This window comes from Aegilops tauschii, chromosome 7 (genome assembly GCF_002575655.3).
Source record: "Aegilops tauschii subsp. strangulata cultivar AL8/78 chromosome 7, Aet v6.0, whole genome shotgun sequence".
Taxonomy (NCBI): Eukaryota; Viridiplantae; Streptophyta; class Magnoliopsida; order Poales; family Poaceae; genus Aegilops; species Aegilops tauschii.
Window position 1 is genome coordinate 559,521,408 of NC_053041.3, and position 72,089 is coordinate 559,593,496.

The 72,089-nt window shown below is 47.6% G+C and overlaps 3 protein-coding genes and 1 pseudogene across 3 annotated transcripts; 2 read left to right on the top strand and 2 right to left on the bottom strand.

The window, feature by feature from the left end:
• Positions 1-12,896: 12,896 nt before the first annotated feature.
• On the top strand, positions 12,897-16,698 carry LOC109773513 (uncharacterized; annotated as a pseudogene).
• A 5,766-nt stretch (positions 16,699-22,464) lies between these two features.
• LOC109773497 (uncharacterized) lies at positions 22,465-24,391 on the bottom strand. The gene is made up of 2 exons (XM_020332190.3): positions 24,260-24,391; positions 22,465-24,187 (listed from the first exon to the last, which is right to left on the bottom strand). Exon 2 carries the CDS (start codon positions 23,872-23,874, stop codon positions 22,681-22,683), a length of 1,194 nt encoding a protein of 397 aa, XP_020187779.3. The 5' UTR covers positions 23,875-24,187; positions 24,260-24,391; the 3' UTR covers positions 22,465-22,680.
• Positions 24,392-28,794: 4,403 nt separating this feature from the next.
• LOC109773498 (arginine-specific demethylase JMJ22) lies at positions 28,795-31,393 on the top strand. The gene is made up of 2 exons (XM_020332191.3): positions 28,795-30,177; positions 31,047-31,393. The coding sequence occupies exons 1-2, from the start codon at positions 28,886-28,888 to the stop codon at positions 31,288-31,290; spliced, it is 1,536 nt and encodes a 511-aa protein (XP_020187780.1). The 5' UTR covers positions 28,795-28,885; the 3' UTR covers positions 31,291-31,393.
• Positions 31,394-34,020: 2,627 nt separating this feature from the next.
• Positions 34,021-35,537, bottom strand: LOC109773499 (remorin 4.1). The gene is made up of 2 exons (XM_020332192.4): positions 34,556-35,537; positions 34,021-34,452 (listed from the first exon to the last, which is right to left on the bottom strand). Exons 1-2 carry the CDS (start codon positions 35,177-35,179, stop codon positions 34,243-34,245), a joined length of 834 nt encoding a protein of 277 aa, XP_020187781.1. The 5' UTR covers positions 35,180-35,537; the 3' UTR covers positions 34,021-34,242.
• Positions 35,538-72,089: the final 36,552 nt, after the last annotated feature.

Genomic DNA, 72,089 nt, shown 5'->3' on the forward strand with positions numbered 1-72,089 from the left:
GTCCGGCTGAACTAGTGCCGGTAAAGGCCTTCTTTGTCGTCTGCTTCATAGAAGCTGACAGCAACGGGTTGTGCCGTCCGCCGTTGGTGGCCAGCAGACGGCAAAGATCGTGGACGGCAGTGAGGTGGGGTGAGAGCCGTTAGGGGTTAACGGCGTGCTTTGCCGTCAGCCAGCGGACGACAAAGAGGCTAAGGTCTTTGCCGTCTGCTGGCAGACGGCAAAGTGCTCAAACATGCCAGTCCCAGGAATCACAGGTAGCTGCCATGTGGCATGTTTTCCGCCGGCTAGCTGACGGCAAAGAGCCTGTACAGCCCCGTTTTTAATATAGTTCATTCAATTTGACAGCAATTCACAGATATACACAGATAGACATATATACACAACAAGCATATCCAACACACAAGTTTCATCATATATACATACATAACCAACACATAGTTCCATCCTTACATATTACAAAAGTTTCACATTGTTCATCCAACACCGTTATCCATCCATCCATATAACAAGTTCCAACCATGCAAGTTCATTGATACAAAATAAAAGCACAAATGGAAAAGAAGCACTCCATCCATGCAAGCTTCCGTGAATTAAATCAAATCTGCAAAATGATAAACAAGATGTTACAAGAAGAAGAATCAAATGAAGACGAAGAAGACTATAAGAAGTAAGCATACTTAAGTAAAATGGAGCTAACCTAGAAGAAAATGAAGAAGACTAGAAGAATACTAGAAGAAGACTAGAAGAATAAGAAGAAGAAGAAGAAGAAGAAGAAGAAGAAGAAGAAGAAGAAGAAGAAGAAGAAGAAGAAGAAGAAGAAGAAGAAGAAGAAGAAGAAGACTATAAGCTTATTATGTAAACTTGCTCATTTTGTGCTAACATAAGTAATTTTGGAGTTAACCTATAGGAAACTAAGCATATTAGAGCTAACTAGAGCTAACTTATGTCATTTTGGACAAGAAGAGGAATAAGAAGAAGAAGAAGAAGAAGAAGAAGAAGAAGAAGAAGAAGACTATAAGCTTATTATGTAAACTTCGTCATTTTGTGCTAACATAAGTAATTTTGGAGCTAACCTATAGGAAACTAAGCATATTATAAATAACTTAGCATATTAGAGCCAACTTAGGTAAAATGGAGCCAACCTAGCTAATTATGCCATCTTTGAGTGAACTAAGCATATTAGAGCTAACTTATGTCATTTTGGAGAAGAAGAAGAAGAAGACTATAAGCTTATTATGTAAACTTGGTCATTTTGTGCTAACATAAGTAATTTTGGAGCTAACCTATAGGAAACTAAGCATAATAGAGATAACTTAGCATATTAGAGCTAACATAGGTAACTGAGCATATTAGAGCTAACTTAGAGCTAACTTATGTCATTTCGGAGGAAACAAAGCTAAGTATATATAGATCATTTTGGAGATCTGACATACCTGACATAGTTTAGTTCTCATTGTTCTTCTCCTTCTCCTTCCTCATCCTGATGCGCCAAGAGCGGCGAGGCGGTGGAGGCAGTGGGATGTAGTCTTCTACCACAATTGGCGTGGTCATGTCGCCCAGCTGTGGGATTGCCGGTGCCACCACCGGCGCGAGGTCATTGTCAGGCACCACCACCATCGCGAGGCCATCTTCAGGCAGGACCAGCACGACCATCGCTAGGTCATCCTCAGCAACCACCATCTCTTGCCCATGGTTAGCCACCACCATCTCTTGCCCTTGGTCAGCCACCACCATCGCTAGGTCATCCTCAGCCTGATGCCCACTCTGCTCCTCTTCTTCCCCACTCCAGTCTGGATCATCCTCCTTGTTGTCTTTGCTGTAGCCAGAATCGCTGCTACTTTTGCTACAGCCAGAATCGTTGTTGCTTTTGGTACAACCAGAATCGCTGCTGCTTTGGCTGTAGCCAGTGTCGCTGCTGCTGCTCCCATTGCTTGTCCAAATGCAACAATGACCGTTAACAATCGATGCGAGACAAAGCCAAATGTAGAGGAATAAGAAGAGGCGGAATGTACTGGCATCATCGTCGTCAGCGTAGCGCATGAGACACATAGTCGCGTTGAAAACCTTCACGATGAGCATGGTTGCGTCGTCGTCGTACCTGAAGAGAAGGAAGTACCCGTGCCGCAGGTCGTAGGCATGGTAGAACTTCTCCCAGCCACGACACAGGTACATGTGGCCCTCCTTGATCACCAACTCCACATCCCACAGCCTGCGAAACCCGCTGCCGGCCTGTCACAGCTTCGCATTATTTGGCGGATCTTCACCCAGCATGTTCATAAAAGTGTCAGGCAGCCTCTGCAGTTTGGGACAATGAGTGATGTAGCAAACAACAGAGTTATCATAATGAGATGGGTGAAGGGGAGATCTCTCCTTTAATATACCTGCCTCGTGGATGATACTGAAGTCCCAAGTATGATACTGAAGAACTCGAAAGCATCCAACTAGTACTTCGGTGTGGCAGAGCGGAGTCTGCGGTGGCGGCTTCCCCCCATCTCTGATAAGCAGCAGAAGAGACCAATTAGTACCCTTACAACATTATCATACAACATTATAACATAAGAAATTTTGAGCAGAAGATAATCAACTACACCAAGTTATCATTTCTCATTCAAAAAGCAATGCACTTGTGGACATATGATGGCTGTAGTTTAATTTATTAGTAGCACTAGTCGTCAAAAATGTTGGCTTTAGTTGAATTTCATATAATAACTATTTTAACTTCTTTCGGTCAGCAAACTAGGCAACTAACTAGCAGTATAAAAACATTCAACTAAAGAAAAGAAAGAAACTGCAAAACATGGCGGAACCCTAAATAAGAAAGTATAAAAATGTGTCTTTTCTTCTTCTTCCCCTCTTCTTCTTTTTTCCTCTTTTTCCTTTTCTTCTTCTTCCTCTTCTTCTTCTTCTTCTTCTTCTTCATCTCCTCCTCCTCGTCTCCTCTTTCTTCCTCTTCTTCTTCTTCTTCTTCTTCTTCTTCTTCTTCTTCTTCTTCTTTTTTCTTCTCCTCCTCCTCCTCCTCTTCTTCTTCTTCTTCTTCTTCTTCTTCTTCTTCTTCTTCCTTTACCTTTCCCTCTTCTTCTTCTCCCCCTCTCCTCTTTTCTTCTTCTTCTTCTTCTTCTTCTTCTTCTTCTTCTTTCTTCACCTCCTCCTCTTCTTCTTTTTCTTATTCTTGTTCTTATTTTTTCTTCTTTTCCTTTTTTCTTTTTCCTTTTTTCTTTTTCCTTTTTTTCCTTCTTCTTTTCTAATATGTAAACTATCTAAAACTATTTATTATCTAAAACTATATCTAATATCTAAAACAGAAAAGAAAACAAAGAAAAAAAGAAAAGGGGGGTGTGGAAGTGGAAGAGGGGGCTCACCGTGGGGAGGTGGAAGAGGTTGGCCGGTGACAGGGAGGGGCGGCGACGGGGCGGGAGGGCGGCGGCGACGGGCGGGAGGGGGCGGTGACGGGGCGGCAGGACAGCGGGAAGGGGCGGCGACGGGTGGGAGGGGGACGGCGGGGAGGGGCGGTGACGGGCGACGACGGGGCGGCAGGATGGCGGGAGGGGGCGGCGACGGGGCGGCAGGACGGCGGGGAGGGCGGCGACGGGTACAAGGGACGGGGCGACGGCGGCGGGCTGGTGGGTGAGAGAGAGAGAGCGCGCAGGCGTTCACGACGGGGGGAGGTTAGCGATTCAATGCCGTGCCCGGGTGGGCCCCCTACCCTCTTTGCCGTCAGCCTAGCGGACGGCAAAGAATTGTTTGCCGTCAGCAAGCGGACGGCAAAGAAATGGCAGATGACAAAGAGCTGACCTAGCCACAGCCTTGCGTCTGTGGGCCCACAAGGTTCTTTGCCATCGGCCAGCTGACGGCAAAGAACTCTTTGCCGTCTACGAGCTGACGGCAAAGTACTGGCTGATCGCAAAATAACATGTGCCATCAGCTATTTCTTTGTCGTCTACTTTGGAGAAACTGACGGCAAAGAAGCTCTTTGCCGTCAGCTAGCTGACGGCAAAGAAGTGGATTCCAGTAGTGTAGGTATGACACCTAGATCGGATATGAACTCCTTCATTTGCTGCTTCCGAAGCAGCTATGTACTCTGCTTCACACGTAGATCCCGCCACGACGCTCTGCTTGGAACTGCACCAACTGACAGCTCCACCATTCAATAAAAATACGTATCTGGTTTGTGACTTAGAGTCATCCGGATCAGTGTCAAAGCTTGCATCGACGTAACCATTTACGACGAGCTCTTTGTCACCTCCATAAACGAGAAACATATCCTTAGTCCTTTTCAGGTATTTCAGGATGTTCTTGACCGCTGTCCAGTGATCCACTCCTGGATTACTTTGGTACCTCCCTGCTAAACTAATAGCAAGGCACACATCACGTCTGGTACACAACATTGTATACATGATAGAACCTATGGCTGAAGCATAGGGAATGACCTTCATTTTCTCTCTATCTTCTGCAGTGGTCGAGCATTGAGTCTGACTCAACTTCACACCTTGTAACACAGGCAAGAACCCTTTCTTTGCTTGATCCATTTTGAACTTCTTCAAAACTTTATCAAGGTATGTGCTTTGTGAAAGTCTAATTAAGCGTCCTGATCTATCTCTATAGATCTTGATGCCTAATATATAAGCAGCTTCACCGAGGTCTTTCATTGAAAAATTCTTATTCAAGTATCCTGTTATGCTATTCAGAAATTCAGAATCATTTCCGATTAACAATATGTCATCCACATATAATATCAGAAATGCTACAGAGCTCCCACTCACTTTCTTGTAAATACAGGCTTCTCCAAAAGTCTGTATAAAACCATATGCTTTGATCACACTATCAAAGCGTATATTACAACTCCGAGATGCTTGCACCAGTCCATAAATGGATCGCTGGAGCTTACACACTTTGTTAGCACCTTTTGGATCGACAAAACCTTCTGGTTGCATCATATACAACTCTTCTTTAACATATCCATTAAGGAATGCAGTTTTGACATCCATTTGCCAAATTTCATAATCATAAAATGCGGCAATTGCTAACATGATTCGAACGGACTTAAGCATCGCTACGGGTGAGAAAGTCTCATCGTAGTCAACTCCTTGAACTTGTCAAAAACCTTTCACAACAAGTCGACCTTTGTAGATAGTAATATTACCGTCAGCGTCAGTCTTCTTCTTGAAGATCCATTTATTCTCTATGGCTTGCCGATCATCGGGCAAGTCAACCAAAGTCCACACTTTGTTCTCATACATGGATCCCATCTCAGATTTCATGGCCTCAAGCCATTTTGCGGAATCTGGGCTCATCGTCGCTTCCTCATAGTTCGTAGGTTCGTCATGGTCAAGTAACATGACCTCCAGAGAAGGATTACTGTACCACTCTGGTGCGGACCTTACTCTGGTTGACCTACGAGGTTTGGTAGTAACTTGATCAGAAGTTTCATGATCATCATCATTAGCTTTCTCACTTACTGGTGTAGGAATCACTGGAACTGATTTCTGTGATGAACTACTTTCCAATAAGGGAGTAGGTACAATTACCTCGTCAAGTTCTACTTTCCTCCCACTCACTTCTTCCGAGAGAAACTCTTTCTCTAGAAAGGATCCATTCTTAGCAACGAATATCTTGCCTTTGGATCTATGATAGAAGGTGTACCCAACAGTCTCCTTTGGGTATCCTATGAAGACACATTTCTCTGATTTGGGTTCGACAACTTGGGTTTCTTGCCAAACCACAGTTCATATGGTGTCGTCTCAACGGATTTAGATGGTGCCCTATTTAACGTGAATGCAGCCGTCTCTAAAGCATAACCCCAAAACGATAGCGGTAAATCAGTAAGAGACATCATAAATCGCACCATATCTAATAAAGTATGATTACGACGTTCGGACACACCATTACTCTATGGTGTTCCGGGTGGCGTGAGTTGCAAAACTATTCCGCGTTATTTCAAATGAAGACCAAACTCGTAACTCAAATATTCTCCTCCATGATCAGATCGTAGAAACTTTATTTTCTTGTTACGATGATTTTCCACTTCACTCTGAAATTCTTTGAACTTTTCAAATGTTTCAGACTTATGTTTCATCCAGTAGATATACCCATATCTGCTCAAATCATCTGTGAAGGTTATAAAATAACGATACCCACTCCGAGCATCAACACTCATCGGACCGCATACATCAGTATGTATTATTTCCAACAAGTCTGTTGCTCGCTCCATTGTTCCGGAGAATGGAGTCTTAGTCATCTTGCCCATGAGGCATGGTTCGCAAGCATCAAGTGATTCATAATCAAGTGATTCCAAAAGCCGATCAGCATGGAGTTTCTTCATGCGCTTTACACTAATATGACCTAAACGGAAGTGCCACAAATAAGTTGCACTATCATTATTAAACTTATATCTTTTGGCTTCAATACTATGACCATGTGTATTACTACTATCAAGATTTAGTAAAAATAGACCACTCATCAAGGGTGCATGACCATAAAAGATATTATTCATATAAATAGAAAAACCATTATTCTTTGATTTAAATGAATAACCGTCTCGCATCAAACAAGATCCAGATATGTTCATGCTTAACACTGGCACCAAATAATAATTATTCAGGTCTAAAACTAATCCCGAAGGTAGATGTAGAGGTAGCGTGCCGACGGCGATCACGTCGACTTTGGAACCATTTCCCACGCGCATCATCACCTCGTCCTTAGCCAATCTTCGCTTAATCCGTAGCCCCTGTTTCGAGTTGCAAATTAGCAACAGAACCAGTATCAAATACCCAGGCGCTACTGCGAGCATTAGTAAGGTACACATCAATAACTTGTATATCAAATATACCTTTCACTTTGCCATCCTTCTTCTCCGCCAAATACTTGGGGCAGTTCCGCTTCCAGTGACCAGTCCCTTTGCAGTCGAAGCACTCAGTCTCAGGCTTAGGTCCAGACTTGGGCTTCTTCACTTGAGCAGCAACTTGCTTGCCGTTCTTTTTGAAGTTCCCCTTCTTCCCTTTACCCTTTTTTTGGAACTGGTGGTCTTGTTTACCATCAACACTTGATGCTCCTTCTTGATTTCTACCTCCGTAGCCTTTACATTGCGAAGAGCTCGGGAATCGTCTTATCCATCCCTTGCATATTATAGTGCTACCTCTTGAGCATGTGTTGGTGTTCCCTTGAAGAGGAAAGGGTGATGCAACAAAGTAGTGTAAGTATTTCCCTCAGTTTTTGAGAACCAAGGTATCAATCCAGTATGAGGCTACACGCAAGTCGCCTAGTACTTGCACAAACAAATAAGAACCTTGCAACCAACGCGATAAACGGGTCGTCAATCCCTTCACGGCCACTTGCAAAAGTGAGATCTGATAAAGATAATAAGATAATATTTTTGGTATTTTTGTTGTATAGATTGGAAAGTAAAGATTGCAAAAATAAACGGCGACAGAAATAGCTAGTTGACGGGAGATTAATATGATGGAAGATAGACCGGGGGGCCATAGGTTTCACTAGTAGCTTCTCTCAAGATAGCAAATTCTACGGTGGGTGAAGAAATTACTCTCGAGCAATTGATAAAAAAGCGCATAGTTATGAGAATATCTAGGCATGATCATGTATATAGGCATCACGTCCGTGACAAGTAGACCAAAACGATTCTGTATCTACTACTATTACTCCACACATCAACCGCTATCCAGCATGCATCTAGAGTATTAAGTTCATAAGAATGGAGTAACGCATTAGGCAAGATGACATGATGTAGAGGGCAAGCACTATGATATAAACCCCATCTTTCTATCCTCGATGGCAACAATACAATACGTGCCTTGTTGGCCCTGCTGTCACTGGGAAAGGACACCACAAGATTGAACCCAAAGCTAAGCACTTCTCCCATTGCAATAAAGATCAATCTAGTAGGCCAAACTAAACCGATAATTCGAAGAGACTTGCAAAGATATCAAATCATGCATATAATAATTCAGAGAAGAATCAAATATTGTTCATAGATAATCTTGATCATAAACCCACAATTCATCAGATCTCGACAAACACACCGCAACAAGAATTACACCGAATAGATCTCCAAGAGAATCGAGGAGAACTTTGTATTGAGATCCAAAGAGAGAGAAGAAGCCATCTAGCTAATAACTATGGACCTGAGGGTCTGTGGTAAACTACACACACATCATCGGAGAGGCCATGGTGTTGATGTAGGGGCCCTCCGTGATCGATTCCCCCTCCGGCGGAGCGCCGGAAAAGGCCCCAAGATGGGATCTCACGGGTACAGAAGGTTGCGGCGGTGGAAAAATTGTTTCGTGGCTCCGCCCGATGTTTTAGGGTATAAGAGTATATATAGGCGAAAGAAGTAGGTCGGTGGAGCTACGAGGGGCCCACGAGGGTGGGGGGCACGCCTCCCTGCCTCGTGGCCGCCTCGTTGCTTCCTTGACGTCCACTCCAAGTCTCCTGGATTGCGTTTGTTCCGAAAACGATCCTCGCGAAGGTTTCATTCCGTTTGGATTCCGTTTGATATTCCTTTTCTGCGAAACACTGAAGTAGGCAAAAACACAGCAATTTGCACTGGGCCTTCGGTTAATAGGTTAGTCCCAAAAATAATATAAAAAGGTATATTAAAGCCCATTAAACATCCAAAACAGATAATATAATAGCATGGAACAATAAAAAATTATAGATACGTTGGAGACGTATCATATAGTTCATCACGAAGCTCTTGTAGCTTGGTGGCAGTGATTGAAGAACTCTGTCAATGACACTATCAACTGGAAGATTAACTCCTAGCTGAGTCAAGTGATTGTGGTACCCAGACATTCTGAGTATATGCTCACTGACAAAACTATTCTCCATTTTGCAGCTATAGAACTTATTGGAGACTTCATATACTCAATCCGGGCATTTGCTTGAAATATTAACTTCAACTCCTGGAACATCTCATATGCTCCATGACGTTCAGAATGTCGTTGAAGTCCCGGTTCTAAGCCATAAAGCATGGCACTCTGAACTATCGAGTAGTCATCAGCTTTGCTCTGCTAGGCGTTCATAACGTCTGGCGTTGCTCCTGCAGCGGGTCTTGCACCTAGCGGTGCTTCGAGGACGTAATTCTTCTGTGCAGCAACGAGGATAATCCTCAAGTTACGGACCCAGTCCGTGTAATTGCTACCATCATCTTTCAACTTAGCTTTCTCTAGGAACGCATTAAAATTCAATGGAACAACAGCACGGGCCATTTATCTCCAACAACATAGACTTGCAAAATACTATCAGGTACTAAGTTCATGATAAATTAAAGTTCAATTAATCATATTACTTAAGAACTCCCACTTAGACATCCCTCTAATCATCTAAGTGATCACGTGATCCATATCAACTAAACCATGTCCGATCATCACGTGGGATGGAGTAGTTTTCAATGGTGAACATCACTATGTTGATCATATCTACTATATGATTCACGCTTGACCTTTCGGTCTCAGTGTTCCGAGGCCATATCTACATATGCTAGGCTCGTCAAGTTTAACCCAAGTATTCTGTGTGTGCAAAACAGGCTTGCACCCGCTGTATGTGAACGTAGAGCTTATCACACCCGATCATCACGTGGTGTCTCGGCATGATGAACTGTAGCAACGGTGCATACTCAGGGAGAACACTTGTACCTTGAAATTTAGTGAGAGATCATCTTATAATGCTACCGCCGTACTAAGCAAAATAAGATGCATAAAGGATAAACATCACATGCAATCAATATAAGTGATATGATATGGCCATCATCATCTTGTGCCTTTGATCTCCATCTCCAAAGCACCGTCATGATCACCATCGTCACCGGCTTGACACCTTGATCTCCATCGAAGCATCGTTGTCGTCTCGCCAACTATTGCTTCTACGACTGTCACCACCGCTTAGTGATAAAGTAAAGCTATTACATGGCGATTGCATTTCATACAATAAAGCGACAACCATATGGCTCCTGCCAGTTGCCGATAACTGTGTTACAAAACATGATCATCTCATACAACAATTTATATAATCACGTCTTGACCATATCACATCACAACATGCCCTGCAAAAACAAGTTAGATGTCCTCTACTTTGTTGTTGCAAGTTTTACGTGGCTGCTATGGGCTTAGCAAGAATCGTTCTTACATACGCATCAAAACCACAACGATTTTTTTGTCAAGTTTGCTGGTTTAACCTTCAACAAGGACCGGGCGTAGTCACACTTGATTCAACTAAAGTTGGAGAAACAGATACCCACTAGCCACCTGTGTGCGAAGCACGTCGGTAGAACCAGTCTTGCGTAAGCGTACGCGTAATGTCGGTCTGAGCCGCTTCATCCAACAATACCGCCAAATCAAACTATGACATGCTGGTAAGCAGTATGACTATTATCGCCCACAACTCTTTGTGTTCTACTCATGCGTATAACATCTACGCATAGACCTGGCTCGGATGCCACTGTTGGGGAACGCAGTAATTTCAAAAATTTCCTACGATCACGCAAGATCTATCTAGGTGATGCATAACAACGAGAGGGGAGAGTGTTGTTCATGTACCCTCGTAGACCGAAAGCAGAAGCGTTTAGTAACGCGGTTGATGTAGTCGAACGTCTTCGCGATCCAACCGATCCAAGTACCGAACGCACGGCACCTCCGCAATCTGCACACGTTCTGCTCGGTGACGTCCCTCGAACTCTTGATCTAGTTGAGGCCGAGGGAGAGTTCCATCAGCACGACGGCGTGATGACGGTGATGATGAAGTTACCGTCGTAGGGCTTCGCCTAAGCACTACAACGGTATGACCGAGGTGGAAATCTGTGGAGGGGGGCACCACACACGGCTAAACAATCAACTTGTGTGTCTATGGGGTGCCCCCTCCCCCGTATATAAAGGAGTGGAGGAGGGGAGGGGCGCGCCCAAGGGGGGAGTCCTACTCCCAGTAGGAGTAGGTTTCCCCCTTCCCTAGTTGGAGTAGGAGAAGAAGGAAGAGGGAGAGGGAGAGAAGGAAAGGGGGGCCGGTCCCCCTCCCAATTCGCATTGGGCTTGGGGGCGTGCCCCCACCTTGGCCGCCTCCTCCTCTCTTACACCATGGCCCATTAAGGCCCATTAACTCCCTTGGGGGTTCCGGTAACCCCCCCCCCCCCCCCCCCCGATACTCCAGTAAATGCCCGAACTGATCCGGAACCCTTCCGATGTCCAAACATAGTCTTCCAATATATCGATCTTTATGTCTCGACCATTTCGAGACTCCTCGTCATGTCCGTGATCACATCCGGGACTCCGAACTACCTTCGGTACATCAAAACACATAAACACATAATATCGATCATCACCGAACGTTAAGCGTGCGGACCCTACGAGTTCGAGAACTATGTAGACATGACCGAGACTCACTTCCGGTCAATAACCAATAGCGGAACCTGGATGCTCATATTGGTTCCTATATATTCTACGAAGATATTTATCGGTCAAACCGCATAACAACATACGGTGTTCCCTTTGTCATCGGTATGTTACTTGCCCGAGATTCGATCGTCGGTATGTCAATACCTAGTTCAATATCGTTACCGGCAAGTCTCTTTACTCGTTCCGTAATGCATCATCCCGTGGCTAACTCATTAGTCACATTGCTTGCAAGGCTTATAGTGATGTGCATTACCGAGAGGGCCCAGAGATACCTCTCCGACAATCGAAGTGACAAATCCTAATCTCGATCTATGCCAACTCGACAAGCACCATCGGAGACACCTGTAGAGCATCTTTATAATCACCCAGTTACGTTGTGACGTTTGATAGCACACTAAGTGTTCCTCGGGTATTCGGGAGTTGCATAATCTCATAGTCATAGGAACATGTATAAGTTATGAAGAAAGCAATAGCAATAAACTAAACGATCATAGTGTTAAGCTAACGGATGGGTCAAGTCAATCACATCATTCTCTAATGATGTGATCCCGTTCATCAAATGACAACTCTTGTCCATGGCTAGGAAACTTAACCATCTTTTATTAATGAGCTAGTCAAGTAGAGGCATACTAGTGACACTCTGTTTTTCTATGTATTCACACATGTACTAAGTTTCCGGTTAATACAATTCTAGCATGAATAATAAACATTTATCACGATATAAGGAAATATAAATAACAACTTTATTATTGCCTCTAGGGCGTATTTCCTTCAGTTCATGACTTTATTACAAAAATCTGCAAGGGAAATGAGGAACATCCCTCCGCTCTCATAACCTTTTCCAACAAATAGTCCATGTTTAGTAACAACTAATTTATTAGACTCAAAGACCAACTTAAACCCTTCTCTACACAGAAGGGAACCACTAACGAGGTTCTTCTTGATGGCGGGGACATGCTGCACGTTTTTCAGCTGCACGATCCTTCTCGAAGTAAACTTCAGATCGCCCGTGCCAACACCATGAACAGAAACACTCGCGCCATTCCCCATCAATACGGACCCGTGGCCTATGACCTTGTAAGAAGAGAACAATGAAATGTCAGCACACACATGAACACCTGCACCTGTGTCCAACCACCAATCGGTGGGCTGAAACACTGAAAAGACAATAAATAAATTACCATACCCAGATGCACTATTCTCATTGTTGCCCACAATCATGTTGACGGACTTGGAGTCCTGTCCTGACTTCTTAAACTTGTTTGGGCACTTGTTGGCCCAATGTTCAACCGAACCACAAGTAAAGCAGCCCTCATCCTTCTTGTTCTTCTTGAAGGTCTTCTTACCTTTCTTCTTAAAGTCGGTATTGTGTTGGACACCGTTCTTTCCCTTGGGCTTGTGGGAGTTGAAGTTCCTCTGGTTCACCATGTTGGCGACAAAAGTCCCTTTGGCCCCTTTTCCATGCGAGTCCTTTGCCCTCGAATTCTGCTCAACACTCAGATGGCCAATGACATCCTCCAAGAATTCACGCCTCTGATGTTTCGGAGTGGTGGCAAAGTTGCTCCAGGAATTAGGGAGCTTAGCGATTATGCAGCCCGCGACAAACTTGCCTGGTAAATCGCACTTAAGAAGCTCAACCTCCTTAACGAGCATATTATCTCATGAGCCTGCTCCAATACAGGATGGTTCTCAACCATCTTGTAATCGTGGAACTGCTCTATAATATACATCTCGCTCTCGGCATCGGCGGCCCCGAACATAGATTCGAGTGCACCCCTTCTCCTGTTCAGGAGCAATCGTTCCCGTGGAGACACCGGCGACCCAGAACACGTTCATAGCCGTGATAATCGCATACTGATATTCAATCATGCAAGCACATGCTATGCTAATTGCAGACAAATCTACGTATAACACTAGCATGGCTAAGACAGAAAACAAAAGGAGCGGGATAAACGAGTTATACCCTCCAGTAGGCCAGGCAGAAGCCGCCGCGGCGGCAGCAGCTTCCTCAGCGGCCGGCGGGCGGCGGAGGAGGAGTGCGCGAGGGCCTCTTCTTTTCTCAAGCTCCAATAGCATGTAGAAGATAAACCCTTATAAAGAGGTCCAACTCCTTCTCCACTAGTGGTGTGGGACTAAACTGTAGGGGAACGCGACAGAAAACAAAAAAATTCCGACCTACGCACCAGCCCAGGACCACTATGGAGATTGCATACATGGTTTGATCTTTTTCGTTACCGACTCGTAGCGCAGCGGGAAGTAGAGTCGATGACGATCGGCGGTGCAGATCCCCGCAGCTAGGATTTACAACCTCCCAACCGCGAGGATGTATACCCTCTTCTGCTCCTTAGACAGCCCTCCGGGAGGCGGTCGAATAGCCCCCCCCCCCCCCGGATGGTGTCGCGGACAGCCCTTCGGGAGGACCTTCGAAACTCGAACGGTCACTCGGACAGCCCTTCGGGAGGACCTTCGAAACTCGGACGGTCACATGGACAGCCCTTCGGGAGGCACTCACGAACTAAGACCGAAACTACGATCTCTCTACAGAGTTGCACACATACGGTGTCATCTATCCGGTAGGGCTTCGCCGTCCAGAACTAGTTCCTGCCGGAACCTAGACAGCCTTACGGCTCTACGAAACTCTTTTCGTGGGAGGGAGAGAAGAAGCCAGATAATGCATGGCATGTGTATGAGAGCAAGGGATGAAGATATGGCAGCCCTCACCTCCTCTATTTATAGGAAAACCAAGGGGTAGTGTGCCTCCACAAATTACCAAAAAACCCCATGCATTAGGTCACACATGAGGGTGTTAAGGACAAAATGGGATGCCATGTGGAGCTCCAAGGAGCTCCACCACCCATGGCCGGCCACCCCTAGGGGGGCCCCCAAATGGGGTTCCTTCCCTTGTAAGCCACTTCCTTCTAGAACTTTGACCAAGTCCAAAAAGGTGGCTCTCCAAAAATATCCCAAAAAGCACTTTCACTATTCACGACGACATTTTTCAGCGTCCGTTCGAACTGAAAATATTTATGTGGTCTTAGAACATTTCCAGTACCCACTAAAATGATTTTCAACGCGTTCCGAAACAATTCCGGTTTTAGTGATTTTCATCTGCGAAACGCATCTGAAGTGGCTCCGGCAGCTCCGGAACATTTCCGGTTTTTATCTCAGAAAATTCCAAAAAGCTTCCAGAATGATTCTGGCATCCTCCAAGAATTATCAGGCATGTGCCGAAACCAATTTGACTTAATGGTGTATCCCGAAACAACTTTTCGGTATCATCGAAACTTATCAGATGACCTCTCTCTGCGGTACGATTCCGCTGTCCGAAACTTTTTGGTGTCCGAAACTTTTTCGGTGATTTTCTCTCAGACTCCCTGTCTAGTATTCAGCAGATAGATGACCCTTAAGCGTGTGACCCTATAGGTTCGGTGAAGTATAGACATGACTCGGAACCCCTTCCGATCAATGATCAACATCGGTGCCGTGGACACCCATATTGACCCCTATACCCACACGAATAAATATTCGAGTGAACCTCCAGTTGCCGTGTGCTATTCCTGTTGCTTCGCGATATGTTACAAATACCCGAGGTGAGACATGTTGGCATTCCCGTGGATCAACAACTTGTCCACTATGCTAGTTACCTCGTTACCGGTTTTGTTCTTTTTTCTCGTTTCGTGTTCCGGCATCCCCGTGATCAAATCACAAAGTGTCTGGCCAGACGATGATGGACACCGTAACACCGAGAGGGCCCAAGTATATCTCTCCATCGTCGGAGGAGCAAATCCCAATCTCGAGCTATCAAGTTAATTAACATACTTTCCCATGAACCCGTAAGCCGCCGTAATAGCCATCCAGTTACGGATGACGTTTAACAAACCCCAAAGTTCATGAAGCAAGCATGAAGAAACTCGATACTCTCATGGTCTAAGGAATTATGCAAACATTAACTATCTCTGTGTTATAAACCATTAACTTGTGACGAATGTATCTCATAGCATAACATCAATCCGGGTCGATTCAACACAAATGTTCTCTTAACATTGTGCCCTCAAAGTTGCTGGCATTGACATGCCCATGATCAGGAAAACAGAACCATCATGCAACACTTGAGCTAGTCTTAGAGGCCAGACTAAGAATACTTCTTACCGTTTATTATTCCACACGTGCATATGAGTCTTCCTCCGAGCCTCGTGTTATTGCAGACTCGAGAACCATAGCAGTTATAGCATGGAACATAAACATAATTATGAACTTGGAGATAAATAATATCATTTATTATTGCCTCTAGGGCATATCTCCTACATAAACTTCCCACTACACTTAGTGCCATATAACCCACGTGGGCCCTTAGAGATTTTCAGAAATTGCTAGATGGGCCTAAAGCCATCCCATATTTCAGCACCTGAAGGATAGATATCTCCCACTGTTAGTTTAGTTTAAGAGCATCTCCATCAATGGCGCCAAAAGACGCGCGCGCGCGGTAAACTGTCACTTTAGCGCGCGGGGGACTTTTTGGCACGCTCCAGCGGTGGCGAGAAAGTAGCGCGCGTGGGAAAAGGTGGCAGCTCGCGAGCTAGATTTGGCGCACCGCTTCTGGCGCGCCTATAAATTGCGGCGCTCGCCATGCGGCCTCCACACTGCCACGCGCGCTCTCCCCGTTCCCTCTGCCGCTTCTCTGCCGCTTGCTCGCCGCTTCCTCACCCCGCCACCATCGCGCCACCATGCCGCCGCGCCGCCGGGGATCGTCTGGCTACCGCGGCGTCCACGAGCGCCCCGGCGGCACCTACTACGCCGAGATCCGGTACGGTGACGTCCCGCTCGGCCTCGGCACATTTGGGACCGCGCACGAGGCCGCCCGCGCGTACGACGCGACGGCGTGGCGCCTAGAGAGGCCTCCGTCGCAGATGAAATTCCGCAACGTCTACACGCACGAGCAGGCGCAGGCCGTCACCCCTACGCCTTGTCTTATCACGGACCAGGACCGTGCGGAGCACCGTCGGCGGCAGCGCTGCCTCCTCATCGCCGAGGAGGATGAGCGAGCCATGGCAGAGTGGCGCCGGCGCCACCCGAAGGACGTCGCCAACGAGCGCGCCTACTGGGCGGAAAGGACGGCAAGGCGCGCGCGGAGCTGGTGGACATGCGTCGGCGAAAGGCACTGGCGATATCGCAGTGCGATATCGTTGAAGCAGGTGGGGAGTCGATCTTTGGGGATAATGATCTTCGTTGGGAGGACATTTGGCTCGATACCTCGGACAACACCAGCGAGGATGATAATGATGATGAGGACGACTCGGAGTAGGTTGTAGTTGCACCATAGTTTATCTAGTTGCACCGTAGTATGTAGTTGCACTGTAGTTTTTTATGTAGTTGCACCGTAGTTTTATCTATCTATGCTATGAACTATGTAAAATATCTATGTATCATTTTATCTATGAACTATGTATCGTTTTTATCTTAAAAAAATGTATGCAACCTAGTCCAGAGTGTTTGTGCGAGAGCGCGCGCTGCATTTCAGCGCGCCCGTTGGAGCTACGCGCGCGCGCTAAATTTTAGCGCGGCTGCTGGAACCAGCGCTGCCCGCCGCGCCAAACCAGGCGATGGGCGCGCTGCAAAGTACTTTTTAGCGCGCCACACGTTGGGCGGCTGTTGGAGATGCTCTAAGGGTCAGTTCTTTTCTAGCTTTTTTCAGCTTCTGGTCAAATTAAACTAAAAGCCCAAAAGAACTCGAACTGAGGAGTCAGGCTTAGCTTATTTCCACGGCCTCCTCTTTCACAATGAAAATAAGGTATTATTTGCCAAATTTGACCCTTTGTTAAAACTAATGCCACATCTGGCTCTTTGACAAAACTATTTGCAAATCTGGCCCCTGAGGTCGGCGCCAAGGAGGATGGCGCCGAACTTTGTGCAGGTCGGCGCCAAGACATTGCTGCAGTCAGATGCTCTGAGAGGTCGGCGCCAATGAACTCGGCACCGACCTTGCTTCGGCGCTTGAAGTTGGCGCAAATTACTGCCTGATTGCCACCGCACGACCTGCCAGGCTGCCACAGACGGGGAGGAGAGCTCTCCCGATAGGGTTTCCGCCGCCGCCGCCGCCTACACCGGTCATCCACGACGGAGGTTCTGCCACCGCACGTCCTCCCCCAGTTCCTCCGCCACCGCTGCCATCGACGGGGGTAAGCGTCCCGCCGCCTCACGTCCTCCCCCAGTCCTTCCGCCGCCGCTGCCATCGACGGGGATAGGCGTCCTGCCGCCTCACGTCCTCCGGCGCCCCCGCAGTTCGTGCACCCCCACCTTTCGTCCGCTGGCCGCCGAACACCGAGGCCGCGTCGCAGCTGGCCGGGAGCCCGAGCCTAGGCAGGAGCATCCCGTTCGATCCACCGGCGTGCGGACGCCGGCGAGCTCCGAAGCGGCGGCGCAGGTGGCCTCCGGCATGTGAGATGACTGGCAGAACCGCGGAAGGACCTCCGGCGAGCACGCCTCCCCCCCTGCGTCTCCGTTTTCTGTACATTGAGATGTGAAATTGTCTGATCCATTTTCTGTACATTGAGATCTCAAATTTGATTGATCCATTTTCTGCACATTGAGATGTCAAATTGTTTGATCAATTTTCTATATCCTATTGCTAAGTATCTGCGATTAATTAGATAGTAAGCTTTTTTATCTGTTAGACAATGATGTTCTTAACTGAGTCGTAAATTATAGTCCAAAGGTATTACAAACAATTCACGTGACATATAAGAAAATAAGCTCAATGACAGAAACTAAAAAGAACTGGATAGCTTATTTTCATGAGCTTATTTCCACAGCAGCTTATCCTGGACTTATTTCCACATTAACTTATTTTCAGAGAGATACTCAAAAGAACTGCCCCTAAGCCATCTAGAATGCAGATCAAGGAAAGCAAGTATACACATCGATCACATTGATTAATCTCGAGCGGCGTAAAATACTACTCGGCCAGAATCTTTGCACCGGGGATCGACAGCAACGCAGCACGTGGGCCATCAAAGCACGGTGTGCCTTGGTGTTAACATTGACGGGAGTATTCTTATGGCGGCTTCCCAAGAATGTTTGCCGCCGTGCAAAAATGATGCTACCAGTGCTATTAGTAAATTAATTAACAAGATGCTAGTACTTAGTGTGCTAGGCTACGTGGTACTAGTAAGTATCTGATGATAAACCATCATAGTCAATGGGTTCAGAAGGGATGCAATAGCGTGGGAACTGCAAAGGCTCGAGCCCTTTGCAGATCTGCTCTTGAATAGTGTTGTCGGTCACTGGTAGACTGATAGTGTAGTGGCTTATCAGATCTTGAATGCTGTTATCTTGTTGACCTCTTTGTTTTATTTATCTCGAAATGGAATCTTGTTGACCTGGTGCGTAGATTATTTGTGCGGCTCACTGCTCTTGGTTGACACTACTGGCTTTCAGCTTGGGCCTCGGAGAGTGGAACTGGCGAGACTGAACGGCTCGTCTGACCAAACAGTCGGAAAAGAAAAAGGAGCGTACGGTTCAGCACAACCATCATTTGTAAGACATGGTACCGTATAAAAAAAGTGGCAATACGTACTCGTACTTGCTGAAAGCCGAAATGCACCACGAACATATTGGGTTTTGTAGGTGTTGGATAAGAGACGGTGATCCGTTGTCATGGCACAAATCGATTGACCACCGTACCTGTAAATTTATGATCTAATCTTCTATATATGCTTAACCTGTTTTATTGCGAAAGTGCTATTGTGAGCTCGAGCTTACAGGCATCCTTTGCTACAGTACAAACGAAAAACATATTTAAAAGTTGAAAAATCAGATTTTTTTTTTGCAACAAGCATTAATATCTTTTTCACATGCGTGCAAAATTTCATGACAAAATGACATTCATGCAGGTCTCGGCAAAAAAACAAAATCGATGCTCCAAAATGCTTACAGAAACCGTTTTTTTAGCATGATTTTGTTTTTTTTTTGCCAAGACCTCCACAAATGTCATTTCATCACGAAAATAGGGACGCATGTATAAAAAACATCAAGGTTTCTTGACAAAAAAATTCAGATTTTTTTGAATTTCTTTATTATTTTTTCGGATCTTACTATTCATCCGGGATCACATGCTCCATGTCCGTTTTATTACTCCAATGATGGCCTCTGAACCTATTTCTCCATTCTCTCTGAACCTGAACCCCGGTTGTTTTCTGTCTCTTCCCCAACCTCTGGTTTCCCTCTCCAATACCACCTCTGTTGTGCAAGCCCTAGTGAGATCAGATCGTAGCACTCTTGCCGCTATCGTTCGGCACGCGCCCAATGCCAGGCGCAGGTGCAGTCTGGTTCGGTCTCCAAGTTGGTGCGGCCATCGATGGCGGACTCGGAAACACGGCCCGCCCCATACAGCCGGCCGGGTATAAGTCCATGTACATAACCCAGCCTCCCCTTCATCGACAACAAGGATCCCTTACAAATCGCACGCGCACGCACTGGAAGGGAAGGGAGAGCGATGGCGATGGCGACGGCGCTTCGACACGCGGCGATGAGGCTGGGCGGCGGCGGCGGCGCATGGGCGAAGTTGCTGCCAAGAAGGCTCGTCCACGTCGGCGCAAGACCCGCCGCGGCGGACGGCAAGACCCGCGCCCTGAACCTGATCAAGCAGAAGAGGGAGGAGCTGTTCGACCTGATCGCCGATACGGAGCGGCGGTACGACACGCGCCTCACCAGGGAGGGCTTCCGGAACACCCGGATGCTCCAGCAGCTCGCCGTGCAGATCAAGCCCAGGCCCAACGACCCGCTCTGGTACGTGCGTGGCCCTCGACCAAGCATGGATACGCTCGATCGGCTGGTCTCCTTCCATTCCTTCTAACGAGAAAGAAGATGAACTTGCTGATATGAATTTCGTTGCAGGCGCTCGAAGCGGTTTTCGAAGCTGGCCAACGATTACCTGGGGCTTACGGGGGCTTGCGTGGCGGGCTACACGCTCACGAAAAAATGGCTTCATTCCGACAAGGAGGCGGCGGAGGAGAAGATGCCAGATCCGCATGTGTAGGGGCTACGCTAAGGGGCGCCCTCCTTTATTTCAGTACATTGGAGATTTGTTAGCAATAACTGAAGCATTGCTTGATCGTACTTCCCCAATGTGGACTAACAGCGCCCTATCTACGTTCGTAGAATTCAGTGAATGTCGACCGATCGTTTCATCTTGGACGTTTCGTTCAGAGATGCAGTAAAGGAACACATAACTCCATTTCAGTTTGCATGTGTTAGAGAGATTTAGTTGATAAGTTCATTTTCTTACGTGTTTGGTTGATGCAAAACAGAACTTGCAGTTTTTCACTGCGTGGGATTCTGTACTCCGTTATGGTTGATCGAAATTGTATTGCCTTTTGTTCTAACTTCTAATGAATACACGTTAATTCTGAATTTTGACGATTTTTCAGCAAATGAATGCTGGCCACCGCTGTCATTTCAGTTCTGATGATCATGTTATTTTTAGTGCTTACTTACCGCTGCTAGCTTCACTCAAGTTTCCAAACAAAAACATCAACCAAACAAACCAACAAGTTAATATTTATTTATGCAATAAGGCGCTTGTGCCATGAATTCTGGCTTTTATACCTGCGCCGAATAGGCTGTTATGTAATCAAAACAATCTTGTGTTTTCCCTTATTTAAATACTCCCTCTGATCCAAAATAAATATTATGGTTTTAATTCAAATTTGAACTAAAACCACACCACTTATTTTGGATCGGAGGGAGTAGCAATTTTGCCTTGCTGCCTGGGGTTATGTACAGCTCTAGTCATTTGGTTTGGAATGGTTTCTTTGCCGAGTTTCGTTTCAAGACAAGGCAGGTTAGGCACATATTCCCCCCTAAATTCATTAGTAAGCATGCATCTATTGAAATACCTAGTCTAGAAGAACGGAAGAGCTAACATCAAAAATAATTTGGTTGATTAACGATGCAACAACTTGTAGTGCAATAATAATTTGGGTCCCCATAATGCCCACACGTGTGGGCGTTAAGGGGTCTGGCCATACGTTTCGTGTGTTATCTAAAAAACCAGTCCACACGTGTATGTGTGGGCAAAACAAGTAATGCCCACACGCCTGGTCTTTTGCCTCGCGGTCCCTCTCACACGCCTATGTGTGGGTAAAATAGATAATGCCCACACGCCCGTACTCACGGTCCCGCACGCTCCACGTGACAGTCATCACTCGTCCCCGCAATTGCCATGGTCCGGACCCTCTTCCATGTTCGTTTAACTTGCCATGTTGCTGAACTACAGTTGCCATGTCTCACAACTACAGTTGCCATGGTTGCTCAACTGCAGTTGCCATCTCAAGTCAAGTGTCGGATGCCATTTTTGGACAACTACAGCTGTTGCTATGTATGGTCTGGTCTACTACAGTTGCCATGATTTGAAAATTTTAGGAGTTGCCACCTACTAATACTAGGCAGCTGCCATGTGACACTAAAAAAAGGCATGGCAAAAAAACATGTTCGGGTAAAGAGAGAGTTGTCATCTGCTTACAAGCACGTTAAGGCAGTTGTCATGTACCCTGCAAAAACACATTGCGACTCGGGTAAAAGAGAGTTGCCATCTGCTTACAAGAACGCCAGGGCAGTTGCCATGTACCCTGCAAAACATATGGCAACTAATAACTTTGGGTGTGGGAGAGGAGACGGGCGTGTGGGCGAACTGATAACGCCCACGCACCAGCCCCTCTGCGTGCGTGAAAACTGGCATGTGGGCGAACCGCTAAACGCCCACACACCAGCCCCTACGCGTGGTGAAACAGACGTGTGGGCGACCGGATAAATGCCCACACACCAGCCCAGTCCTACGTGGCATAAAAAATCTTGCAAAACATGCTAAGATTCGTGCAAACACAAACGGGCGTTGATCCATGCGTGTGGGTGTTAGTATTTTTGTATAATTTTTCCAAGACGTGAATCAGTTAGGATCGGCTTTTTCTCCCTTTCCTCTAAAAATCTAATTTGGTTCCTAAATAACTGGATTGTACAGTATATAGCTTAGAGGACAAACAATGGCAGTGCAATTGTGCATATCAATCTCACATAAAGGAATGAACGGAAAATGTGATTCAAAGAGCACAATTGTACAGTTCGCGTTACCATGCTAAACTTCCAGGGTTCAAAGAGCGAGTAGAAGCAGAGGACCATTTTGTTCGAAGCCACAGAGTATCACTACGTTTTTATTTTTAATCAAAGCCACGGATTGTTTAACCGCACATGTTGCTTCCCAGTGCCCTGCCAGAAATGAAAAAGATGAGCGCTATCGTCTACAATGACTGACAAGATGTTTCTCGAAGTGACACCAGATCCGACCAGTACTGCACAAGGAGAGACAGTCGACAAGATTATGCGGCTGCAGCGCCGAGTGGGAGCTCAGACTATCGCTGCTAATGGTGCTTCTGTCTGCAAGATGGTAGCCCTCAGTTTTGTTCCTCTCTGCAATGTCGAAGCTCAGGTAGATGCTGTCACCTCTAATGGAGCCAGAAGGGAAGACCTTGGTAGGCACCGAGAGAGAGCAATACATGCCGATGAACAAGGCATGCCCGCCGCCGCCAAAGCTGTCGACTCGGCACAAAGTCCCGGCGCCCAGATCCAGTCGATACACGTCGTACCTCCTGTTGGCCATGTTATTGTTGTCATGGTGTCGCGAGAATCTGCGGTGCACAAGCAACAGCTCTCCGGCACTGTTCATCAGGTGCACGGTGTCTGCCATCGGGGACACCGGCATAGGCAGCCTGGCAGCCAGCTCCAGGCGTGGCGGCTGATCCTCCAGCACCATGACGCCATCAATGGTGGCGCAGTAGAATCGTCCTGCGACCATCGATGAAGCCGTTCGCAGCGGATTGCGGAACTTTAACACCGTCCAGTGGCCATCGCCGGGCTTTGCCATGCCGAGTATGTTGAGCCTGTTGAAGGAGAGCACCACCGTGGAATCATCGCTGAGAACGCCGGAGCCCCAGGCCGGAAAGTGGGTGTCGAAAGCAGCAGTGAAAAGGAGGCCGTCGTTCCCCTGATGGGACACCAGCGCGGTGAGCGGCGGGAGCTGGGTGAGGTGGCGCGTCAGCGGGTTGAGCAGGCGGACCTCGGTGCTCCGCGGCCAGTCGAGCACGACGAGTAGGCCCTCGGAGGTGAGAGCCAGCACCTCCTGGTTATGGAGCTCCGGGAGGTGAACCTGGATGCACTCGCCGGTGGAGGAGTTGAGGAAGCGGCGGCGGTTGGGAGCGTCGATCCGCTCCCGGGGTTCCCGGAGCATGAGCCACCGTCGGGGGTGGAACCGGCGGTCGAGGCCGCCGTGCGCGCGCGGGTCCGCGCAGCACCGGCGCCACGGGCCGCACACGGCGCGGAAGCGGAGGTAGTCGGCGACGTCGTGGGCGAGGACGCGGTCGGCGATCGTCCCCGCCAGCCCGTCGCCGAGACCAGCCCAGTCCCTCCGCTTATTTTCAGAGGGAGGCATGGAGACGGCGCGGCTCGTGGGTGCTTGCTTTGCTTCGACCCCAAATTAGCGCGCCGGGAGGGAAGAAGATCCGGCCGCGCACCACCACCGCCGGCTGACAGGGGGACGAGAGCGTTCTTGTTTGTATGGGCTTGATGGGCCGGTTCACGGTACTGGCGTGGAGAGTCCAGATCCAGGAGCAGCGGCCGGAGAGACGCAACGCGACTGCCCTGCGGGAAGGAGGAGGCGACCGGAGCTACGTTGCTTGGAGGCGGATGCCGGCCGCTGTCTGCAGCCTTCCGGTGATGGATGCCGCCTGCCCTGGCGTAGCTAGCTGCAGAAGGGGGATTCTGTTGAGCTGAGTCGTTGAGAGGGAGAGGGAGAGCGGGCGAGGCGGCGGCCGTACCTGGCTACGGTGCAGGTACCGCCGCCGGATCGGGGAGCCGCCGTAGCCGTGGTGAGCAGCCCCCCGGCGGCGTGCGAGGGACGAAGAAAAGAGGAACGCCCAGTGCGGCAGCGTGTGGCCAGCGAATGGAGTAGGAGCAACTCTAGCACATACTACTACTGTATAAACGTTTCCCGCCGGCTGGCCGACTGGAACTTCTGCCGGATGCGCGCCTGTCGTTAGATCTGACTTGATCCAACGGACCACGCGCAGGTCCATAGGCCGTGGGCTCCCTCAAGGTAGATGATGCAGCTAGCTTCAACTAATTGGAGTGTCTGTTCCTTTTGTTTTCTTTTTCTTTTGTCTTTAATCTGACTATAGTCGGCACTGTACACTCTGTAGAGTTTTCTAGTACTACTTTCTAGAGTTATTAGTTACCTTATTTCTTGAATTCTGAATCGCGCAGCTGCGCCGGATGGCTGTCTCGAGCGCACACGCGAGAGCCGTCCGATACGTCCAATCGCCACCTACGCGCGCGGAATCGTCCGACCAGAACAATAATAACCCACGTCACGACAAGTGCAAGGGTGCGGCCCACGTGGGACAATGCATGAGGTGGGGATTCAGTTTGAACTTAGATCTGCATGCATTTAATTAGCGTTTTCAAAATTTCGAAAAGCTATAACTTTTAGACCAAATGTCGAAATTAAGATCTGTTTTCACCCTTAGGTTAATCGTGACGAGATCTTAAAAATTAGATCCCATATGAGTATGTTTCGACTAACTTTTTTTATGAACAACTTTAGATGCTACGGAGGCAACTTTAGTGCTATAAGAAAGCAACTTCTTGTTAGTTTGTTTAGTATGACTTTCTATGATTGAAAATCTCTTTGAAGCTGGCTGCCATGACTATCTAGTTAACTAGCTTCACTCCTAAGTTTTCTACCATAATTAGCTTCGCCTCCAATTTGAGAATATTGTAGGCAACTTAGTTTCTGTGGTAGGTTAACATTATCCTAAACTGCTTGCCATGACAAGTGAGTAGCTTAATATCATCCTTATATAGTTGCATGCAATACTTTTTGGTATGGTAAACAATTTAGTTTCATAGAAAGGCAACTTACTAACAATGATGGGCCACCTTTTCAATGTATTTTAGGCAACTGAAATAGAAATGGCAGGCAACAGAGCATCACATGTAGCCAACTTAGAAAAAGAATGATAAGAAACTTCCCAATATTAGTAGGCAACTAACATCAATGTTAGGCAATTTCATAGTATTTTGTAGCCAACTGAGCATGAACCGTGGGCAACTGGTCACTAACGATATGCAAAATGGACATCAGTGTTAGGCAATTTCATAGTATTTGTAGGCAACTGGGCATCAACCATAGGCAACTAATCATCAATGATAGGCAACTCTGCATCAATGTTAGGCAATTTCATAGTATTTGTAGGCAACTGAGTATCATAGATAGGCAACTGGGTATCAATGTTAGGCAACTTTATAGTATTTCTAGGCAACTGAGCATCAATCGTAGGCAACTGATAATCAATGACAAGCAACCGAGCAGCCATGATAGGCAAGTTGGGATAAAGTTAGCAAGACTCACAGCACATAGTGCAGTGAAGTTGCTTGTATGTAGCACTAAAGGCACCTCATGTTTTGTGTGATTTTATTGTTTTGACACAAATCAACCTAATAGAAAAGTCATACTAGGCCAAAAATAAGAACATGATGCTAATGAGGCAACTTTAGTGCTAAGTAGGAGCAACTTTGATGCTAGATGAATTGAACCGTATCTATTAGTGAATTCGCCTAATAGCCTCCTAATTAGCTGTGTGCAGTAGTGTAATAGGTGGCATAGAGTTAGGATACTTGCTAGTTATGGTATACAACTTAGAGATGAAGCTAGTCAATTTTGGTAGTTGCGATAACTTAGAAGGATTTTTCGTTGATAGACAGTCATACTACGAAAAAAAGAAGTTGCTTTCTTATAGCACTATAGTTGCCTCAATACAACCCAAAGCTGCCCGCGAAAAAAGTTCGTCAAAATGTACCCGGTGAAAACGGATCTGAATTCCAATACACGAATCAAAAGTTATAGCTTTTGAATTTTTTTAAACCCAAATAAATGCACGCAGGACAAGATCGTAGGTGATTTCTCAAGTAGCGTGAATACGTCAAATAGTTTTCTTTTAGGATGTCAGTTGGTTTCGTAATCACGTGGGCGTGGAGTGGTGGTGTGAGAAACTGATTTTTTTTTTGAGAAAGTGACATCCCGCCTTCCTTTTGAGGAGAGCGCTCGATCCAGCGAGCTGGCGCTCGGGCGCCAGGTAGCCACGTCCACCTTATTTTGGTGGTTTACGTCAAGCAATCCAAAGTGTGTTGTATTTGCATATGAGTTTCAGTGTCAGAGGCGTACCGGCGATCCATCGCTGTGGAAAAACAGCAACGACGATCAGTGCGCACAAAAAGCGCTCAGTTCCGACCACGAAGGTAGTTTCTGTCATTGACTCTCCAAGTCCATGTCGTCCGGAGTCATCATGTCGTAAACCTGGCTCTACAGGATGGCATATAAAGAAGTTAAGAGTCTGTTTTATTCTTTAAACTCTTTCACTTGTAAATATCCTACACGGTAGGACTAAGAGACGGTTTTTTTTTTAGGAAAAACTTTTAATCTATTCATCTTCAATCATGGTAGTACAACGAGCACTAGAAATAGTAAAAATTACATCCAGATCCGTAGACCACCTAGCGACGACTACAAGCACTGAAGCGAGCCGAAGGCGCGCCGCTGTCATCGCCCCTCCCTCGCCGGAGCCGGGCAAACCTTGTTGTAGTAGACAGTTGGGAAATCGTCGTGCTAAGGCCCCGTAGAACCAACGCACCAGAACAGCAACCACCGCGGATGAAGAGTGTAGATCAAAAGGATCCAACCTGAAAACACACGAACGAAGACGAACGACGAACAGATCCGAGCAAATCCACCAAAGACAGATCCACCGAAGACACAACTCCACACGCCAACCGATGATGCAAGACGCATCACCGGAACGGGGGCTAGGCAGGGAGACCTTTATTCCATCTTCAGAGAGCCGCCATCGTCTCGCCTTCCTGAGCAGGAAACAAACCCTAACAAAGCTTGAAAAAAGATCTAAATACGGAGCCCTCCCACCGGCAAGGGCCGAGATCCACTCCGCCTCCATGGCCATAGGGCCACCGGCGACGGGATGAACCGGCGCCGACGCCGGTGGGAGGCAGAAAGTTAGGGTTCTTGGGAGGCGGCGGCTAGCTCAAGCGGACTAAGAGACAGTTGAAAAGACATACCAATCATCACGAGGACATATGCTCTAGTTTAGGGCCTCTTTGATTCGGAAGATTTTGAAAACACAAGAATAGAAAAAAAACATAGAAGTAGATATTAGAGTTGCATGCCATTTTATTTATTTATTTATTTTGCGGGCAAAACTTTTGATCTATTCATTAACTGGCAAGGTAGTACAAAGAACATCAGAATTAAAAATTATATCCACGTTCGTAGACCACAGTGACTACTATAAGCACTGGAATGATCCGAAGGCGCGCCGCTCTCATAGTCTCTTCCTCACTGGAGCAGGACAAACTTTATTGTAGTAGACAGTCGGGAAGTCGTCGTGCTAATGACATACAAGACAAGACACTAGAACAATAATCGTCGCCGATGAAGAGAATCGTAGACCCAAAGAATCCAACCTGTAGACACACGAATAGGAACACAGATGAACAAAGATCGAATCTATGTGGATCCACCGAAAACAAATGTTGGCCGAATCCCGCAAGATCCGCCGGAGACAAACCCCCACACGCCCACCGATGACACTAGAAGCACCGCCATGACAGAGACTGGGTCGGGAGGACCTTATTCTATCTTCAGAGAGCGGTTGCCGCCTCTCCTATGTAGGAAGGACACAAACTCTAACAAAACTAAAAAAATAAACCCTCCCGCCGGCAAGGACCAGGATCCACCGCGCCTCCATGGCCCTAAGGCGAGACGAGGTAGACCGACGGCGATGCCGACGGGAGGCACACGAAACCATGGCCGCTGGGTATCCTCCTTACGAGCGTAGGGGTACGAGCAGGTGTTCCCCACGTATTCAACTATCCACGCATGCCATTTTTAATGCTATAAGATTGGTAGGATGTTTAATTGCGGACTAAAAAAACATGATTGTTCAAAGAGGTTGGATGTATGAAAAATTACTAATGAAATCTAGTGCAAATGAATGTAATGAAAAATTTCTATGGTTTGTAATCTTACGAATCGAAACCCATGTAGAAAAAAAATCCATTAGGATCAAATTCCTCACAAATTCTTTCGCAAATTCTTCGAATCAAAGAATCCTTTAATAGTATAAAGATAAAGTGTCAAAATTAATAGTGACCATAATTGGGACATGGTGTCGGAAACCAGCATTTTCATATGAACAACCCTCACGAACCAACTCGATCACAGGCGTCCGTTTATGACCGAGTTGCGTCCCTAGCCGTGCGATTGCCCATCTGCTTTCACAAAAGGGCGTTTCTCCAAAACCTTAACCCCCGACCACTCTTCTACCTTCCCTCCCCTCCCGCCGCCGCCGCCGGCGCCGCCCGTACGAGCGAGCATGCCCAGCGCGTTCCACTCCCTCCGCCCCTCGCTGATCAAGCGGAAGCACAGGCACAAATCCACGCGCCGCGGCGGGAAGCGCCCCAAGAAGACCAGCGAATCGACGAACCTCGCCGCCGGAGGCGAAGACGCCTCCTTTGACCTGAAGAGCTCCGCCTCCGCGTCCACCGCGTCTGGGCGCGGCGGAGGAGGCAGCCTCGTCCAGCCGCTCGGGAACCTCCTCCTCGCCGCCGCCGGGCGCGCCAACCTCCGGGACGCGGGCCTCGGCGGGCTTCGCCAGCTCCCCGACGACCTCCTCGTCGACGTCCTCGGCCTCCTCCCCGCCCGTGACCTCGCCGCGCTCTCCGCGGCCTCCAAGGCGCTCTACGTCATCTCCTCCCACGACCCGCTCTGGCGGGCCATCGTCCTCGACGAGCTCGGCGGCGACTTCGCGTTCGCCGGCTCGTGGCGCGCCACCTACATCGCCGCCGTGTCTGGCCGCCCCCATCGCCCTCCGCGCGCCCTTGAGATCAGTGGCTTCTACTCGGACTACCTCTTCCAGAGCTGGCTGTGCGCCAACATGGAGATGCGGGCCGAGTGGCTGGAGCGGGACACCATTGACCGCCGCCGCGGCTTATCCGTGGAGAAATTCATCGCAGAACACGAGGAGCCGAATTGGCCGGTGCTGCTTGAGGGATGCCTTGAGTCCTGGCCGGCGTTGCAGAAATGGACGAGGGAATATCTGTTGGAAGTCTCAGCTGGCAAGGAGTTCGCCGTCGGTCCGGTGAGCATGCCACTGGATAGGTACTTCCTCTACTCCGACAATGCGGAGGAGGAGAGGCCACTGTACCTCTTTGACGCGAAATTCGCCGACAAGGTTCCGGAGATGGGGAGCGACTATGAGGTGCCGGTGTACTTCCAGGAGGACCTGTTCAAGGTGCTCGGGGAGGAGAGGCCGGATTACAGGTGGGTCATCATCGGTCCGGCTGGATCAGGGTCGTCGTTCCATGTCGATCCTAACTCAACGTCGGCGTGGAATGCTGTGATCAAGGGGGCCAAGAAGTGGGTGATGTTCCCGCCGGAGGTGCCACCGCCAGGGGTGCACCCAAGTTCAGATGGGGCAGAGGTCACTAGCCCCGTGTCTATCATGGAGTGGTTCATGAACTTCTACGGAGCCTGTAGGACCTGGGAGAAGAGGCCAATTGAGTGTGTGTGCCGGGCTGGGGAGATTGTGTTTGTGCCTAATGGATGGTGGCACCTGGTTATCAATCTTGAGGAGTCCATTGCCATCACTCAGAACTATGTGAGCAGGTTAGCTTTCAGATTGCATACTTGTTTCGGTGTTTTTTCACTTAATATATGTGTTACCTATTATACTTACTAGTAAGCTTCTGCAATTTGTATCCTTCATCTAGGGAGAACGGCTACACTGTTTTGTACCTTTTGCATGAACACATTCCCAAAACTTTTATCTCCATGCCACTTGAACAAATTAAGTGTACACAGCCAGAATTGCAAGAAATCCCAATCTAAAATAAATAAATTCATAACCAAGGTTCTAAGTTTCTAATTCTATATTGTTGCTTGAAAGACTGCTACATTTTTATTGACAGAAATATGTGTATTGCCCGTGTATTCTTCAATTTATTTCTATGCATATCACTTCAGCATTCTCAGATACAGGTGGTGTTGCCATTGTGTCAGTATGATCAAGTATAAAAAAATACTCCTCTTCCAAAAGAGTCTCTTTGGTTTAAGAACCTTGTTTCCTAGTTTATACTCCCTCTGTTTCGAATTATAAGATGTTTTGGATTTTCAATATGGACTAGATACGGACTAAAATGAGTGAATCTACACACTGAAAAATGTCTAGATACATTCAATTTAGAAGAAAGCTAAAACATCTTATACTTCGGAACGGAGGGAGTACATGACACCTTCTTCACAATCACATAATTTTGATTAAATTTAGCCTTTAAATCAAGGAAGATTAAGATAAATCCTGGCTTTAGCTCAGTGTCTCTGTTTCTGGGGCAGTTACATGGTTGAATAGATATGCAAAATTCTTTAACTGGATGATTTTATCAATGTAACTTTTTTTTGAGTGAACATGCTATTTTCATGAAAAAATATATAGCTTAATAAAACGGTTTCTCTTTCCTTCCTTGTGAAATATCCAGGAGGAACCTGTTGAATGTTCTTGACTTCCTCAAGAGGCCCAATGCAAGTGAACTTGTGTCAGGGACCAAGGACAGGGTGAACCTGCACGACAAGTTCCGGAACGCCATTGACACAGCTTACCCTGGGACGATTAGTCAGCTTGAAGTTGAAGCTCAGCAGAAGGCTGCTGCTCGAAAGAAGAAAGTCGCATTCTGGGATTCTGCTGTCGACGCTAACACTGGAGGATTCAAGTTCTCTTTCTGATTTTCTTACAGCAGCTAGGTCTGTGGACTTAACATTTGATCTTATCCTGTTTACATGAGCAATCACATTTAATTTGATTTGAGAACTTGGGTTCATGGGAGTACGTACTAAGCTTCTGCAATTTGTATCCTTCATCTAGCGAGAATGGCTGCACTATTTTGTACCATCCAGCCATCTCCCCATTCCCCCGTGGCCTTTACTGTTGCCGCCATGTCCATCATCAGCCGACGTCGCCGACCGCCTTGCCCGATGCTGTCGTGGCCCCTGTTGCTCCCAGACTTCATGAACCGGATGGGAGGACGCGCCGCTTCGCGGGGGTCACTCCGGTGGTCGTAGCTCCTCCAGGGGTGGCCTGTGCCGTCGAGACGAGCACCCAAGCTCCTCTCTGTCCCGCAGGCGAGCGACGGAGGAAGGAGATAGACCTGCCAGGCGGGCCCTACCTCCTCTAGGCCCCACCTGTCAATCTCACTCGCACCTGACAAGTAAGGCCCACCCGCAGGTCAAAACCACCGTTGACCAATGCCACATCAGTAACAAGTGGAGAAAAACCACCCAGGGGGTTCTTTCATCCGGTATGGGTTTGTTTAGGGGGTAAAAGGAACAGAAGAATAGATGAGGGGGTCATGTGAACCACCAACTTTATTCAGGGTAGTAAAATGGACTTTCTTCTTTTGAAAAAACAGGCCACATGTGCCCTCTAAAATATCAACTGTGGTCTCTAGTTTGAACGCAATAAATTTTCACTTCAATTTCACTTCTACTCCTCCCTTACAGGTGGAGCCCACCCGGAGCCACGTTTGCAATTGAAATTACTACTCGTTTGTGCTTTTTATTGACAGTGTGAGCCACACATGCCACGTAGGTAGGGCAGACGACAATAAACTTAGATACGGTGCCATGTCAGCAGAGTTAACGTCTTTGGACAACGAGGGTACACACCACATTACACATGAAAACCAAGTTTTGAAACTTGTTCTTTGTATTTTACAATTGTGAGCACCAAATTAAACATTTGTGGCAAGTACCAGCACAAATGGTGCATTTACCTCCTCATTTGGAGGTTTAAGCCCGATGATAGATGGTCCCAAACTGCTTACCAAAGGAAGACTGTCGCCGACCATAGGTTTTCTGCATCACGGGTGATGAAAGGCCTTCAATGAGTTTAGTGTACATGGATTAGACCGAGAAGCAACCCGAGGCCTCCAGGTCTGTAAGTGACGCTCAGACACACGCCACGACTTCAGCCTGGAAGGAAACACCATGAGAACGGTGGTTTGGCTACGGCTGGTACATACCCGCAAACTTTGGCTGAAAGAGAGAGAAGAGGCAGTGGCGGAGCTTCACTAGGGCTATGCCCCCCTACCCTAGAAAATTTATATGAAATGTCGATAGAACATGCGACCTCATCGCAATTGTGACCGCTGCGCTAGCCACTAAACCCAATGGAGTTACATGTCTTTCGCATACATTACAGTAACTTCATAGACGTTGACTGCGCTTATGTGGCACGTGATGTGGGGCCCATTTGCAGCGGAGTAGAAACGAATATTGACATGAAAAATGTTGGCAGTTAATAGGAGTCGATAGAATAGGTGACCTCATCGCAATTGTGACCGCTGCGGTAGCCACTAAACCCAATGAAGTTTTTTTTTCCGAGGGGTTCTAAACCCAATGAAGTTACATGTCTATGAAGGTTAACTAGGCTTAAATGGGCCAACACTGTAGCCCATTCCCACATGCCAGATTTTTTAATTTTTCAATTTTTGAAAAAGAGAATATGTAAATCATTCTTGTGCTAGAATATTCGTGTATAATAAAAAATACACATACTAAAAACCTTTACTTTGAAAATGTTCACGACATTTAAAAAATATTCCTCTATCATTAGAAAAACATATAACTAAAATAAATTTTTTGCAATATAAAAATGATTGTACAACGTAAATAATATTCATTTGAGGATCTGTAGCCTAGGGGCACACTAGGCTCACACTTATTTTCCATTTATATTTGTTATAAAATATATTTAAAAAATTGGCAAACACACAAACTTTGTGAACACACGTGAACACTTTTTTGAACAACATATTTTTTTTGTAAAGCATGAATGCTTTATTTACTACAGGAAAAACATGATTTTCTTAAAGTTATATGAACATTTATTTAAATATATAAAAATAATAAATTTCCATTAAATTTTGATTAAATATGTGAGCACTTTTTAAATCTGAAATGTTTAAAAAATTGAGGCTTCAATATAGACTTTAGCGGAATGGCTGTAATTCAGTTCATTCTCTTCCTATTATTATTTTTCTAGTTTTTATTTTCGTATTTTGGGCTTGAATATCCATAGCACGGTATCACGCAGTGGGATCCAACTCATCTGATTCTGATGGGTGCTGCTTCGGGAATGGTCATTACCACCAGGTCACTGTCACGCCTTAGTTAAATGGCTCTGGCATTGCATATGAGCTTTCAGCGAGACCAGAGGTTAGCCACGAAGGCCATGGAAATTTGGCTTTGCCATTAGGAGAAGGGCAGGTGGCCTGCAGCTCAGGGCAGATCTCTGAAGAAGTTGACCTGCCCTGCCAGTCAGTCACACGCAAAGGGCCTCGATCGAATATTTCAGAAGGAATTTGCGGACAATTTAGAATGATAGTTTAGAATGGGTGTGAGATTAGTTAGGCCTCATGAGGCAATCAATAAAAAAACATTCAGAAAGAAGTCATGTCAAATAGGAAGCAGGCCAGCTGCTAATTAAGATGCTACATTGCTAAGTCTCAAACTGTTCTCAATAATATACAGTCATACATACAAGCCAGCAAATGTTTAAAACTCTGTACAGTTACATCCTTGGTTCAATAATACAGATCGATGTCGATCAAAGATAAGTACAGTAGGAAATTGATGGATGGTTGGTGAAGAAGACGACCATGCATGTAGATGTAGCTCTTAGGAGGAGGAGGAGAAGGAGAAGAAGGAGCGCTTGGTGGGCAGCCTGCCGACGGCCTTCATGAAGTTGGCGAGGTCCATGACCCTGGCCGTCTTGGTCCCGCGCGCCGCCTCCGCCGACGCCCGCTTCTCCTCCGCCTTCCGCCGCGCCCGCGCCACCTCGTTCTGCGCCTTCTCCGTCGCCTTGGCGCGCTCCTCCTCCAGCTTCCTCTGCAACCCCAAACCAACCAGTAGTTAGTTCTTGATCTTACTTGCTCGCATGGAGAGCAAGGATCGAAGGAGAAGGAATCGACCATGGGAATGAATTACTGACCTCGATCTTGCTGAGGTAGGTGGTGGCCGTGTGGATCTGCTGGTTCTCCCACCCGTTGATCACCACCTCCTCCCGCTTGAACTTGTTGTTGATCTTGGCCACCTCCTCCGCCTGCCACGCCGCCACCTTGGCCTCCGCCTCCTCCTTCTTCACCTGCCGCACCTCCACCACCTCCGCAGCCGCCGGCGCCGCGCACGAGGACGACGACGGTAGCAGCGGGCGGCCGGTGTCCGCCACGATGGCCAGCGGGTTCGTCTCCGTCTCCGGCACGGGCTCGTGCTCCCCGATCCGCGCCAGCTGCAGGTCGTTGTTCCCGGCGCCGGAGTCCCGGCCGGGGCAAGGGTCGGCCGGCGCGCCCCCCGCGTCCACCATGGCCGTGAACTCGCGGCCCATGCTGGACATGAACTGCTCGTCCGAGTAGGACGACAGCGAGCGCTGGCTCGCCACGTCCCAGGAGGGCTGCCGCAGCGGCGCCGGCGCCGGAGACGGGTGGATGTCCCGGAAGGTCGCACCGTCGCCGTCCGCGTCCACGTCCACGTCGTCCTCCGCCGGGGCCGACGGCGTCGCCAGCCGCTGCAGCCGCTCGCTGACCGACATGTGGTCGATCGGATCGGAGCTGCTCATCGGAGCACAGCGCCGATGGATAGGATCCTGTGGGGTGGAGTGGCGGACCCGGTTCTTGGAGGTGGAGTTGGTGAGTGTAGCGTAGCCAAGCACAAAAGGCTAGCAGCAGTGGGAGGGATCAGTGGAGGGAGGAAAAAATGGAGGGACGCTGCTGGTGGACGGCCGAGGGGATAACGACTATGCCGGCCGACATACGGGATGGCACGTATCACTCAAATTGCGGGCTCTGTCATCGCGTGCGGTGTATGCGCTCCTAATTTTGTGCGCCGCTAAAAGTCAGAATACAGCGCCGGGTGAGCCAGGTTTTGTGCGCGGCGGTGCGCTGGCTCCAGCGGCCGCCGCAAAATAAAGCACGCCCGAGCCGCTCCAGCAGGCGCGCTATATTTATAGAAATGCGTACATAGTTCATAGTCTTCTCCTACAATACATCACTATTAGGGAAAAGCCTAGCAGCAGCGCGGGTTTTTGGCCTACCAGTAGCACGGGCACCGGCGCTACTAATAGGGCGCTACAGCTAACCCATAGCCAGCGCGTGCGCGCCCGCACTACTGCTATACAAGTGTAGCAGCAGCGTGCTGCGTGGAAGCTCACTACTGCTAATAGCTCTAGCGCGCTTTGGCCGTACGCGCTACTGCTATAGTCACGCTACTGCTAACTTTCCTTCACTCGCTACTGCTAATTTTAGTAGTTTTTGGTTTTTTTTCTTCTGCATATTTGTTTTGTATTTGAACAGACTTTATACAAGAATCTTTAGCACACACAAATCGCTGCGAGACCACAAATGTAATTATATCATATACATATAAATAGTCTCATCATAATCATCATCCAACACAAAGTGGTATCTCGTCATCATCTCAAAAATAGCGATACATGCAAGTCTCGAATACTTGCAACTACAACGTCATCCATCTAAACAATGATATACGCGAGAAGTGCTATCACTATGAGTGATAGTGGAACTATGCAGTACATGAGGCGGCGGTCATGAGTCCTCTCTCGCGCTCGCCTGAACCTCAAGTAACTAGCTTGTGCTTCTTGTCTGCTTTTGAAGCCTTTATGGCTGGCGCCCGAGACCCCCTGCACTTGCGCCTGACACTCATGCCACTCGTCATACACTTCCGGAACCTTCTCTTCGTACACAACATAGCACTTCGCCATCAAGAAACTAGGTACCTGTTAAAGATGCATCTTCATCAAGAGGATGTACAATCATATGCAACAAAATATACTAGAGCAACACGAAAAAGAAAGGGTTAGCAACTAGATGCAACATACAGTACGCAAACTAACTAACTAGAGGTACGCAGGTCATCGTACGCAAATTAACAAAGTAGCATTACGCAAGTTCGGCAGGGACCGTGGACATCACAAAGTTTCATCGCTACAGAAAGTATACAAGTTCAACCGACACATATCATCATCATCGGCATCGTAAATCACTAGAAGTTCCATCCTTCCATATCATCGAGGATGGACCCTAGCTTCTTGAACGGCGTGAGGTCTAGACGTTGCATGCCTATGCGAGTTCGGACGTCAGCTCGCGATATAGGGCCGTGGTGGAACATCCCCTTCTCATCGACGACTTCTTTCATGATGATCGTCGCAATGTCCCTTTGGATGCGAAAGAAGTCATCTCTAAGTTTATAATCCGCTTCTCCATGAGATTCTAGCCACTTGTGGATATGATCATCATTTCTGCTTGTCATGCGAAAGAAGGCGATATATATTGCATCATTTGACGGTTAAATATGTATACAAAATAGGAACATATACATTACATCATTGGACCCATGCATAATAATGGCTAAGTGTGTATACAAAACAGGAATATATATATATATATATATATATATATATATATATATATATATATATATATATATTACATCATTTGACCGATAACATACGGTTCCTTAGCATTGACGTTTTCGTTTTTGAGTCAGCTTCTTTCCCTTCTTGTTCTTTGAAAAATAATTGAGCCCCTCATTGTGACTTTGCCATTTCCATGGAGTACGATTTTTCTTAGGTAATGTAGTATTGATTCTTCTTTTGGCGTATCACTAGTAGAAAAAGAGGCTTCCATACGCCCCCATTAGTCCCCAAAATAATCGAACCGTGACAAAAGGGGTCTTTAGTCGCGGTTCGGGAGGAGACCCGCGACCAACTATCTGGGCCCAGCGCGCTGGGTCGACAACTGACGGACGGGAGGGGCTTTAGTCGTGGTTGGCCTGGCCAACCGGGACTAAAGGTCCCCGAAGGCCTTTAGTCGTGGTTGGCCAGGCCAACCGGGACTAAAGGCCCATCCAGCTGGCGGACGGGAGGGGCTTTAGTCCCGGTTGGCCTGGCCAACCGGGACTAAAGGTCCCCGAAGGCCTTTAGTCGCGGTTGGCCAGGCCAACCGGGACTAAAGGCCCATCCCTATATATAGGACTCAGCTCACTTCACTTCACTCAGCTCACTTCACAATATTCAGAAGGGGGTGGTGGGTTTGCTTTTGGTTCCTCCTATGCACACAAGGTGTTTGATGAAATGCCTGAGAGCCTGAAACAAACATGATATGAAGTGTCCGAGCCACACTTGAGCTTTCTCATTTATTTTTCCTCCGCGATCGCGGTTAGCAACTTGAACCTTTCATGTGTCATTGATAAAATATGCATGTGTGTAGTTCATTGTTTAATTTGTATTATTTCTAGCTAGTTAGTTTAACAAATGCATGATGGTTAATTATATACTTTATATAATAATAATGCAGATGAATCGGCAATGGATGTACGGTCCCCGACTCTCCGGCGAGTTCACTACGGGTTTGAAAGATTTCCTCGTAGTGGCAAATGCGAACAAGCAGCAAGGTTTTATTATCTGTCCATGTGCTGTCTGTAAGAATCAGAAGGGTTACTCCTCCTCAAGAGACGTTCACATGCACCTGCTTCGGCACGGTTTCATGCGAAGCTATAATTGTTGGACCAAGCATGGAGAAAGAGGGGTTAGAATGGAAGAAGATGAAGAAGGGGATGATATCGATGACAACTATCATGATCATTTCGGTGATACTTTCATGGAGGATGATGCTGAAGGTGGGGAAGGGTTAGGTGAAGGTGAAGAAGAGGCACATGATGAGCCCGCTGATGATCTTGGTCGGACCATTGCTGATGCACGGAGACGCTGCGAAACTGACAAGGATAGGGAGAATTTGGATCGCATGTTAGAGGATCACAAAAAGTCGTTGTATCCAGGATGCGATAATAGTCTGAAAAAGCTGGGCTGCACACTGGATTTGCTAAAATGGAAGGCACAGGAAGGTGTAGGTGACTCATCATTTGAAAATTTGCTGAAAATGTTGAAGAATATGTTTCCGAAGAATAACGAGTTGCCCGCCAGTACGTACGAAGCAAAGAAGGTTGTCTGCCCTCTAGGTTTAGAGGTTCTGAAGATACATGCATGCATTAACGACTGCATCCTCTACCGCGGTGAATACGAGAATTTGAATGAATGCCCTGTATGCACTGCATTGCGTTATAAGATCAGAGGCGATGACCCTGGTGACGATGTTGAGGGTGAGAAACCCAGGAAGAGGGTTCCCGCCAAGGTGATGTGGTATGCTCCTATAATACCACGGTTGAAACGTCTGTTCAAGAACAAAAAGCATGCCAAGTCGTTGCGATGGCACAAAGAGGACGTAAGTCCGACGGGGAGTTGAGACACACCGCTGATGGAACGCAATGGAGAAAGATCGACAGAGTGTTCAAAGATTTTGCAGCTGACGCAAGGAACATAAGATTTGGTCTAAGTACTGATGGCATGAATCCTTTTGGCGAGCAGAGCTCCAGCCATAGCACCTGGCCCGTGACTCTATGCATCTACAACCTTCCTCCTTGGTTGTGCATGAAGCGGAAGTTCATTATGATGCCAGTGCTCATCCAAGGTCCAAAGCAACCCGGGAACGACATCGATGTGTACCTAAGGCCATTAGTTGATGAACTTTTACAGTTGTGGGCCAGACCTGGTGTACGTGTCTGGGATGAGCACAAAGGAGAGGAATTTGACCTACGAGCATTGCTTTTTGTAACCATCAACGATTGGCCTGCTCTCAGTAACCTTTCGGGACAGACAAATAAGGGATACAATGCATGCACGCACTGCTTACATGAGACTGAAAGTGTACGCTTGGTTAATTGTAAGAAGAATGTGTACCTGGGTCATCGTCGATTTCTTCCCCGAAATCATAACGTAAGAAAGAAAGGCAAGCATTTCAACGGCAAGGCAGATCACTGGCCGAAGCCTGCGGAACGTACTGGTGCTGAGATATTTGATATGGTCAAGGATTTGACGGGGTCCTGGCGAACAATCAGTTCCGCGGGGAGTTGACGGGCACACACCCATGTGGAAGAAGAAATCTATATTTTGGGAGCTAGAATATTGGAAAGTCCTAGATGTCCGCTCTGCAATCGACGTGATGCATGTTACGAAGAATATTTGCGTGAACCTGCTAAGCTTCTTGGGCGTGTATGGGAAGACAAATGATACAAAGGAAGCACAGCAGGACCAGCAACTTTTGAAAGACCCAGATGACCGGCATCCGGAATGGTTTCAAGGTCGTGCCAGCTACGCTCTTACCAAAGAAGAGAAGGTCATTTTTTTGAATGCCTGAGCAGTATGAAGGTCCCGTCTGGCTTCTCGTTGAATATAAAGGGAATAATAAACATGGCGGAGAAAAAGTTCCAAAACCTGAAGTCTCACGACTGCCACGTGATTATGACGCAATTGCTTCCGATTGCTTTGAGGGGGCTCCTACCGGAAAATGTTCGAGTAGCCATTGTGAAGCTATGTGCATTCCTCAATGCAATCTCTCAGAAGGTAATCAATCCAGAAGATCTACCACGGTTACAGAACGATGTGGTCCAATGCCTTGTCAGTTTCGAGTTGGTGTTCCCACCATCCTTCTTCGATATTATGACGCACCTCCTGCTCCACCTAGTCGAAGAGATTTCCATTCTCGGTCCTGTATTTCTACACAATATGTTCCCCTTTGAGAGGTTCATGGGAGTATTAAAGAAATATGTTCATAACCGTGCTAGGCCAGAAGGAAGCATCGTCAAGGGCTATGGAAATGAGGAGGTAATTGAGTTCTGTACTGACTATGTTCCTGACCTTAAGCCGATTGGTATTCCTCAATCGCGCCACGAGGGGAGACTAAGTGGAAAAGGCAAGATCGGAAGGAAATCCACGATATGTATGGACGGTCATTCTATGACTGAAGCACACCACACAGTTCTGCAAAATTCCAGCTTGGTGGCTCCGTACTTCGAGCAACATAAGAATATTTTACGCTCGGACAACCCGGGGAAGCCTGAATCCTGGATTAGAAAGGCCCACATGGAGACTTTCGGCAGTTGGTTGCGAAAACATTTAATGAATGACAATGATGTTGGAGATGAGCTGTACATGTTGGCCAAGAAACCATCTTCGACTATAACGATTTTCCAAGGGTACGAGATAAATGGGAATACATTTTACACCATCGCCCAAGATAAAAAGAGCACCAACCAAAACAGTGGTGTCCGCTTTGATGCAGCAACCGAGAATGGGCGAAAGGTCACATATTATGGTTACATAGAGGAGATATGGGAACTTGACTATGGACCCTCCTTTAAGGTCCCTTTGTTCCGGTGCAAATGGTTCAAGCTAACAGGAGGTGGGGTAAAGGTGGACGAGCAATACGGAATGACAATGGTGGATTTCAACAATCTTGGTTACCTTGACGAACCATTCGTCCTTGCCAAAGATGTCGCTCAGGTTTTTTATTTGAAGGACATGAGTAGCAAACCGAGGAAACGGAAAGATAAGAAAACGATCAGTACATCATGCGATGATCCAAAGCGCCACATTGTTCTTTCAGGGAAAAGAAACATCGTGGGAGTGGAGGACAAGACAGACATGTCAGAAGATTATAATATGTTTGGTGAAATTCCGCCCTTCAAAGTGAACACTGACCCAAGCATTAAGTTAAATGATGAGGATGCTCCATGGATACGGCACAATCGTAAGCAAGCAGGGACACAAGGGAAGAATTGATGTGTAATAATTTATTGTACCAAACTTTGTTGAATGGATCATGTGAATTAAAACGTACGATGGCGAATCCAGACACAAGGGAAGAATTGATTTGTATTTGATATATTATTAGTTTTATTTTATTGAATTTTTTGATATATTATTTCTATTTTTAAGATTTTAAAATGAATTAGTTCTATTTTTCTAGATTTTTTGATATATTATTTCTATTTTTAAGATTTTAAAATGAATTAGTTTTATTTTGTTGAATTTTTTGATATATTATTTCTATTTTTAAGATTTTAAAATGAATTAGTTTTATTTTTCTGGATTTTTTGATATATTATTTCTATTTTTACGATTTTAAAATGAATTAGTTTTATTTTTCTGGATTTTTTGATATATAATTTCTATTTTTAAGATTTTAAAATGAATTAGTTTTATTTTTCTGAATTTTTTGATATATTATTTCTATTTTTAAGATTTTAAAATGAATTAGTTTTATTTTTCTGGATTTTTTGATATATTATTTCTATTTTTAAGATTTTAAAATGAATTAGTTTTATTTTTCTGGATTTTTTGATATATTATTTCTATTTTCTGAAAAGTATATAAAAAGGACCTTTAGTCGCGGTTCGTGACACGAACCGCGACTAAAGGCAGGACCTTTAGTCGCGGTTCGTGACACGAACCGCGACTAAAGGCTCTTTCCGCGCGGGAACGAAAGCGGCGCGAAAGAACCTTTAGTCCCGGTTGGGGACGCCAACCGCGACTAAAGGTACCTTTAGTCCCGGTTGGGGAGACCAACCGCGACTAAAGGGTACCTTTAGTCGCGGTTGGTCTCCCCAACCGGGACTAAAGGTACCTTTAGTCGCGGTTGGCGTCCCCAACCGGGACTAAAGGCTCTGTCTATATATACAGCACTTTGCGTTTTCCACCACCTCCCATTCTCCTCTCGACGCCGAAGCCCTGCCCCGACGCCGATCGACGCCGACGCCGCCAGGCTGCTGCCCCGACGCCGATCGACGCTGACGCGCTGCCCCGACGCCGACGCCCTGCCCCCAGTGAGCTCCGCCGCCCCCCACTTCCCCTGCCCTGCGCGCCGCCGCCCCTGCCCCAGTGAGCTCCGCCGCCGCCCCTGCCCTGCCCTGCGCGCCGCCGCCGCCCCTGCCCCTGCGCGCCGCTGCCGCCCCTGCCCTGCCCCTGCGCCTCGCCGCCGCCCCTGCCCTGCCCTGCCCCTGCCCGCCGCCCCTGCCCCTGCCCGCCGCCCGCCGCCGCCTGCCTGCCGTCCTCCGCCTCCCGCTCCGCCTGCCGTCGTCCGCCTCCCGCCGCCGCCTGCCGTCCTCCGCCTCCCGCCGCCGCCGCCACAAACGAAGGAAAAAAAACCCATACATAAAAAAAAATAAGTTTTCAAAAAAACTTAATCATGTGTTTCCTCTATATGCAAAGGAAACAAAACAAAACAAAACAAAACAAAAGAAAAACAAAGAAAACAAAAGAAAAACAAAGAAAAACAAAAGAAAAACAAAGAAAACAAAACAAAGAAAAACAAAAGAAAAACAAAGAAAACAAAACAAAAACAAAAGAAAAACAAAGAAAAACAAAAGAAAAACAAAGAAAACAAAAGAAAAGAAAAACAAAACAAAACAAAAAGAAAAACAAAGAAAACAAAACAAAAGAAACCAATGCAAAGGAATGAAATCAAGAAAATCGAGAAAGAAACAAAGAAAACCAATGAAACCAAGAAAAACAAAATAAGAAAAGGAAAAAGAAAAGGAAGAAGAAAAGGAAGAAGAAAAGGAAAAAGAAAAGGAAGAAGAAAAGGAAAAACAAAATAAGAAAAAGAAAAAGAAAAGAAAAAAGAAAAGGAAAAACAAAATACTTGGCAGTGCTAAACAAAAACTTCTGTGCAACTTAGTGCTCAATAATCTTATTTTTTAATTCCTCCTCCTCTATGTCCCCTTAATCTTATTTTTTAATTCCTTTATACTTAAAGAATTTTTACTACATGCAGGAGTGACATATGGCGGACGATAGAGCCGAGCCGCTTAGGGATCCGGAGGCTGAACGTTATTTAATGGGCATCATCAACAACGAGATTCCTTATGTGCCGGGCTCAGAATATGAGCAAGAAGAGGATGTAGTCTCTTCTTTTCTGAACCTTGACGGTGGAACAGACATTGTCGATGATCAAGAAGGTGAAGGGACGGACATTGTCGATGGAGGTCAACCGTCAACAAACAACGATCTCGAATTGCAAGTAGCAACCACCTCCGGCGAGGTATATATATACATTGAGCCTCTCGTGATACAAACTTACTGAAATGTGAATATATGTATTAACGCGCGCGACTCTCTTTCTTTTTTTAGCCCTCGGCCGGATCGAGTACGACAAAGCGTGGCAAATCCAAGGCGATGAAACAGGAGAAACATATGCCATTGGGTTTGTCAGTGAAACCGGCAAGCCCCTACAGCACACCTCAAAGTTTTTCAACCAATGCGGAGTCGTTCTTAGAGACAACGTCCCGATCACCGTCCAGGAATGGAAGGAGCCAAAGAAGGCACGTCTTGGTTTCAGTTTTGTCGACAAGAGAACAAAAAGGATTGCTGGAGAAAGCTTATGGAACATTTCATTCTACCTCCGGAATACAACAAAGTCGATGAATTCGGTAACGAGGTTCCGGGTGGACGTGAGAGGAGGAGGCTAGTTAAAGAGTTCGCTCTTCAGAAGATGGGCGAAGCATTCCGGAACTTCAAGAAAAATTTAACCCGTGACTATGTCAACAAGGGCAAGACTCCGGATTTCAATGGACAACATGAGAAACTGAAAGATGATTGGCCAGAATTTGTGAGGCAAAAGCAATCGGAGCATTTCAAGGAAATATCGAAAAAAAATAAGGATAATGCGAGTAAGAAAAAGTTCCATCATATTATGGGGCCAGGAGGATACCGCCTTTCCGAGCCTAGGTGGCAGAAGATGGAGGAGGACCTGAGGGTGCGAGGAATCCCTCTAGGTACAGAGGGATGGGACCCAAGGGCCAAAAGCTGGTGGTACGGGCATGGGGGATCGCTAGACCCGGAGACAGGGGTGTGTGTTCACCGGAAGAAAAAGTTTGCTCCCACCCAAGCCCTTATTGACGCAATGACCCAAGCTCAAGAGGGCTTGATCAAGTTCAACAGAGAGAAAGACGCACTGACAACAGCCCTCGGGAATGATGAACACGGAGGACGTGTACGAGGCAAAGGCAAAGTTCCGTGGAAAGTAGGGTTTTCTCAGGACAATGACCCGTACTGTTACAGAAGCCGTAAGAGAAAGACGGACCGGGACGCAGATCTTATGGCGAAGTTTGCATCGGAACTCCATGAGTTGAAGCAGACCGTGCATGAACTAGTACAAGAAAAATCGGCTGCAGGGCCGCATGAAGATCATGAAGCGGATCGCGGAAGCCAGCAGCGGAGAAGCAGCGTGGCTTCCACGGATGCCCCGCCTGGTGCTACTGCACCGATGATCGAGATTCGTGCACCGGAGCCTCACTACCCCGTGGATGATGTAAAGGAGATGAAAGAATGTGATCTGCATTATCCCGTGGGGAACGTTTCCACGAAGGTAGCTAGCGGCAGTGCTTTACCCTGTACACCTGGAGCACTCCACCACAACAACCCCATTGCATATGGCTATGCTCGTGTCATGGTGGAAGACATAGTCCAAGGGTTTGAGGACCTGGAGATTGACAAAGCTACACCCGAAGGGGAGAGAAGACTTGGAGATGTCAAGCGCCAGATCATTCTATGGAAAAAGAAGTACATAGTGTTTCCAGGCGAGGCGCCAAGGCTAACAAGTCCACCCCCCTCCGATGGTGGTCGTGGTGGTGGCGGTGGTGGTGGTTCACCTACACCTCCTTCACGCCATTCGACGCCATCCCCCGATCCACAACCTCCGGCGGGTATGACGCCCCCCAATCCTCCTCCGGCGGGTACGACGCCCCCCAATCCACCTCCGGCGAAGAAGCAGAAGCAGGCGGACAGCAAGGAAACCCGCTCCTGGACTATTAACCCGGACCCTTATGTACCTAAGACCACAAGGGTACCGAAGCCATCACTGAAGCCTCTCCTCCCAAGGCCTTGGGAACTTAGTGAAGCTGAAACCAAATTGGCCGCGTCTGCTCATTATGAGAAATGGAAGGCGGATATGAAGGCGATAAAAGAGCCTGAGCCCAAGCAAGTATTCACTGAGAAGCAAAAGAAGTGGGCTAAGGATTTTTTGACGACACCGTCCCAAGCCGAGCTGAATATGCCTGACGACTATGGACATGAACTTCGTAGGCAAGCAAAAATATTGAAGGAGGAGAAAGAAGAAAGTAAAAAAAGCGGGAAACAAGTTGACCAGCTCGGGATGCAGAATAAACAATCGACCCCCCCCCCCCCCCCCCGCTCATAGTGAAAGCCGGTCCGGAAGAGGACCCCGAGATCATAGCAGCTGCGGCAGCACTTGGATTGACTGTAGCGAGTGCCATGAAACAAGCGTCCGAGATGGGTTTGACTATTCGTGCCTTCTTAGGCCTTGAGGATGCGCCAGTATGTGAGATAGCATTACAATATGTGCGGAATGGGCCTCTCGTCGAGCCTGCGCGGGAAAAGAGTCTACCACCACAAATGCGAAATCTGCTACGTTGGTACAAGCAATTCATAACATGGGCCGACAAAGAATATGTTTATGCGGATGTTACAGAGGAGCATCACACCAAACGGTACTCTGTACAAGTTCATATGAGTGAATTGTTCCAGCTGTTCAATCTGCGCGACCTCGACAAATCTATGCTGAGTTGCTACGTTCTGTAAGTGATTTATTTCTACCTCATCTCGTTCTTCATTGCCTGCACTATATATATATATATATATATATATATTGTCCTAACTATATTGTTGCGTACGCTATTATGCAGATTGAAGATTTGGGAATGCAAAATAAGAAACATCCATGATGTTGGGTTCATTGACCCACATATCGTTAATGGACATGTGTTACAAAATCACCCCGAAGACGTGGAGAAAGACTTGTACAAGTTTCTTAGAAAGCATCAACTCAAAAGTCATATTCTATTTCCTTACCATTTTGGGTGAGTGTTTCTCTCTTGTGCCCATTCTCTTTTGTTTACTCCATGCATGGTATGTCTAATCGATGAGTTATGCATGACTGTGCATGTAACGTGTCCGCAGGTTCCACTGGATTCTGCTAAATATTGAACTTCACACCTCCAGAGTTCTAATCATGGACTCTATGGATTCGGATCCAAAGCGTTGGGCCGACATGAGAAAAATGCTGCAAAAGTAATTATTTTCAATCATTTGAGCTCTATATCGATCGGTCTCTTTCGTTCATTTCCTAATATCAAGTAACTAATAACTCCCTTGTTCATTTAATTTTCTTTGCCCTGTAGGGTTTGGAGACGGTTCTCAGAAGAAATTGTCGGTGAATTCAAACATGAGCTAGATTTTAGAAGGTTAGTTAATGTGGATAAGCAACCACCGGGGACCAATCTATGTGGATACTATGTTTGTGAGAACATCCGGAGACACACCTCTGAGCGGAAGGCATCAGATAGCGTGCGGAAGGCGACGGATAACTTGCGGAGGAGGCTTAGTCCAGAAGCTCGCTTCCGACCAATTCAAGATGAATTAGCAGGATTTTTCATGAGGGAAGTCATCAATCCTAAAGGAGAACACTATACCGAGGACGAAGAAATTTATATGCATACCCGAGATTGAAACTTGTTCGAAGTTGTATATGGTCATCCATCCTAATTGTGTATGGAAACTTGTTCGAAGTTGTATATGGTCACCCGAGATTGAATATATATTATATATTCCTCTTGAATTCTTCTTGTTTGAAATTTCATATGCATGTATATAGTAGCGTAGAATATGTGTACTGAAACTTCATCAAAATTAAAATAAAACACAAAATAAAATATAAAAGAAATAAAACACTACAAATTAAAAAGAAACCAGGTTTAGGGGGGCTAAAACCCTAAACCTGCGGAGGAGGCCTTTAGTCCCGGTTAGCCACGAGAACCGGGACTAAAGGTCCTCCGCCCCGACGGACCCCTGGCGCCCATGTGGATGGGCCTTTAGTCCCGGTTAGCCACGAGAACCGGGACTAAAGGTCCTCCGCCCCGACGGACCCCTGGCGCCCATGTGGATGGGCCTTTAGTCCCGGTTAGCCACGAGAACCGGGACTAAAGCCTTTAGTCGCGGTTCGTAAGAGGCGCGACTAAAGGGGGGGTCTTTAGTCACTCATATTTAGTCCCGGTTGCACAGCCGGGACTAAAGGCCTTTGCGAACCGGGACTAAAGGCCCATTTTCTACCAGTGTATACTTCATCATCATCGTCATCTTCCCTCATTGGGTTGCCGTACTGATCGTAGTCTTCCTCATTGGCGACTCCATCCATTCCAATGATGTTCCTTTTGCCTCTCCTCACGACAACACAGCTGGGATTGCACGGGTCGGTTATGAAGAAGCATTGTGTCACGTGCTTAGTGTGTATCCATGGCTCGTTTTTTGCGATAGCGTTCACGGTAGCGCTCTTGGCGTCGGGTATAGTCATGATAGTGAAATTCCGGTTTTCTCTTTCGACATTCTTAGCCCATCTGACACGGAACATCGTCGTGTTGTGTAGTCCAGCGTAGTCAAGCTCCCAGATCTCCTCGACCCTTCCGTAAAATCTTTCAGTTGCGCCGTTGTCGCTGCCGGTCATGCATTCCATCGTCACCCCTGAGTTCTGATCATCACTGTCCATATCTTTGGCCTCCATGTAGAACGTGTATCCGTTGATATCGTATGCTTGATAGGTTACGAGGTTGGGCGAGGGGCCATGTGCTAAGGCGTATATGAGCAATCCGTCCTTAGAGCCCTCCTCCAGGGGATTAGCAATAATATGCTCTTTGAACCAATGTAGGAAAGTGGAGTTGTGCTCTCTAGTAACTTCGGCGTCCATCCTGCATACCCCCCGGTCACGATACTTCTTTGTGAGAATTTCTTTGTGCAGTGCCACGAAAGGATCTACCTTCTTCTAGGTGTTGTAGCACTACCAAGTTTGCTCTGTCAAAGTCGCTGCGTCGATCTGAGTATGCCACGTGCAGTTCCCTGCGACGGTTGGAGTGACCTTCTCCTTCGAGCCTCCCATCGTGCTTGTTAACGGGCAAACCAACACTAACACCAGGCGGCTGCAGGTCTGCGCCATATAGAAAATTCTCGCAGAAAGAGATGCACTCTTGTGTCAGATAGCCCTGGACGATGCTTTCATCCGGACGGGACATGTTACGAACGAATCCTTTGATGATCCCATTCATCCTCTCAAACGGCATCATGTTGTGCAGAAATGATGGCCCCAGGTCTATTATGTCATCCACAATATGGACACACAGATGCACCATCACGTCAAAGAACGCGGGCGGGAAGTACATCTCAAGCTCATTCAATATCACAACAATCTCTTCCTGTAGCCTTCGGAGCTGCTTCAGACTGATCGACTTTCGAGAGATGACGTCGAAAAAGTTGCAAAGACCAATAAGCGTGTCACGGACGTGCTTGTCCATTATCCCTCTAAGGGCAACAGGTAGTATCTGCGTCATCATCACATGGCATCCATGGGACTTCATCCCGTTGAACCTTTTCTTGTCCGTGTCTAGATATCTGCTTATCTTGCCACAGTAACTGGAACTAACTTTGACTCCGGTAAGGCACTTAAAGAATTGACCGATCTTAGCCTGACTTAAGGTGAAGCAAGAAGGGGGGCAATAATCCTCTTTCTTTATTTTCTTGCCCTTCTTCTCCCGTGCCTCTGTCTCCGTCTCTGTCTCGTCTAACATTTTACGGGGCGGCATGTGCAGATCTTCCCTGATTTTCAAATCTTGCAAGTCTTTTCTTGCCTTCGGCCCATCCTTGGTCTTATCCGGCATGTTCATCGGTGTCGCGAGCAAGCTCTCAAGGACATTCTTACATATATGCATTTGATCAAGGCAATGAGGTGTATCGAGTTTGTGCCAGTACTCCTAGTCCCAGAACACAGACCTCGTCTTCCATACCTTCAGCAGCGGCTCCGGCGCCTTTTTCATCGTCTTTCCCGGTGCGGGGCACTCCTTCCATTTTTTCGACAGCTCATCAATTTCGGCACCGCTCTGCTTACGTGGAGGTCCTCGATGCTCAGCGTGACCATTGAATAGATCTCCACGGTTTTTCCACGGGTCGTCCTGTTCGAGCCATCTCCGATGCCCCATGTACACGATTTTCCCAGACCCGCCATCTTTCCTTGACGTTAGCTGCTGAGACGTTGTATCATCCATGCACCGCGTGCATCCGCAATATCCATGGCACACCTGGCCTGCGATATATCCGTAACCGAGATAGTCGTGCACCGTCGTGATCAGCGCGGCTCTCATGTAGAAATACTCGCCTTTGCTGGCGTCCCATGTCTTGGCCGGTGTTTTCCATAACGTGTCTAACTCCTCTTGAAGTAGCCCCAGATACAAATAAATATTATTTCCTGGTTGTTTCGGCCCTTGAATAAGCATGCTCATGTGAATGTACTTCGACTTCATGCACAACCAGGGGGGAGGTTGTACATCCATACAAACACGGGCCATGTGCTATGGTTGGTGTTCTGGTTGCCAAACGGATTCATGCCATCGGTACACGCGCCGAGCACGATGTTCCTTGCATCATATTCGAAATACCGATAGAAGCTGTTCAACGCTCTCCACTGGCTTCCATCCTTGACGTGTCTCAGCTTCGGATCATCTCCATCGTCGGGCTTCTTCCTCTCCGCGTGCCAGCGCATTAGCTTTGCTTCCTTGGGATCTACAAAATACCGCTAGAGACGGGGAGTGGTCGGTAAGTACCATACAACTTTCTGGGGACATTTCTTCCTGGCCTTCTTGTAGCGAGAAGCATTGCACACCGGACAGCTTGTTTTTTCCGCGTGCTCCTTCCGATAAATTATGCAATCATTGATGCATGCATGGTATCTAACGTGCGGCAGATCAAGAGGGCACACGATCTTCTTGGCCTCATCAACACTAGTAGGACATAGATTCCCCGCGGGAAGAACATCCTTTAGGTACTTGAGATGCTCATCGAGGCTAGCGTCGGTCCATTTGTTTTTAGCCTTCGTCTTCAGGAGTTGGAGCGTGAAACTCAAGCGGGTCACCTCAGGATTGCAACCATCATACAATGGAGTGTTCAAGTCTACCACCAGTTGCTCCAACTTAGCCTCCTCTCTAGAAGCAGCTCTCTCAGTACTCGTCTCCTTGCGAAGCAGTGCTTGAACATGAGGGTCCCGCACGATTGAACTTAGTACCGACGAACTCTGTTGCGTGGAGTCCACCTCGTTCTCTCCGCCGCCATGTCCGGCCCCTTCTCCGCCGCCATGTCCGGCCTCTTCCCCGCCGCCATTATCGATCATCTCTTCGTCTTGCCCCGTGTCATCATTGCCTGCCCCGTCAGCGTCCTCAACATCGTCATCCTCATCTTCAATTATCCACCTAGTATAGCCATCCATGAAACCAGTCATGAGCAGGTGCGCTTCGACACGACCATCGTCATAGGGGTCGAGCCAAACTATTCCTTTGCATTTTCGACACGAACATAAAACCTCTGTCAGGTTATTTTCTTTCATGTCCTGCACCGCCGACCGCAACCACCTATCCACCATCGTTCCACTGACCATCATGAACGTCTGCACGGTAATAATAAAAAAATTGATTATAAAAATGCGTGCATGCATCAAAGTCGTACAAAAATTCGGCATGACCTTCCCTAAAAATAGGACATATATAGATCTAGAGTTTGCCCGGAATTCGCCGAAACGGAAATAAATCGACATTTCGGCAAAACATAGGCAACTCAAAAGCACAATTTGGCGTCAACTCATGCCACACACACAATTTCCATAATATTGGCCAATTATCATATCACACACACATACACATATTTCCATTTTGCAAAAGCATGAAATTTTAATCACCTCTATCTCGAGATCGAGCACACGGTGGAGATGATGATGTAGGGAGATCAAAAGTGCACAAAGCTCTTCTTGACATAGATAGATCTAGTTAGGGGGCAAATAGGTCACTTGACTAAATGCTACATCTACCTAGCTAGCTAATTTGGGAGGAGACAACTTCAACTAGTGGAGGGGGAAGGAAAAAGATAAAGGAGATGCATTAATGGAGGTGGTGTAGTTAGCTAGGAGTAATGAAGAGAGAGAAAGGTAGGTAGAAGAGGAAGAGTAATGGGGGGAGAAGTCTTGAGGAAGAAGAAGAGTGAGAGAGGGAGGATGTGGGAGGTAGGGGAAAGGGAGGAGAGGAGATGGGGGAGGGGAGGACGGGTGGGAAAAGGTGGTGGGGTGCTGCGCCTTAGCAGTAGCGCGGGAGGAAAAGCGCGCTACTGCTAAGGGTGTAGCAGCAGTGCGCTTTTCTCACACGCGCTACTGCTAAACGGGCCAACCGTTTGGCCAATTTCAAAATTAGCAGCAGCGACGTGACCAAAAAGCGCGCTACTACTATTGCTTTAGCAGTAGCGCGCATCGTGCCACCGCGCTGCTGGTAAACTTAGGTTGTTGGGTACTGTTGGTACATTTTTGTAGCAGCGCGGTTTATCCATCACGCGCTACTGCGAAATTTTCATCAGCAGCGCGCTTTTCTTTTTTGAACACCAACTTATATTAATTAACCAACCACACCAGTACACTCATTCGATACAATATTCACCACACAGGGCGGTACATCATTTACAAGAATACCATCTACTCTATTGTCAAAGCTATACTTAGCGATTAAATGAGCCACCATATTGGCCGTGCGACTAATCTTTGACAATTGAAGATTGTTGATCAACTTCGAGATACTCAACGCTTCCATCTTCAGGTCACGCATAGCAGACCTGTCATAGTCCCCCGATGCAAGAGCCGCTACCACAAAAGTGCAGTCAGTCTCTAAAATTATAGGATTATGAAGAGAAATACCTATGTAGAGACCGGCAATGCAAGCTCTAAGCTCCGCTTCCTCCACGCTTTGACAGGCACCAATGAAATCCCACGACGAAACAATAACTTCCCCTTCCTCGTCCCTGACCACCACTCCCACACTGGCTTCTCTAATGGAGTCCACGAAGCTAGCATCGACATTAATCTTGAACCAACCTGCAGGAGGCGGGGACCAGCCACTACTCGCATCTAGAGAATTAGGAACTCCGCTAATCCGGACCAACGGCCCTTTTCCTTTATTTTGAACATCCACCGGCCTCGGAGAATGATATGCACCAAAGGACGCCCAATAACTCTCCACAAAGCAAGCAGAAGCTGAAACTGATTCCTTTCCTTTACCAAAGATCAAATCATTTCTCAAATGCCAGGTCCTCCAGAATAAGAATATAATTTGGTCTCGCATTATAGGGTTTAATTGACTCAGGAGAACAATAAACCAATCATACCCCGTATATCTGAAAACCTCCTCATCAGGTAGAGCCCAAATGTTCCTCATGGCCATGCGAAGCGCACGCGCCTTCGGGCACAAGACAAGCGCATGGAAGGTATTTTCATCCTCCATGCCACAAATAGAACACGTACTAACAGAGGCTTGATGATGCGCCACTCTATAAACCTGTACGGCCAAGCTATTGGAAGCAACCCTCCATGCAAAAATACGAATATTCTGAGGAATGTTTGCCTTCCAAATAATATTCCAAATTTTCCTCTCCGTCCCTACCGCCTCACTGGATTGCCCCTCATCCTCTTTTTTATCCTTAAGGGTGAGCGCTAACTTGTACGCACTCCTAACTGAGAACAACCCTGACTTTTCATAATGCCAAGCAACAAAATCTGCCTCCCCATTTGATTGGATCCGCATCCTCAAAATCTCATGCGCGTCATAAGGGTAAAATAAATGCCTAACCAGCTCCTCATCCCATCTCCTTTCTCCACTCATGAACAATTCCTCAACCCATTTAACTCTAGTTCTATTCTTCTTTGCAGAGATTTTAAGTCCAAAAGCTCTAGGAAGCCAATTATCTCTCCAAATATGAATATTAGCCCCATCACACACTCTCCAAATAACTCCGGATTTAAGCAGCTCCAACCCATGCAAAATACCTTGCCATGTGAGAGAGGCCGACTGCGGGAAAGCTGTGTCTAAAATATGCAGCGCGCTTTTCTTAACATCGCTACTGCTAATTAGCAGTAGCGCCTCTTTTTGTGCCGCGCTGCTGCTAAGGTTTTGTGTATAAGGTTTTCCCTAGTAGTGCATAGTCATAGTACATAGTTCTACGATACAGAAATAAAACGAAAAACTACTACTACTCGTCATTCTCCGACTCGGACTCCGCCTCTGTCGGGGATATACCCCGCGGTATGACCCGCCCAGACTTGGTGACTCACCAGAGACCTGGCCAGACTTGGCGACTCACCAGAGACCTGGCTAGAGCTTGGCGACTCACTGGTGATCCGCCCGAACATGGCGATTCACAGGTAACCCGCCTGGACATTGTGACTCACTGGAGACCCGGCGGGCGGATCAGACGGACGACAAGGCCCAAGGCCCAGCAGGCTGGCTTATACTCTGGTGGGCCGGCTTAAGGAGAAAGGGATGACGAATATTTCCTTTACGAGGAAGCAAGACCCGGACTTGTATTCAACTTGTAAGAAAAGATAGACTAGTCCTAGTCCTACTAGGACTCCGCATGTAACCCGCCCCTCTAACTTATATAAGGAGGGGCAGGGCACCCCAAAGAGGGACAAGCAACAAGAAACAATCTCTAGGGCTAGACACCGAGAGCCGGTTCCCGGCGACTCTTCCGTGATCATAATGAGACCTAGCCTCAAACAACACGTAGGGCTATTACCGGATGATGTTTCCCGGGGCCCGAAGCTGTCTAAATCCTTGTCTTGTGTTGCGTCTCTCGATTCCGCCCAACCCCTCTCAAGCTACCACATAGATGCGTTGGCCTCATGACTAAGTCCTGACACTAGGACATCTGCCGTGACAATTCCACGACAGCCTCGGTGATGTCCTCCTCAGACATTGGAGCGTAGGCGTCAAGGAACCGCTCGTCGCGGGAGTCCCAGGACGACGCATCTCCTAGCGCGATGTTGTATTTAGCGACCTCCTTCCGTGTTCGCTTGTCCTCGCGATAGGCGGCTCGCTCCTTCCTCCTCTCCTCCCTCTCCGCCCTCCTCTCGGCGAAGAACTGTTCCTCGTTGATGATATCTTGCGGGAAGCGTTGCCTCCACAGCGCCATGGCCTCCTCGTCCATCTCGGCCAGGCTGGGATGGCGCTCCCGCCTCCGGTTTTTGCGCCGATCCTCGTCGGTGATAAGCCGCGGGAAAGGAGCCAACTCCTGTGCCCGCTCCGGCGTCGCCACGTCGGTGAAGTTCATGTCCAACGGGACCGCCGGAGCCGCCACACCGCAGCGTCGTACGCGCGGGCGCTGTCCTGGGCGGTGTCGAAGGTTCCGAGGCCGAGGCGCACACCGCCGCCCAACCGGATCGAGGCGGAGTAGGTGCCGGACGGACGCAAGCGGACGCCGCGGTAGCCCGAACCTCCCCGGCGGCGAGGCGGCATGGTGGCGGGGTGGTGTCGTGTCGGCGGCGAGGAGAGAAAGCACTAGAGGGAGCGAGAGAGAGCGGCAGAGGGCGCTGCAATTTATAGGCGCGTCGGACGCGGTGCACCAAATCTAGCGCGCGAGCTGCCGCACTTTCCCGCGCGTGCTAGTTTCCCGCCACCGCTGGAGCACGCGAAAACGTCCTGCGCGCGCTAAAAGCCCAGTTTACCGCGCGCGCGCCTTTTGGCGCGGCTGTTAGAGATGCTCTCAGACACCATATCCCGCGTCCAAATCTAGACAAACTTATGCAAATGAACTTTAACCAAATGAAACAAAGTTGACGCAAATTTAAACAAACTAGACGATTTCCATTCAAACTTAGATATCCTTTTACATAAAACCGGATGATAAGGTTTTCGATCCGGTTTTCCTCGTACACCTGATCACGGTTTCCCTCTTAAACCGGATTAAGGTTTTCAACCTGGCTTCCCTTATAAACTGGCTCATTTTCTTTGAATAGAGATCAATGTTCAGTCCTCCACCCGTGACATGTTCAAAGAAAATAAAACCGGATTATATTTTGTCCATGAACTAAAACTAAAAATAAAATCAAAACTATCATATACTTGACGGTGACTTCGTGCACCTGGTCGTGCTAGTCGGCCCCATCACGGTCGTCGGAGTCGAGCTTTCAGCGGCGGAAGGGTGCGGTGTCGCGACTCGCGAGAGAGTTTCGCGGTCGTCGCGCGTCGCTCGCGGATTATCTTCTCCGCTTGCTCTTGCCCCGTGCGCAGTGCGGCTGCAACCACTATAGACGTGTGCAGGAGGGAGACGAGCGACGGGAGTTGCCGAAGGCGGGGCCGACGGTGGTCTCGCTCAGAGACCCATACTTCGCCATCTCCTTGTCGTGGCAGCGGAGACGACGCATGCTGGTCTTAGTCATGGTCTTTAACCGGCAGATGATCCAGGTCATTCCGAGCTCCGGGTGCCGGAGTTAAATCCATCAGATCTCGGGTAGGGGCTCCCGAGCTGGTGATCTTAGCTAGATGGTAACAGGATGAACAAGAGAGACGATGTTTACCCAAGTTAGGGCCATCTCGAAGAGATAAAACCCTACGATCTGCTTTTGTTGTATTAACCGTGTTGGATTACAAAGTACATGATGATATACCTCGAGATTGTATGTGAATTTCTAATTCTCTACGAAACCTCTCGGCTTATATAAGGACGAGGGTTACATGTAGGTCGGTTATTTCTAGGGATAAACATGGCGAGGATTTAAATGTGTCTTGGAGTACGCGCTAAGTCATCGAAGGACTCCATCTTGAGTACACCTTGGGGCATGTCAATCTTGGCCCGCTCGTTAATGATCCAAGGGTCCTCAGCCCGGCTCACTATGATGAGGCCGACGTGGTTAGCACCCCCTAGTGTAGGGCACCGTCATTGGGTCCACTAGGATTCGCGACGGTGAGACGTCGGAGTCCGCGAACTCCACACGACACACGATGTTGTGACTGTCCTGCCGCCGCCGCTCTACCCGTGAACTCCTTCACTGTCAAGGTGCTCCACGAGGATGAACTACAGCTGTTGCTGCCTCCGCGTCCGCCGCCGAGGTAGTGGTGTATGCGCCCGCGCACCTTCACGACGACTGTGTTGGGCAGGCCGCCACCGGCGTGGCTAGGCCATGGGACGCAACATGGAGGCAGCAACTGCCATCCTCCTTGATGTGGCGTGGTGGTGGCGACTGTGGCTCGTCCTTCACGCGACATCCAACATCGACGCTGCAGTTACGCTATGGAGGGTAGGGAGAGGAAGGAGGTTCTTCCTTCACCCGTCGGCGAGGAGGCGACTCCGACTCAGGTTGATGGCGCGAAGAAGCGGCTCTGATGGCGCCATCGGGCCGTGGTCATGGAGGAGCGAGTGCCGGAGCATCATATCCTTGTGCTCCTCGTATTCGACGCCCGTCACCGCATACACCATGTCCTCCAAGAGGACGGGCTGCTGCGGCGATGGATGTTGTTGTTGCGGCTTGTCCTCCTAGTTGCCAGAGAAGATGATGATATCCTCCTTCAGGGAGGAGCCGACCGCCGTGTTGGAAGACATCCCCAAAGGGTGAGGGCGGCAACACGACGATCTGAAGCCGGATCCGAAGCCGCCCGCCAGCACCAAGGCCTAGGACTTTCCCATCGTCCGTGAGTGGAGGAAGATAGGAGCGGCAGAGGTGCATGGGGATGTGGAGTGGAGAGTGTGTTGTGGGCTTGCACGACGGTGACGGGGTGTTTAAATAGTCGTGGCTAGGCGAACATGCGGTCAGCCCATTTCAATATGGCGCAACGACCGCAGTTAGTTTCTCGGGGCGACGCGTCCGCACTGAAGCAGTGTGGCCCATCTGGTCGCGTTGGTCAGCGCTGCTCTCCCGTTTGGGTCACATTGTGTGACATCAATGCCAGTGTGGCGGCTCTAGTCGGCATGAATGTGGCGAGGAAAGCGGTGCGATCATTTGAGTGATAGCGTGGGAGAGAATTTTATTGGAAATATGCCCTAGAGCAATTATATTGTATTATTATATTTCCATATTCATAATTGAGAGTTTATAACCTATACTATAACTGCCATGATCCTGAAATATGTGATTCAGTGAAAAACTCTTATGCACATGGGGAATGATAAACGGTAAAATTAGGTTCCTAGATTTGCTTCTAAGACTATCTTAAGTGTTGTTGGTGTCATGTTTTTCGATTTTAGAATATCATTAAGTGTAACGATAGTCCTAAATAAAGTTGAGAGTATGACGTTAGAAGAATGATCATATTAAATCTAACCAAACTTGTCTGTTATACTTTGAGATTATATCGTCAGACGTCAATTTTTATAACACGGAGTGTTAACGTGTGATTTAGTTCCGTAGACCATCAGAGTATCATAGTCGCTTCTTACCATACGATGAACTTTGGGGTTGCTCAAACGCCATTTATAACACGGTGATCATAACGACAACTTATAGGTTCATCAGAAAGTTTGACAAGGGACTAGATAGCTCGAGAGTGGAATTTGCTTCTCCGATGATGAAAAGATATTCTTAAGGACCCTCTTGGTGTGATGGCATCCATCATCGTTTGACCAGACACAGGTGCCTATGTCACGGGGATGTCGGGACATGTTAACGAGAAAGAAAAACAAAACCGATAACGATGCCGGAACATGTCAGATATGACAGAATCATGGGTACTCTCGGCGATGGCGTGCAATGAAGCTCTATCGTTGGCATCCGATATTCCATGTCAGCGGCTGGTCATCGCCACGTACTGCGCAACTACTGTGAAGCATGTCAATGGTATTTACAAAGGCTCATTAGATGCTATTATCAGAGAGATCAAGATGAAGTTTGAAAGTTCTGTCTCGATACAAATTATTCACGAGAAGCGCCAATTAAATGTTGAAGCACATAAATTAGCAAGAGCCACTACTACCTTAGGTGTTGGGAGATATGTTTGGAGAGACCAGACATTGTTGTAATTCCGTTGAATATTTTGATTGAATAAAGTGCTTCAACTCCTCAAAAAAAAAAAAGCTCCGTATTAGAATACACTGATGTTAAGCACGGCCCAAGTGTTGACCTAGAGAAAGATAGCGTAGATTACATGAACTCTACACTGCAAGCAAGGAAGTGTGATGCTCTGGATTCAATTGAATGTGCTAAGCGGGGGCGGTGGGGACGGCACCATCGAAGCCGGTGATGGCTTGCGGCAGACAAGGACACATGTCGGGCCGATGGGGACGGAACGGAGCTACTCGAGCTGCCGTGCCCGTGCTGCAGGGGCGGAGCGGATGAGCGGTGACGCCTTGAGCTGTCGTCTGATGTGTCACTCTTGCAAGACCCGCGCCAGGGTGGCTTTGAAGGCGCCCGACTGCTGGATCCACTTGGGCGCAGCTCTGACAATAGTGCTCGGGTCTCAATCTACGAGCGATGGAGGGCGAGCTCGACTTCATCCAAGCAGGCAACGAGCTCCCAGTCCATGTTGTTATTAAATTCCAAAAAAAAGTGCGACGGGACGATTCAAACTTTCGAACTCAAAACCTCTTTTTTCACGAAGAAAGGAGTAACCACTAGGATCACTCCGTCACTGTGACCACACACTCCGTGTTTGCCCTGTTATTTGTATTTAGTTCGCGGAAGCGTTTTTGGATTTCTTGACCAGTTTTCATTTGTTTTTTTTCCTTTTTTACATTTTCTTTTTCAAAAACCTATGAAATTTTCTCAAAATTGATGAATTTTTTTCAAATTTCGATGAACTTTTTTTCCAAATTCGATGAACTTTTTTCAGATTTTGTGAAATTCTTTTAAAAAACCAATGAACTTTTTTTGAAAATGGATGAGCTTTTTTCAGATTTTGTGAAATTTTTCGAAAATCAATGAACATTTTTTAAAAACTGATGTACTTTTTTCTTCATTTTTGTGAGATTTTTTGAAAATCAATGAACCTTTTTTGAGAACCGGTGGATTTTTTTAAAATAGATCAAATTTGTTCAGATTTTTTGCATTTTTTGAAAATCGAGAAACTTTTTCAATTTTCATGATTTTTTTGAATTCATGAACTGTTTTGAATACATATTTTTTTCCTAATTCGTGATTCTTTTTAAAATCCGTGGACTTTCAAATTCTGTTCACATTTTTTCAAAAGAAATCATGTTTTCTATAATGTTTTCAAATAATCCAAATATCTACGTGAGAATGTACGTTTAATAAATAGCATGGCTACAGTATTTTTGTTCTTATAATCTGCCGCGCTGTAGTATTTCACAAGTGCCCAGTAGCTCTAGTGGTTAGCCAACCATGTACTTTTTTTTTTGAGAACGCCAACCATGTACTTGGTGTAATGGCGTGAGTTGGATTCCACTCCAAAGGCATATTTTGGGGGGGTCTTTTTCGCGCTATGCGTCTTCGCCGGCCGGCCCACCAAGGTGCTGTAATGAGCGCTCGTTGCGTCAACTGGCGCATAAGGCGCCCTATAGGAGCTCCTCATTCCGCACCATCTATCTAATAAAGCAAGAATCCCTAAAAAAATCTAATAAAACAAGATGCCACTCTATCTTCATCCAAGTGTGGACGCGCTTTGCTGCGCCCGTTATTGTTGTTATGTTTCTTTAAAAAATCACTATGTTTAAAATATAAGGTGTATTACTTTTTGAAAAGACAAACCTTTTAAGTTTGATCAAATTTGTAGAGAGATATATCAAAAATCCATAATATCATATTGATATTTTTAGATTCATCATGAAATGAATTTCCATACTTTGTGTAATATTGTCGATGTCAATATTTTTGCTACGAACATTGTCAGAGTTAAAAAAAATGACTTTAAAAAAAATAATACCCCTTATATTTTTGGAACTAATGGAATATTTAGTTTGCCGGGTGAGGGAGATGGTAGAGTGTGTTTTATTTTTATTTATACTGGGTTAATTTGGTGGGTCTTTCGTTATGTGATTCTGTGTTATCCGCTAACCAGTCTATATTTATGTGAAAAAAATTCTGTGTTGGTGCTTGCATATACTATATTGATGCTACAATATCTGGCGATGCTTCTTTTTTTAGGTGGTGGGAGGTGTGGGATTGATATGTTTTTATAGGCCGGTTGCTGCTGATTGATTTAAAAAATTGTTGACCCGATCAAAATCATAAACCAAATTTAAAATTGAATACCTCAATTGAATGAAAGAGCTTCAATATTAGGGACAAATAGTGTATTAAAAGAATTGAATGGGAGAGCTTGAGAAATTGTTGACCTGGTCAAAGTTGAATGACACAATTCTAAATTGAATAGCTCGATTAATTGTGAGGCCTTATCAATTAAAAGGCATAGTGTATAGTATAAAAAATTGATGAGAGAGCTTTGCGACATTGTTGATCCAGTCAAAACCGGTGACCCAATTCTGACTGGAGACCTCAATTGAATGTGGGCTCTTTAAACTTAAGGAGCTTAGAGCAACTCTAGCAGACCCGTAAAAAGCCCCGACCCGCAAAATAACCGTCAAAATGGAGGTCGACGCGAAAAATCCCGTCCGAACAGACCTCGCAAACGCGGTCGGCCCGTAATTTTTTTTGAGTGGCGCAGCAAAATCTCGGCCCCAACCAGCGAATACGCGGGTTTCCGCCTCGCCCCTACGGTGCCCCTATCGCAGTGAAGCGGTTGGCAGGAGGGACATTTCAGCCCGCGCCCTTTCCCCACCTCCTTCCGCCGCCCGCCCGCCATTGGTTCCGCCCGTCCGCCGACGGCGATTCCGGCCAAATCTGCAGGCAGAATCGCGCCGCGGGGACGTCCCCCACCCTCCACCCCCGATACGCTGCACCCACCCCCCGGATCCGGCGAGAAGAGCCCCCCCTCGTCGCTGTCGCCGCCGGGGACCGACCGCCCTTGAGCCGCCCCTCGTCGTCACCGGTTAGTGTTTGTTTGTGCTTTGTGCCGAGCACTATGCATAGTTGGTTGACGCGGCGTGATTCTTGTTCATGTAGATGGAATTGAGCCCGTGCGAGAAGTTTTTGCTCTCCGATTCGTCCAATTCGGACGACTCGGATGTTGAGACACTGCTTGCAAACTTTCGGCAGCAGACGTTGGTGATGGCTCTTGCCGTGAAGGAGCACGAAGACGAGAACCGAAAGAGGCGGCAAGGATCGGCCGTCGGGCGTCTCTGCATTCCTCGGAATCGTCATCTCGGGAACGAGATGTTGATGCAAGACTACTTCGCGGAGAATCCAACATATCCACCGCACCTCTCCAGGAGAAGGTACCTAATGCGCCGATCCCTCTTTGTGAAAATTGTTCAAACTTGCGAGGCAAATTGTCGGTATTTACTCAAAGAAGAAATGTTGCGGGCTTGAAGGGATTTAGTGCATATCAAAAAATGTCGGCAGCTATGCGGGTGATTGCATATGGCGTTCCGGCTGACTATGTCGATGAGTACCTTCGCATTGGTGAAGATACCACAATTGAGTCATTGCATAGATTTGCCAAAGTGATCATCCGTGTCTTTGGTCCTGAATATCTTCGGGCACCCAACGAGGATGACACAAAGAAATTGATGGCATCTAATGAGAGGAGAGGTTGGCCTAGCATGCTAGGTAGCATTGACTGTATGCATAGGACTTGGAAAAATTGCCCGAAGGCATGGCAGGGAATGTATTGTGGCAAGTCTCGTGATGCAACAATTGTGCTAGAGGCCGTAGCATCCGAGGATTTATGGATTTGGCATTGCTTCTTTGTTATGCCAGGCACTCTCAACGATATTAATGTGTTGCAACGGTCTCATTTATTTGCTAGGCTTGCTAGTGGTGATGCTCCTGCTTGCAACTACATTATCAATGGGCATGAATACACAAAAGGGTACTATCTTGCAGATGATATATACCCTCCTTGGTGCACATTTGTCACGAGCATCAAAGAACCCAGAACTAGAAAACAATGTGAATTCGCAAGGATGCAAGAGGCAGCCCGAAAAGACATTGAAAGAGCATTCGGGGTTTTCAATCTTGGTTTGCGATTGTTCGTGGTCCTGCTCGTTTTTGGGACAAGCGGGCCTTGAAAAACATCATGACATGTTGTGTTATCCTTCACAATATGATTTTTGAAGATGGGAGAGGCATGAACTTGGAGCTCTTCTACGACAATGTGGGTAGCCGTGTCAAACCAGCTAGAGATCCTAACCGCATTAGAACTTTTCTTCAAACATACAAGGAGATTGAAAATGCAAACACCCATTTTCAGTTTCGGGAAGATCCCATTGAGCACCATTGGCAAAGGGCTGGACAGTAACAAACTCATTTTTCTATTCATTTGTATTTGTATTCGGGACAAGTTTTGTATTGCACTATTTAATTTGCTTCAGTGATTTGAATAATTATTTGTAATGTGGATAATTGTTGTATTGTGTTGGTATTGATAATTTTTCTGAATAATTATTTTGTAGTGTGGATATTTGTTTTATTTTTTTGTGTGGTATTGATATTTGCGGATCGGCTGCAGCGGTGCATGAGCAGACCCCGCAAAGCCGACCCATAAAAAAGTATATTCCGCGAATATTCTTTTATACAGATCCGTTTTGCAGGGTCTGCCTCTGTGGCCGTCCACGCCGGCCCGCAAAGCCGTTTTTCCGCAAACTGTAAACGCGTTTTGCGGGCCGGCGGGATGCGGGGTCTGCTAGAGATGCTCTTAGTGTTATAGAGGATTCCCGGTCCATGTGTATGTGCATTCAGCCGTGTCTCTAATTTCTAAGTGTTCTCAGATCTCAGTCTGGCGATGGAATCTGTTTTTGTACAACTGTTGTTTAGAGCTTTGGAGGAGATTAGCTGGTCTCCCAGATGCATGGATTTGGATAAAAATAGCATGGATTAATTGAGAATTTTCATCGGTTCACAACAAGAGTTCCTCTTTAGCTAAACAACAAATACTGGAGTAGTATTTAATTTGTCATTCTGGTACAATGCCATCTAGAAAAACTTTGTCTAGGCGTGAGAAAATGGAAAAGAAAAATCAAGAGTTTATTACTTTTTTTGGGTAAGAGCTTATTACTTCGCAAAAAGGATCAACTGAAAATTATGCGCGACTGAAATAAAAATCACCTTTACGTGTTTTTATAACACATGGGCAATGAGCAAAGTTTCAAGAGCAAAATAAAGTTTTTTATATAAGAAAGGGCCATGGGCATACTAGCACGCCAAGGAGCATGCCACACCACCGGAGCCACCACCGAGCCAGGGAGGAAGTCCACCGGAGGAGGTTTCAACTTGTTTTTCTTACCGAGCTTCGCTCTAGTAGCTAGTTCTAGTTGATATGCGTTGGTGGGATCTTGAGAGAATGGGGTATGCAGAAAAGATCAAACCACTTCGCCATCTTCAAGCCAAAATTTTTTTTGCTTCTTTGAAATTGAGCCTACGCTCCATTTACGTCCTAGATTCGCGACTGGCGCCAGACACGCCAAACAGATGAACTGGGGTATAAGAGGTCCAGCTGAAAAAGTCTTTATTCGTACGAGCAACGTTCGGGCGGATAGCCAGAACAAACAACGGATCCGGGAGATTCAGTTGACACTCTTCTTACGGCCCAGGCACTCCAGCTCCGAACGAAGGGTCCACCACGCAGGAAAACGCTAAGGCGGCGGGAGGCGATTGTATGGCGATCGCCTACCGCTGCTAGGGTTAGGGTTTGAGCTGCGGGGGTGAGAGAGGATACGGTGGTTCACGTGGACAGCGACGGCACAGTCCTCAGGACCGACCGGCGATCTTCCTTCTTCACTGTTGACGGAGCGGATGGCGGAGAAGGTTGGGGAGAAGGAGGCTAGGGTTTCGGAACAGATGGGATCGGCACCGGCGGCGGCGGCGGCTGCAACTACCCCGAGGAATCATAACAACACAAGGGTGTCCATAGGCGAGGCGAACTAGAAGAAATCTACCAGCCGAGCTAGCAGTGCATCGGGCTCGGGGATGGCACACCAGAGGAACACGACCGGCAAGCAGGAGGATGCAGAGGCACTGGCCTCGGGCAGGAAGAACACCCCAGCGGCCGAGGGGAAGGGGATGTCGACGCCGCAACGCAAGGTGGATGGTACAGCAAGCCGGACCTCCTCTAAATCTCCGGTGGAAAGCAAAACGCCAGATCCTACGTCGAGCCTTTCAGCGAGGCTTGGGGGCATGGTACTGATGGACAAGGAGGCGGAGGGGTTCGTGTTTGAGGAACCGGAGAAGGTGAGTGCAAGGAATTATCGCTGGTCAGTGGTCGGTAAAGTATGCTCGCCGCGGCCGATGATCATGAGCGCGGTCGAGCGTGCGATGCAAAGGGCCTGGGGTTTGCACAAAGTAGCCAAGTTTGCGGACCTCGGCTCCAACATCTTCGAGGTTCACTTTGGCAGCGAAGGAGACTGGAAACACGCAATGTACAATGGGCCATGGCAATATGATTTCAACGTGTTGATCTTGAAGGAATATGAAGGCAAAACTAGGCCGTCAGAGATGATTTTCGACAGGACTGACGTGTGGGTTCGGGTGGACGATTTACCACCGGATAAGAGGACTGAATCCTTTGGCAGAGCTCTTGGGAATTGGTTGGGGGAGATCGTGCGAGTGGACACTGATAAGGATGGTATAGCAAGGGGACAGTATTTGAGGGTTAGAGCAAAGATTAATGTATTTGAACCGTTGGTGAGAGGTTTCAACCTCAAAACGTCCAAAGATGACAAGTTGGGAACCTGGTTTGATTTCTACTACGAGAAGGTGCCTCACTTCTGTTTTGAGTGTGGTAGGATGGTTCATGCAGGAGGAATATGTGTCCCCCCTATGGACTCGTCCCAACAATGGGGTGGCTGGTTAAGGGCGTCCCCGGGACGGTCGAGCGGAGCAAAAGGAGGATCTCAAGGGCCGGTCGGAAGCAGCAATAGCTGGCGCAGTAGACGTACGGGCGACAGCGACCCAAGGCGTCATTCCAATCCTGACAAGGCCGAGGCTCCAACAAAACGTAACTTGCAGGATGAGTTTACCAGGTCGGAAGGAGCAAGCACTGGCGTGGCCGCTAAATCTGACAGAGGAGAAGTCACTAGCCCTTTGAAGGATAAAAATAAGTATGAAAGAAGGGAGGGGCACGACCTCAGACAGGATTTAGAGCAGAAAAGGGAATGGGACCTGAGAAATAAACTACAAGGACAACAATGCTATGCTAGTAGCTCAAGAGATAGAAGGAAGGATATGCGGGATGAGGAGGGAGGAAGCCATATACATCATAACAGGGGTGATTTGAGAAGAGGTGACGAGCAAAGGGACAGGGAGAGGCTTGGGGAAGGTGGGGGCAGGAAGAGAGGTCATTTTGTCAGGAAGCCTAGGCAGGAGTACAGACCAGTAAAACATGGCTATCAACAATCAAGGTTTGATTATGAAGGTAGGAAGAGAGGGCCTAGGCAGTTCCGGGTGGCAAAAAATGATCCGGATAAGCAATTGTCAAGTGATGAGTTCATCAGAGATACGAGAAGGAAGACATCTACTGTTTTTGATCGGCTATCGGAGAACAATGATTCATCGGCGGTCCCCGACGAGGGGGGCCGCCGGACGCCATGAATTTCTTAGCCTGGAACTGTCAAGGCTTGGGGTTGGACTCGACGGTTGGCGAACTCAGAGACCTGATACGGTCATACAACCCAGCGGTGGTTTTTCTTTCAGAAACGAAGAAGAAGGCGAGAGCTATGGAGAAACTTAAATGGAGTTTGGGTTTTAGAAGTGGTGTTGCGGTTGATTGTCAAGGTTTGAGTGGAGGTTTGGCTCTTTGGTGGAGAGATAATGTGCAGGTTAACATAAGGCCTTGGTGCCAATACTTCATAGATGCGGAAATGATATGGGAAGGAAAGACCTATAGATTCACTGGTTTCTATGGGGAGCCCAAGACGGAGTTGCGCAAGAAATCATGGGATGCGATTAGGTTCCTAAAAGCACAAGACGATCTTCCATGGATTTGTGTTGGGGACTACAATGAAGCTCTCTTCCAAACTGACCAGCTAGGGGGTAATCAGCGACCTTTTGCGCAGATGGAGGACTTTAGGGATTGTTTGGCGGAGTGTGGACTAGCAGATTTGGGGTTCTCTGGTTACCCATACACATGGGATAACAAACGTGACGGGACGGAGAACGTCAAGGTACAACTGGACAGAGCTACGTGCACGGATAATTTTCTGGAGCTATTCCCGGAAACACGTGTGGAACACCTTGTCACAGAGGAATCAGATCACCAAGCTATCCTGGTTAGAGCGCTGGAGACGGCTCCGCGCGCAAGAGATAGGGGTCCGAGGCCTTTTCAGTTTGAAGAGGCTTGGACGAGGCACGAGCAATATGACACCATGATCACCCAGGCCTGGCCAGACGCTGGTACAGATGAAAACACGGTAGCGGCAGTGTGGGCAAAGCTGAGCAAGATGACTGGGAGCATGCAGCGCTGGGCACGAGAGGTGTTCGGATCCATCCGGAGGCAGATAACAAAACTGAAGACGCAGCTCGCAGATGCACGAAGCAGAGCAGATGTCTCTGGCACCTCACTGGAGGTCCGGGAGATAGAAAAACAACTGCGCGAAATCTATGCGAGGGAGGAGCTGTTGTACCGACAGCGATCGCGTGTGGACTGGTTGCGGGCGGGTGACCAAAACACAAAATATTTTCAGAATAGGGCGTCGCATCGCAAGATGAAAAACACCATTCGTGCTTTGCGCAGGGATGATGGCACGAGATGCATGGTAGATGAGGAGATGCGGGAGCTGGCAGCCCGCTTTTATGAATCTTTGTTTACATCAGAAGGATCGGTGGATGCACAGGTGATACTAGACAATATTGAACATTTGGTCTCGGACGATATGAACGCGAAGCTAACATCCGCTATCTCTGATGAGGAAATTGAAGCTGCGTTGTTTCAGATGGGGCCGACGAAAGCGCCGGGGCCAGACAGGTTACCTGCTCTCTTTTACCAAAGACACTGGTCGTTGGTAAAGACTGATGTATGCACGGCCGTTCGTGATTTTTTGAATGGGGCTTTGACCCCGACTGATTTTAATGATACAATTATCGTCATGATTCCGAAAGTTAACTCACCGGAGTTGCTTTCGCAGTTCCATCCCATCAGTTTATGCAACGTTTTGTACAAGATTGCCACTAAGGTGTTGGCAAACAGGTTGAAGGGTATTCTTCCACTTCTAATCTCTGAAGAACAAAGCGCTTTTGTGCCGGGGCGTCTGATCACTGATAATGTATTGGTGGCATATGAGTGTGTACATGCTATTCGCAAAAGGAAAAGTAAGAAGAGGTTGTGTGCGATTAAGTTGGATATGATGAAAGCGTATGACCGAGTGGAGTGGATATTCCTGGAGAGGATTATGACACGTTTTGGTTTTGATCCGGTGTGGGTCGCGATGATAATGAGATGCGTCAGCTCGGCACGTTTTTCTGTAAAGTTAAATGGTGGGCTATCCAGGAGCTTTATACCGTCTCGGGGTTTAAGACAAGGGGATCCGTTGTCACCGTATTTGTTTCTTTTCTGTGTGGAGGGATTTTCAGCTCTACTCAAGAAGGCTCAAACTGACAAACAGCTTTCCGGGGTGAAGTTTGGGAGCACTGGCCCCCATGTAACTCACTTATTGTTTGCAGATGATAGTATAGTTTTCCTTGAGGGAACCAAGGAGAATATGGAAACGCTAAAACAGATTCTTGAGAAGTATGAAAAAGCATTCAGACAGAAGGTAAACTTGCAGAAGTCCTCGATCTTTTTTGGAAAAGGAAGCCAAGATGTGATGAAGGATCAGATAAAGCAGATTGTGGGGATTCAATCCGAGGCTCTTAGTGAACGATATTTGGGCCTCCCAACACTGGTTGGCAGGTCCAAGGATGTCACTTTTAAACATGTAACGGAGTGTGCTAAGGGCAAAGTGTGTGGTTGAAAGGGGCAAGGATTGTCCAAAGCAGCTAGAGAAGTTCTTGTCAAATCTGTTTTGCAAGCGACACCGACCTATACCATGAGTTGTTTTCACCTCTCGAAGAAGACGTGCCGGAACCTGACTTCAATCTCGTCCAAATTCTTGTGGGGTGCAATGAATGGTGAGAGAAAGGTCCATTGGATCGCTTGGGAGAAGATGTGTGCGAGCAAGAGGGATGGGGGCATGGGTTTTCGTGACCCCGAGGCCTTCAACCAAGCGTTGTTGGCGAAACAAGCATGGCGTAATCTTCAAGTCCCAACTTCTCTATGTGCTAGAGTGCTTAAAGCAAGGTATTTTCAAGATAACTCAATCATGTCCAGCTTCGGGCTCGTTCACCTTCAGGAGTATTTTGCATGGCCGGGATTTGCTAAGGGAGGGCCTCATATGGAGAGTTGGGTCAGGGGTCAACATTAACATCCACCATGACTCGTGGATACCTCGGAATGGGAGTACCAAACCTCTAGGCCAAGTATACATGCAGGGTATAACCAAGGTGGCTCACTTAATCAACCCTGATGGTGTGTCTTGGAACGAGGAGTTGGTGGATCAGATGTTTACATCGGCAGATGCTATGGACGTGAAGCAAATCGCTATTGGCGGACCGGGGTCTGATGATTTTCTTGCATGGAACTTTACGCGTAATGGTGTATTTACCGTTAGATCGGCATACCATTTACGAATGGCTTTGAACAGAACGAGGACCGGACAGCCGGAGTCCTCGAGTTCTGTAGCTATGCACAAAGGATATTTGGAGCTGTGGGATACAAGTGCGTCGGGCAAGGTCAAAATTCATATGTGGCGTATGATCCGCAACGGGCTTGCTGTGGGTGCAGAACTCCATCGACGTCGGATCAAGCCGGGCGTTTTTTGTGTTGTGTGCGTCCGAGAAGAAACTATAATGCATAGATTTTGGGGCTGCCAACATTCAGTCATGTTCTGGGAGTTGTTGAGGGCACAGGTCGGTTTGGCGTTGGAAGAACCACCGAGACATATTCAGACTCAGCGAGCTCTAGCATCTTGGTTGCTTGACTGGTTTGCCTGGGCGAAGGACGATGAGAAGGAGGTGATGCTTCAGGCGGCTTATAGCCTCTGGCTGGCACGGAATGAGGCAAGGGACGGGCGGAAGATATTATCAGCACATGAAATAATAGCTACAGTGCAGGTGCAAGTTGCAGAATGGAGAGCATCTCACGAGACGAGGGCGTCACAACCGGAGCCAAAGACTATTCAGCGATGGGTACCTCCTGATGCTGGATGGGTAAAGATCAACTCCGACGGCGCGGTCTCCAAGTACGGGGAGAAAGGAGGAGGTGGAGCGGTTCTTCGCGATCACCAAGCGGCGTTTCGCGCTGGACTGTGCCATTTCTTCCCAAATACTGCTGATCCTGAGATGGTCGAGGTGTTAGCTTACAGACAAGCCGTTCGAATGGCGATTGATCTAAACTTCAGACGGGTGCATGTTGAGCTTGATTGCCTGACTTTGGTCAAGAAGCTTAACGACTCGCAGAAGAATTTGTCTGCTGCCAGCCCCTGGGTGGAGGAGATTAAAGCGATGCTTCGGTCTATGGAGGAGTCCAAGGTGACATGGATTCGTCGGTCTGGGAATGTAGCCGCTCATAAACTAGCAAAAGTAGGGGTAGGGGAGAACCGTTCGGAAATTTGGGTGGGCTCGCCACCAGACTTTATCTTAGATGTAATTTCAGACGAGATTCCTAGCTACGCTTAAATAAAGCGGCATGATTTCCTAAAAAAAAAGGTACTCCAGCTCCGCTGCGTAGTTCGGCACGGACCAGAGGTACGGAACGGGATCATGCACGGCCGCGTGCGAGGCAGCGAGGAGCACGTACGCCCACTCCGCACGATCGTGACCTGACCTCCAGAGTCCAGACCGACGCTCTTCTCCTGACGAGGAAGAAGACATGATGTAACGTCGCGCTCACCTTTGGAGCTGGGTGAGTGGGCCGGTTTTGTCGACATGCAGCGGACGGTGCAGCTCCAACGGTGCCGGGGCTCGGCGCCAAAACGAGAGCGTATGGCTGGCACGCGCGCACGACGGACTGATCCCACACGTACGTTGTAGGCCCCATCGACCACGGCCGTTGATCGACGCAACGCTCGTACAACCGTGCCATCTCTGCGCGGGCGTGCCTGAGGACGCCAAAGCTCATGTGACGATTACATGTATGCTCTCCTCTCCTTAGATTTTCCCTTCAATCTATTCATCCACTGTCATATACAAACACCGGAAATAACAAAGATTACATTCAGGCCCGTCGACCACCTAGCTACGACTACTAACACTAGTGCGAGCCGAAGACGCCCCTCCTTCACTGAAGCCGGCCAAAACTTGTTGTAGTAGTCAGTCGAAAAGTCGTCGTGCCAAGACCCAAAAAGACCAGCACACCAGAATATCAACTGTCGCCGATGAAGGCACACGAGCATAGACGTACGAAGACCGGATCCATGGAGATCCACCGAAGACTAGCACCGATCGAATCCCACGAGATCCGCCGGAGACACGGCTCCACGCGCCCTCTGACAATGATAGACGCACCGTCGTGACGGGAACTAGGTGGGGAGGATCTTATTCGATCTTCAGGGAGCCATCACCGCCTCACCTTCCTGAGCAGAAACAAGTCATAATCAACCCTAAAGAAAAATACCAAAAAACGGAGTAGGACCAGCAGCAGCGTTCACAGGACGCGAAGAAACCCTAATCCTCTAGGCACTCGTGAAAGGAGGCCGAAGAGTTACACCTTACTCGTTGGCATACCATACCCTTAATTTCTCTTCCCATCGCTACACAACATTAATCCTTCCACCAGGGCTGGGTTAGCTACCAAATGCTCCGACTAAGCGCACATAGATATTGGTAGTCTCTTCCACATTCGTCCTCCTATTGATGAATAACCGCTCATCGTTCTCCTTTCGCCGACATGGATGAAGGCGGCCATGGGCGCCATCCAGAAGAGTTGTATGGCTGTGAGGCAAGAGAGGATGCTGGTGCATTTCATTTTATTTTTGCAGCGGGAGGATGTTGGTGCATTTGAAGTAGATATAGGATTTACTTTGTATTATCTTGAATCTATAATTTGACGCATTGTGTCTGTAAGTATGTCATGTGTAAATAAAGTTATGGGTCATTCAGACCAAGGAGTGTGGCGGTCCTTCTCATGCGGTAGTGACCTACACTGTGACCGATACTCTAACCCCCGAACCTCCGCCCCTAACGCTAGCTTCTCTGACAAGGTATCTCTGATCTACCTCTGTTGCTGTTGTGTGTCGTCGACAACTTCTCCTGCTTTCTGTACTCTCAAAGGTTGAAATCGAAGGCATTGCCAATTGCAAAAACAAATTAAAGGGCTCGACCATAGGCAAGTTGCTTAAAAAAAATATTTATAGCGCCAGTTGATATTTGCCTCTCTTTCGTAGTCTTCATCATCCTCTTGTCCGTCGTTCACGCCTTCTTCTTCCACCCATCCACTCGCTGCCAACGGCGGAACCGTTGGCCCCCACTACCCGCGGTAGGCGTCTCGCTCTGCTCTAGCCACCTTCTCCGCCCCAACCATCCGTGGCCAACCGCGTCTCCTTCTCGCTCCAGTGATCCTCCGTATCCATCAACCTCTAGCCCTAAACTCTGCAAAGAGAACTCCATGGTTAGCCTCGTTGTCCCCATGCATAGTCGGGTCATTTATGACTTGGCCTCGCCGGGACGCCACGGCTGACCGCTGATTTCTGTTGAAATTTGCCCAAGGATCGATCAAATCAA

Bases quoted from the DNA above. Each gene is read 5' to 3' on its own strand.
- LOC109773497 (XM_020332190.3), bottom strand. From the start codon at position 23,874: ATGCCTCCCTCTGAAAATAAGCGGAGGGACTGGGCTGGTCTCGGCGAC.
- LOC109773499 (XM_020332192.4), bottom strand. From the start codon at position 35,179: ATGAGCAGCTCCGATCCGATCGACCACATGTCGGTCAGCGAGCGGCTG. The intron at 34,453-34,555 runs GTCAGTAATTCA...TTGGGGTTGCAG, and splicing joins CCTACCTCAGCAAGATCGAG to AGGAAGCTGGAGGAGGAGCG.
- LOC109773498 (XM_020332191.3), top strand. From the start codon at position 28,886: ATGCCCAGCGCGTTCCACTCCCTCCGCCCCTCGCTGATCAAGCGGAAG. The intron at 30,178-31,046 runs GTTAGCTTTCAG...TGAAATATCCAG, and splicing joins ACTCAGAACTATGTGAGCAG to GAGGAACCTGTTGAATGTTC.